The sequence below is a fragment of the Accipiter gentilis genome, chromosome 6, assembly GCF_929443795.1.
Source record: "Accipiter gentilis chromosome 6, bAccGen1.1, whole genome shotgun sequence".
In the NCBI taxonomy this organism is placed as follows: Eukaryota; Metazoa; Chordata; class Aves; order Accipitriformes; family Accipitridae; genus Astur; species Astur gentilis.
In genome coordinates this window covers 28,610,358-28,682,446 of record NC_064885.1, presented here as the reverse complement: position 1 = coordinate 28,682,446, position 72,089 = coordinate 28,610,358, and the positions used below count along the sequence as shown (strand labels likewise).

General features: G+C 39.8%; 1 protein-coding gene across 1 annotated transcript; it reads left to right on the top strand.

Annotated features, from left to right (window-relative positions):
- The first annotated feature begins 58,094 nt into the window (after positions 1-58,094).
- LOC126039577 (phospholipid scramblase family member 5-like) lies at positions 58,095-71,202 on the top strand. Its single transcript, XM_049802912.1, has 8 exons — positions 58,095-58,190; positions 60,775-60,926; positions 66,571-66,613; positions 67,458-67,678; positions 68,668-68,829; positions 69,841-70,002; positions 70,927-71,005; positions 71,092-71,202. The coding sequence occupies exons 1-7, from the start codon at positions 58,178-58,180 to the stop codon at positions 70,963-70,965; spliced, it is 792 nt and encodes a 263-aa protein (XP_049658869.1). The 5' UTR covers positions 58,095-58,177; the 3' UTR covers positions 70,966-71,005; positions 71,092-71,202.
- Positions 71,203-72,089: the final 887 nt, after the last annotated feature.

Sequence of the window (72,089 nt, the reverse complement as noted above, 5' to 3'; positions counted from 1 at the left end):
CTACCTTTTTAGTGCAGAAGTTAAGTTGGCTTTTAACAATCAGAGATAGAAGGTAAAAAATCAAAGTTCACAACCATGCAGATATAACTATTTTATGCACAGCATGTGGTTCTTTTGTATAGAAATCTTATAAGTTGTACTGATGATGGTCTTCCCTGTGAAATTGTCAATAGAATAGTTTATGTAAAGAACCCAACCAAACAACACAAACCAACCACAAAACATTAAAAAGCCAAAAGACTTAATTTTTGTGACTTTTTGTGTTCTGGCAAATGAAGACCAGTGAGGTTAATTGACTATTTCATTTTAAGAACCTACTTGTTTCCAAAAGAAACCCAATATGCTTCAATTAAAAAAACAAAACAAAACAAAAACCCCAACCACTTCTTCATTCTGTAATGTGGTCTCTCAGAGGAGACCCATGTGGTACAGTGCAGCTCAGTGATGATGTACATGAACCAGATTTGAGCAGACATGCAGGATAACCTGATAAGTGCATCTCCTGCACAGCAATACTGCTTCTAGATCCTGAAGCAGATCATCCAATGCTGCACCACATGCAACTGCCCTCCTGAAGCAGATCATCCAATGCTGCACCACATGCAACTGCCCTCCTATTTCCTCAGGAAAAAAAATCCACTTTAATCATGCCCCATTATAATATTTGAAACAGTTTAGTTTAGAAAGGTACGAAATTATGTGTGGAACTGCAAGAATGCCAACATTGTGTATGTATTTCAAGATTTTGATTGCCAAGCTGGCAGAAGATTGGTCAGAGTAGTATAACTGAATTTCAGTACAATATTTTTAAGTCCATGCACAATAGGGGTATGGACTTAATGCTGGAGATGAGTCTCATTGCTTAGCATTAGCATCACAACTCTTCTTTTCCTTCCACTGTTTGCTAGCTCTGATTTCAGTGAAGCAGCTGCTGACTAACCATGATGTTATTCAAATGGAAGTTTTTAGGCAAAACTCAGCCGGTATCCAACTCGGCTGTAGCCGTTCAAGGGAGGCAGAGAGTAAGATGTGAAAGGAAATCCCCTTGTATTTAGGAAGAAGTTAGTCTAACCCCTGGGCTATTGCATAAAAAAGTGCAGGACACGTCTATTGGAAAGATAATTGCTATGGTACGTGCTGGGCTGAGCAGTCTGTGCTGACATGGTCTGGGACACGGGATGAGAGGCAGGAGCACCCTTTGCGTTGGCTCCAGCTGTGAGCAGAGGCGTGTAAGGGCAAGCTCTGGGTGCTGTAACACACAAGCATGGGCAAGCCCAGGCAGAGAAGTTGTGCAGGTGTCTAAAAAACCAGCTGTGGCAGGTGGTGTGTTAAGGGGCTCCTGTGTCGAGCACTGCTGTAGAGCAGGCTATCGGCTGAACTGTCCTCTTGAGCTGAACCAGTGTGGGGACCTGGCAGCTGGTTTGTGTTTCCATCTCGGAGGAGGAGGAGGAGGAGGACTGGGGTGGACGGCACAGCAGTGCTGTGCTGCCTTTGGGTGCCTCTTCCCAGTGACTTTCAGACCTGTGGGAGGATTTCTTCTTCCTCACTTATGGAGCAGCTGCAGAAAACTGGTACTGGACGAACTGCCTGCCTTCAGCTGAAGTTAGAGCAGTATTTTTATAATGGTATGCTGCTTTATTGGCAAGAACATTTTTTATTGTATCAGGATTTACAATTTCCCAACTTTTTAATTGGAAGTTAATGATGTATGGCTCTTCTACTAACTAAATGAATATTTGAACTGCTGCAAGTTGCTTTAATAATTGTTCAGCTGATCATTTAAATTATCAAAGATCTTTACTTGTGCAAAGTCATATAAATGGTAAAAATTAAAATTTAATCAACTTGATTTACGTAACTAAAAGCTGCCATCTAATGGATATTTTTCAATAAGAAGACAGCAGTAATTATGCCGAAAAAATATTCGTTCCTGTAGTTTGAACGATTATAGCAATTTCCACCAGGGGATTTCGCAGTCAGGTTCCAGTTCTGGGCAACAGTGATTAATATAATGGTTATTAATGAGAATTCATTTTTGTACATCGAGGGGTGTTTGGGTGTCAGTGTTCCAAAAGCAATGTGGTAGGATATTAATTATAAAAGATAGCACTGGACTGGTGACTAAGTAACTATATTGATTTTTTTCTCATTTTCTGTGATGTGAAAGGTCAATTAGACTTATAGAAACAATGGAGCCTTTCACAGCAGGAACTAGCGTTTCTCTGTGCTGACATCTTTTTAACCATGTACAAAGTTCATTAAATGTGCAAAGGTAGTAATGTTAAAAGGAAGAAAGTGATTGGGTCAGAGGTTACAAACCGTGGCAGGCTGACAGCCTCTTGTGGATTACGCCACGGGAGCTAAGTAATAGTGAGAATTGCCTTTCAGGTTGCCCACTGGGACTGAGGGCAATGAAGTCATAAGCAGCTAATACTATTGGGTTAATTAAAAGGAATATTGACAGCAGCTTTGTTTGTCTTGTGCTGAATGGGATGCTGTTAACCAAGTATTTTATTGGGTTACATAACATTAGCGAATTTTTGTCTTAAATAACGGATTGCCCAATTTTAACATCCACAGTGTTCCAGTAAACAGGTATTCAACCAAACATGTCTGACGCTTGTACAGGCTTCTATTTCACTGTCTCCCTTCATATGACATGTTGTCAGATATAACCTATTCAAGTCATTTTCCTTTCCTCTGAAGTCTGCTCTCCCAGGTGTTAATGTCCAGACGTTTTCACAGGAGGGTTACAAGTAGCTAAAGCTCTCCGCTTCCTGAGGTATCATGGCTTACTAAATATAACTGGTGTGTCTGCTGTCATTCTGTTCGTTTGCTCAAGCATTTATAGAGCTTTTAACTCTTTTAGCTACTGTCTTATTTAAAACCATAAGATTCAAAGTGTGCAAGGTAAAACAAAAATCCCAGCGCTAAGGACAAGAGGTATTGTAATTTAGGACTTGGTTTGTTTCCTATTATTCTAATGTTTGTAGAACAGCTGAGTAAAGCATTTGTGATCATCCTGGTGAAATTAATAACTTTAAGAGCACACGTGTGAAGATTTCAGAATTGATTGCCATTGCTGCATAAAAATGACAGGTTTTCATACTGTACATTCAAGAAAATAACCCTATATTTTTATAAGTTTTCAAAGTGTTTTTCTTCACTGGAATGCTGAAAACATTAATTATATGCTAGATGCGACTAATTTGCTTGTAGTCTTCATCTCAAAACATCAGGGTTTTTACTTTTCCATGCTAAAAAGGAAGAACTTGATGTGAAGTCTCCATGTAGCAATATGTGTCTGATTGCTTCGAATTTTGTGTGATCGTTCTTTGATTTCAAAATGAGCTCAGAGCTGGCAGTGCAGTGAAGACGTACAGGTAGACTTCAAAGCTGACTTTCTTCTTCCATTTTCCATTCTGACACTACTGTCCCTTTCGTTTGTTTTGTAGAAGCCTACAGTAATATATACTTCATTATCTGACAATGTTAGCAAAAAATGGAAGCAGAAATATAATTACTCTCTTCTCCTTTCATATCTTGGTTGATAAACAGTGAAGATGAAGCCACGCCTTTCATGTACAAAAGAGGAACATTATCAACTGTATTTATATAAGAAAAATGTAAAAGCATGTGCCATTGTGATGTAGCCAGATTGTTATGAAATAATAATTCCTACCTTTTAAAAACTGTTCCTACTGCAAATCAGGAGGAGTGCTGGGAATGGTAGGATACTCAAAAGGAGTTGTACATACGAAGATTATTATAGCATCCCATTTATGTTTTAAGGATTGGATGACTTAAATTGAGAAAAGGACAAATTTGACACCTGACAGAAGCTAGCTTTCTGATGAACAAAATGATATTGCCTTTCTGCGCTACTTCGATTAAATAGGTATACAGCTGTAGACAGCTCTGTTTTGGTAGTTACACAGTTGAGGGTGAATGTAGAGCTCAATTTATTAATGACAGTCACCTCTATTTCTTCCAGTGACTCTTCTCCAATACCTTTTTGTGGCAATGTATGGATTAAATTAAACCTTTCACATTGGGCTATAATCATTGTCTTGTAAAACTCCATCCATTCAGAACATCCAGGGAATGCCCTGTAATAACAGTTTTGTGTTGTATGTTATGTTAGAAGTTAAACCTCTCATCTTGAAGGAAGTGTTCACGCTCTTCAGGGTTGTTAAGGCTGATTGCACAACAGCCCTGTGAGATAACAGAAATTTTGCTATCCAGTCTTGCAGGGACTTGGGGCAGAGTCTTGCCCACCATTTCACAGCTGAACAGCACAACAGATGCCTCAGGGCAGGGCTCTATGTCCCAGCTTAGCATCCCAGTTACAAATTCGTGTGCTCTTTTCTAAGGACTAGGTGCTATGTTGGTTGAGGCAGGGTCCAACAAGCCATAAAACTTCCTGCTTGTGTAAAAGCTGAATACTAAATGCCATGTGGAAAGCTCAGCAGAAATAAAGAAGGTGAGATGGAAAAGCAGCTTCTGTTCACATATACTGAGTCTCTGAGGTAAAGCAATATATGCATGTTCAGTGGATAAGCACTGTGCTCTGGAGAGAGATAACTTGACACTTGTATTCACATCTTTCACAGTTCTCATCTGCAAGTGATAACTTTTGACACCACTGCCTGTGCGTGAAGGGTACTGATGGCCGCAGTAATATACAGTTACTGTCCTCATACTGTAAGGCTGGCACCTGAAACATGTATAACCCTTCTAATGAAATAGCTCCATGGGTTTGCACTCCAAGCTTACGTGATCTAATTTGAAGGCAAGTAAGTGGGTCATATCTAGTACCTAAGCATGAGCCCTCATCATTAGTGTGCCTGTTATCCAGTGTTGTGTAGCATATCTGCAGGGGTGCAATCTTGCCTCCGGGTGTCCCTGATATTTGTGGTTACTGATTAGTCACTGTCACTGGCTCTTCCTGATAAATTCCACCTGTGGAGGCTAAGGCCAGGAGTAGCCTGATGTTGTGGTGCACTGAAAGCGTGTAACTAGTAACTTCATCACGAGCACCAATTTGTACGTTTTCCATAGGTACTTTTTAAAGTTATATGTCTGACTTGTTGAGTGAGATTTATGTATGAAAGCAGCATTGCCCAAACTCCACCTGCAGTATGGGTTATACTTCAAAGCTACCGCTGCTTACAAAGCATTCTTTTGTCTCTACAGTGGATTTACACCTGACTATCAAGTTGGCTGAAAAAGCAATGGGGTGCAAAGGATTATAAAACTAATCAGATTAATTCATCTCCCTTTGTACTGATCACAAATGAAGTATATTCTCATAGTGGCAAGTTTTTATTCTGAAGCAATCAAAAGAGTTTGTCCTAATGCGTGTTAATTCACTTTAAAAAAAGTGTGGATCTGTGAGCTCAGTTGAGCACAGACCACTGCACGCTAGCACCATGCGTGTTCCCAACAGATGGGTGTAAGCCAGCTCCAAACCATGAGCTCTAACTGCCTGACAGATGTCCCAGTGTGCCAGCGCATCACCATTGCTTCCAGACAAACACTGTCTCACATGTTGCTGTCCTGAGCCGTGGATGTCTCCATGGTGGCTCTTCAGCCAAGTGCTGAAATAGTTCATGTTCATTTAAGTCTGATAAATGCCTGATGTCTGTCAGGGAGACCACTTTGACATTCTATGGCAGCCTGCCTTTCAAACAGTCCATAGGTTTATAGCCTTCAGCAGATATGTCAATTCTGTGGGGGAGCATGGAGCTCTTCTGCATTGTCCACTCTTCCCCATCATGTTTCTGAAGCTTCTTGCGAACAGAATCTTTTAGTCCTTTTTCTTCCCCACAAAGACTTTTTGATCACGTACGCTGAAGTCGTTACTTAATTTTCTGGAGATTCTCTGCTCTAGATATCAAAGATTTTTTTTTTTTTTTCCTATTTTGAAGAGTATTTTTGGAGAAAGTGCCTCTTCTTAAGTAGAAAGCTCTGTTACTAAGATTACAGCTCAGCTGTAAGGTGCAAAGTTTAGACAAAAAAAATTAATCTTCTGCTATTTCAGATATGATTACTTCTCCATGCACCTTTCTGTTGTCCTTGAGGCTGATGTCACAGTTTCTCCACCTAGAAGTAACTGCCTTATTTCAATGTTATATGAGAAATGAAGAAGTTATGCAAACTACCCCCCCCATTATGATGTCATGAGCTTGAGGAGAAATGAACTCATTTATTTAGGAAGTATATGACATCCCAACAGAAGTGCATGGTTGGCTGTTACTTTTTTCATTAAAAGATAATGGTGTAAGAAGAAAAGGGAAAAAATTTAGTAAATATTCTTTCTTTAAACTTCTGTTTTAGGGATGCTGCCTTAGTGTAGAAATGGCATTTCATCATGTCCACAGACTCTCTTACTGAAACTGTGGAAACTGATAGGATTAAAGCATGTGACTGAAGCCATTTATGTGCCTGATGATCCCAGGCCTTTCCACCTTCTTCATAAAGTTGTTTGTTGCCAACTCTTCATTTGCTATTCAGTTATACCTAGTGGATTGTACTACTCTTGAACCAGATCCTCAGATTTGTCTTGGTTTTCAGATTGTTCAACAGAATATGAACCAAAGTGTGTTGGTTTTTCGAAAAGCAAACTCAGTCTGGTTATCCTCACACTCCAGGAAAAAAAAAAAAGGTTGTGTTATTCATGTATGTTATGACTGTACTCTTCTCTATTCAATTTAAAAAATACTTGTGAGCCATTTGCAATGGTGCAACAGAGTCCTATTCTCTGTAAGCTAAGAGAAAATGACCTGCTGAGTATCTATTTTCAGGTTCACTCTACTAGTCTGTACCACTGCTTGTGAAATTAGTGCTAAAAGTTGCGAACTCCAAAAGCAAAAATGTGTACACAGTGGTAACCGAAAATTGACAGAAGCGTATGTCTCCCCTTCCTCACCTTTATGAAAAATAATACCAGAAAATAGAGATTTTGAGATTCTGGCATCCTAAAATGCCACATTTAGAACCTAAAGAAGCTAAAATTAACATTTCTCTTTTTCTTTAAATCTCAAAATTAAAACACTTTTAATTACTTCCAGATACTTAGACCTACATACAAATGCAAACTACCAGGCCATTCCCCTTGACTCTATCTTGATTCTGATCAAGGCTGGTATTTAAAAGAAATGGCTGAGTTATAGGGTAAACTGTCCACAGGGACAGTTTTTCTCTAACCCTCATTATTTAGAGTTGGCTTATATTCCACAGCATGATGTTAAACAACTAAGATACATCATCAATGGTGGGAACATCTCAGTTCTGAAAAGCAAATTATTTAGGTATGTTTTTCAAAACTTATTATAAATCAATGTACATTTCTTAAATGGAAAAACCATGAAATTCTGGAACAAGTTTTTCAAATTTATATAGTACTGCAGCATAACAATTCTTTAGGAAACAAACTTACTCTTATTAAAGTCAGGCTTCATCTAATAGCTTCCACATACTTCAGGGTGGAAAAAAGTTATATACAAATGTCCTCAGTCTTTTGGAAAGGCTGTGACCTGCGTGATATTTAAAAGTCCACAGGAGTATATAGGAATGAACACAGCAGTTGTTCCCTCATAGTATGTTATTACAAAGAGAACTGGGGGTCAAATTGTATGAATGATAAATGGAAGGTGCTTGAAATGAGTTGGTTCTTTTTTGAACATTATACATTGACCTTGGCAGTTTTGACAATTACATCCATCATTTCTAAGAATCCATTCCAGAACACCCGTCTGTTCTCTAATGTGGCCAAGTAAACAGGATTTGTGAATATACGAATCAAAGATTGATCTCCTGTGCCTATACACTGATTAACAGTTGGTTTCTTGGTGCAACTTTTTCATTCTAGGAGTTATGTGAAGATCATAATTCACCATGGCACACCTGTAGACAAGCATGTTGGAATGCTTTAATCTTCACTCACAAGGTCTTTGTAGGATCAATAGTTGGCTTCTGAGTTTGATAAGCAAAATGGAATAAAACCATTAAAAAGCACATTGTACCTAGTAAAAATGATGTTTCACTGCCTTAGTGTTCCCTCTAGCAACAGAACTTGCTGAAGACAAAGGCAGGACAAACCAGGTTGGAAAAACTTAGCTGCCCTTGAACATCAACATTTCCAGGCACTCAAAAGGTAAAAATAAGCATTTCTGCTTGGAATTTACAGCTCATCCATCTCAGACCAACCATGTAAACAGGCCTTGTAATCCTAAAACAGATGACAAAGCATGCTTATAACAGCAATGTTTAATGGGAAGGTATTCTTGAATAATACCTTTTTCTTCATCAGAAAATTCTATTCATTTGAAAGGTGTTAAGCAGAATTAAATTTGGCATGCAACTTAGCAGTACAGTAACACACATAGAATGATCCATGCATGCTTGCTGTATGCATTCCAGTGTACTTCTACATATTCTTTAACAAAAAAACATGGAAAGCAATGCAAGCCTTCACTGAAGACATGAAAGTTGAGATGACTGAAAACTTGCTCAGGGTATAAATGGATGAAAATTGAGTCTGAAATCCCAGAGTGATGGCATCCAAAGCTCTGTCGCCTTGGAAGGGATCCAAGTAGGGACCATCCAAGCATAATACTGTAATAATAGCAAAATCTGAGTTCATGGAATTAATGTAGGGACATCAGCTATGGAGGCAACCTTAAAGTAGAGTTTTATCTCATAGCAGAATTGAGACTAAGGAGAGATGTAAGAGATAGGAGATGGGCTTAGCGCAAGAGGTGGACACAAAGAAATATGATATTCCGACTTTTTATCTATGATAAGGTTTAATAAGTTCTGTATTCTTCGTCAGGTAATTGTGTAATACTTGATTTTTTTTTTTTGTACAAAATTACTCAGAATTGGAATATATTAGTAAAATGAAAGAGAATCTTGACTGCAAAAACCCGTTCTTTATTTTACCTACTATTCTTTCACGCCAATTTAGGTAGGACTGCATACACTTACGTAAAGCATACTAGTGAGTCTGTGAAGGAACCAGGCTTAAAATACCTACTAAAAATGGTTTGACTGGGGATCCAAACTGCAGAAAGTAAGCATGTGAAGCACTGTAATGTCAATAAAGCACCTTTTGTGGACTGACATCTTGTGTTGATCTAGGTTACCTGTAGATGCATTTGAAAATGGAAAAATTTGCGCTTTTTAAAGCAATTTTTTCAGCTAACAATTTTTATTTTTGAGGTGGAAGGTGCATTTAAAAATAGGTATTTAACACAAATGAGAAGTTCATATACATTTAAAGGACTCACTTTGACATAAAACTTGGAGACTCAAGTTAAATAAATTAAAGTACACACAGACTTGCCCTAAATAAAATCCATTCTGAGCTTTCTCTTCCACATTCACAGAACTCCATGAGATCTTGAAGCTGAGCATCTGCTGGGAGCACGTACTTAAAAACTACTCCTATCTCAGTTTCAGGGAGAGGACTTGCCAACCTCTATTTTCTGGGTTTTTTCCCCCTATTTTCATGTGGCTGTGAGAATGTCATACCTCACAAAAGAATGTGATATTTCAAAACAAGTAACTTTTTAGCCCGTGCAATCACCTTTATAGAAACACACCATTCCATTGCCTACAATTTAGGCTGGCTAATACAGATACTACTTTTGATACAGGTTCTTCTCCTGGTTTTTGACTCCCAATCTACCCTTGCGTATTCTGATGCTCTTCTATTTTCACAGTTGTATGATGTGCCTTTAAAAAAACCTGCACAAAATCCATCCACCATAACTAGGTCTGTTATTAATTTCACATATTACATTCTAGGAAATGACAGTCTACTACACTTATGGTAAATGTCAGTGTGGTAAGTGTATCTTTGTAACCTGGTAATCCTAACTGCCCATCAGTTTGGTATTATAATATACCATTACAAGGGAAGGATGGAATTAAGTTACACTTCAGTGAAGGCTGCACTATATTGATGCTTTTTCACAGTTTGTTTTAAAGCACTGCTGTTCATTTAACTCCTTATTAAGACTTCAGATATTGTTGTATCTGGCTCAGGTTTGCTGAGAGAAACATTATATTCTAGAACAACAGTTATTTCAAATATTACTATAAAATGAACTTCTTGTAGAGCATGGATTTTCCATAGTTTTCCAGAGTTATGTTTCCTTATAGTGGATAGCCTTTTCTTTTGCCCTAAAATGTCTCAAAACCCCCCACCTTTATTATGTGAGGTGATGTGAATCCTTGTTTAAATCAACAGGATCTGACAGAGTCCATACTTACCAAGATTTTTTTCCTATGTCTTGTGATATAGAAACTGTTTCTCTCCAGTGGTACGTCTGACATTTGGTCTCTGTAACCTCATGAGCAACCAGTGGATGCATGGAAATATATTCTTTTATTGCACACGTTCTACAATGAGATGTTGGGCCATCATGCCCTTTTCTTATTCCTCTCTTGGGAAGTAACTAGTGATGGCTTAGATCATGAACATTTCAACATTGCTGCCTATAGGTAAACCAGCTCACGTGGTGTGCCCCTGCAATTCACGGGATGCATTTGGCGAGTCACAACATTCCATACAACTTTGTATTGTGAAAAAATACAAATTTTAGTTTTATATTGCTTTGGGGCAACTTGAAGGAGGAAGGCATGCAAGAAGAGTGGCTTTCTACATAAAATTCTGTCTTGTCTCTAGCTCTTGAGTAATAGCACTAGAAAAGCATAAAAATGTTTTTAAGGGCTTTTTTTTTAGGGGGGGTGGGGGTGTAGGGGGAAGGGTCTTGGAATAAAGACTACGATTAGTGAACTGCTCTTCTGTTAGAGCAGAAGGCTACCTCTCATAACAGCTAATCAGGTAGAGCTCTTTCGTTCCGTGCCCTGACCCAGGAATTTTCATTTTCATGTGTGGCTCCCAATTTGTTTGCTTCCTGCAGAGTTTCAAAGCAAAACCATTGATGCATATATTCACGGGACTGAAGCATATTGCTTTGGTTGTTGAGTCTATCAGGAACTGATACAGCATTTGTAGTTTACTATCAGCTTAACACAAAAGTGAGTAGGAAGTACACAGACCAAATAGAAATATCTCACTGGTAATCCCCTGTGCTGTAAGGGCACCTTCATAACTCACGGGGGTGGAAAGTTATCATTAGCAGCGTTCCTCCCCTCCTCCTCCTCCTCTTGTACTGAATGAACTATAAAAAGACCAAAATGGTTACGTGACAAAGAATTAAATAGATAGCAGCAGGTGGTATCACAGGTGCCTGCTTAATTCCTGTTGACACAGTCTGTAGCTCAGTGATGGGGAAGGATGGAGATACCCTGACTGCTGGTCAGAATTAGGGTAGGGTGAGGGGAGTCAGATTAATGGCTCTAGCTCAAGCCATGAGCCTATTACAGGGGATTATTATTATTAGTGGAATTAGACGTACTGGAACAGACCACGGGTCCATCCAGTCGAGTATCCTGTTACTGGAAAAGGCATATGCTGACGCGTTAAAGGAAGGTCAGCAGCATTCCCTTGCACCCCTCTTGATAAAGGCAAAATGGTCAAATCTGTGTTGTCTCTTTCTTGCTGGGACAGATAGAGGGATTGCTTCAGCAATCTGCTTACAGTTGGCTAATGCAAGCACAAAAAAGTTCAAGTTGAGACAAGATTAGTGTAGCTGCTGCTATTGGTCAGGGGGCGAGCTCCTCTCCAACCCACCGGCAGCGCTGCTGAATTTGGACCATAAGGCTCTCGGTTGGGAGCACCAGATGTAGGTGCATGAAGGACATGCATGGAGCCCTCCTACCAGATGGGGTGCCTTGCTAATCAGTTAAATCTGCTTTAGCTGATCTTTTCATAGCATGGATGGAAACCAGATTTTTGAGTTCATTTGAGCAGGATGGGAATATCTAGCAGCCAAATACAAAGACTTCCCTTTAGACTGCACTGCTGAAGCAGGAAGTATACATAAATAAATTTCCCAAATCAAGGCAAATGTATGCATTTAATGTAAGTGTCTGTATCTTTTTTTGTGAGGATTGCTTTCATTCATATCTGCCTAGGTTAGTGATAAAATTTATTGTGGCCAGGTGTAAACACCTTTCACTTTTGTATGTTAATTTCTAATAGCGATGGCTTCCAGGAAAATTGATGAGTCTTTGCTGACAGGCTGCGATAACTATCCTTGCAGAGGATACCAAAATCACGTGATAGGCGGGATAGCTCCTTGTGTTCTGCGCAAGTCAACCTTCAGCGGCCTAATGAAAGCAAGAGGAGAATAGCTCCCATCAGAATGGTGGAAGAGTCACAGTTACATCCAAAAGCAATAAGGAGGTTCATAACCATGGCTGAGGAAGAATTCAGGGGAGCGAAAGAAAGGCCTGTGAAGAGCAGTCCCCCAAAGCTCAATTGCAATGAATTTCCAGTACAAAGGGATGGAGAAAAATGAGCTACTTGTCCCTAGCTAAAGGAAAATCCAATGAGCCAGCTGCTGCTGTGAAAAAGCTTAAATCTGCAAGCCATTCTGGTTGAAGAATGGTGAAGGCCTGTTTGTTCTCTGCAGTCACCTACAGCCACTGCACTGTCCCTGCCCTGCACTCTGTGCACCTGCCTGTAGGCAAGCCTGTGGGCGGCTGAATTTGGCTGTGTGGGTCTGGATGAAGTGTGGTATGGCTGACTTGCTCCAGAAGGCGCAGCTGGGATCTGGGAAACTCCTACGGTTTGGTAACTGCCAGAGGTACTGCGCAGGCAAACTGCTGCTCCTCTACAGCTGGGGGAAGTCATCCTTGCCTCCTCTGTGTGCCTGCCCTGCACTGGGGATGTGAAAAGCATGGAGAAAATACCCCAAAACACATGTTAAAGGATGTTTTGAGACAGAAATTTAAGTATAATCTGTCCATCTTAATCCCTAGATCTGAGTGCTTGTGCCTTGTCACAAAGACTAAGCTTTACCTAGTTCCCAATTTACGTATACAATGGAAACATGCTTATGATATACAAGTAGTCTGTTTTAAAGGGATTGCACTTTATTGCGTGATGTAGCCTTGATCCACGTAGAAAAGAAACTTCGTAATAGGTATACACAGCATGCACATTAATCCATTCTGCATAAATTATGCCATGCAGGGCTATGCAAGGACACTATTCACATCAAGAGCTGAGAGAAGATGTTTTGTTATAATTCACCTGGTTATAAATGATCCACTTCTCCTGTTGTATTTTATAACGAGTAAAGGGACCTGCTTTCTTGTTGCAACCAGCAGTCTCCCTCTTTAAACTGTTTTGAAGTTTTTCCACATGCTTAGTTATTAAGGTCCAATTACTCTGTTTTTCCTGGTTTGTATATTACAAGTTGTGAGGAAATGGACTAAGCAGGAAATGTGAATACTTGTATAATATTATTTTTATCGTTTTTCTACTTTGTGGTAGCATTTTTTATCTCCTTCAAGAGAGGCTTTAAATACTTATTAATGTGTAGCCATCTTTCTTACAAATGAAAAATTTTTAGTTTCCTCCCTAGTAATTGGGACCTGGGTTTGCACACAAAAGCTGGAGAAGTTTTAAATATAGGAAATAATCTTAAAAAAAAAAAAAAAAGGGGGGGGGGGTGGTGGTGTCTGTAGAGCTATCTTGGCCTTCTTGCCTTTATCTAACACCAGTAATTTAGTTAAAATCATGTCCTTACTGAAGTAATTGTATACACAGGACTGAAGTACTATTACATTAATTGCTTGGTACTACATCTGAATTAAGCTAAAATGTATATAACTTTGCTTAAGAAAGACCCAGTGATTTTGTGTAAAAATCAGGCACAGGCCTGATTTCCCGTTCAATTTATGCATTTACAGTCTGCTTTTTAATATCTGATACATTTGTGTGCCTATATGATAATGGCTCAATACAACATATGGATGCTACTTTTTTCTTTCAAAATATATTTTGTTGCATACGCATGGATTATGCTAAAGCCTATGCATAAAAGATCACTTCATAACTTTCACATTTCTTGGTGTTGAAGCATCAAGAGGAATGGGGAGTGTGGTGGTTTTGTTTGTTTGTTTTAACAGAAATGTCTAGAGGCTTAATGTGTGGAGGCAATTTACTGTCATATGTACAGCTATTGCAACATAAAGAAAATTCTTTGCCTAGTAAATGACACACCTTAGATTGAAAGAATAATTTTCATACTTTTATGATGATACCTAACAACACAATGTGAAAGAAAGCATAAACCATTACTTTTTTTTCCTACTAGCTGATTATAAGTGTTAGAGTAGCTGAACCATTAGAATACAGAAGGGGCATCTCCCTGCACAAGGATTTTCTAAAATTTGCAGTATGAGCTAGATTTTTTATATGTGCTAGTCTGGATTCGGTGAATGTTGGACATAGTTTTCCATGTTACCTGAGACACTGTGATAGTGACGGGGACAGAAACAGTTCTTGACTGAGTTGAATTTTAGATGTGGCACCTGGTGAAAGATGAGTTTAAAGCATCATCCAAGTCCCTGCAGTGCCATGGGGCAGAGATTAGTATTTTGATGATGATTGTTAAGAGGTCTCATGCCAATGTAGTCCTGATAATCTGATTTTTTTTATCATCTTTCCCTTTTGAAAAGAACAGCTCTTGGTCACTTTAGACTTTCTGTATTCACTATGAAGTGCTGTATGTTATGTTTTTACTTAGCATCTGATATAACTATTTCCAACTACATAGCCTATCTGGAGTCTAAGAATATATTTGAAGCAAAGAATGCAATAATTGCTATGCCATAAAAATATTTTTCAACAAGCTGTAGATTTAAACTTTAAATGCCACCTTTCTGAAATGGTCTAGCTATTGTTGGTGGACAACAGCACAAGATACAAAAATCCATAGAAAGTTACTTTAGATTAATAGCATATTGTTTTATTGTGATATTTAATCCTTTCAGTTTAAAACAGTGGTTTGCTTTCAACCTGCACATACTGCAAAAATTCTTGTCAGGGGTTTGCTCCTCAGCTGCTACAAGTTTGCATAGCTTACCTAAGCTCGATGATGATGTGAAATTAATAATTTAGTCAGAAACCACTGTTGTAACAGTACATGCATGACTCTCAAAAACAAATTCCAGGCAGGTTTCCTCTTTCACTGAAGCAGGCAGTTACCATGGTGATGGGAAGTGTGCAAGAGCTAGAAGAGACAGAACAATGCATGACTTCAAAGTGCTCCCCTTCCCACCAAAAATGTCACTGCTCCCCATTCCCAGCAATCCCTATGCATCAAATAGTATATGCCAGGACACCAGAGGAGTCCTACAAAAGCTTTTGCACCAGCAGGAATAGCCCTGTCTTCTATTAAGCCAAGTCTTGCTGTCCTCCATGTGCCTTCTAAATCTTCCAGTGCCTTGGAAAGTCTTCTGCCAAAACCAACTATCTTTGTTCAAAAATCAGAATTACTGTAACCCAATGCTCACTGCATTTCAATTTTAAATTGCTTAGAACAATAGAATAATTACTATAAAGCCAATAATGCACATACCAAAAGGAAGCAATCTAGTTTTTGTTTTGGAACTTTATCTTTCCAACTCTGATTTAAACGTTAGTCAAGACATACAGGTAATGATAAAACTATGAAGAAATAACACTTGATCTCAAAAGAATATATTTTAGCATAAGATTTAAGACTGACTTCTGTCCTGACTCTCCCCTACAATGACGTCAAAGAGCAAGCAATATGAAGTGAGTCAGGGTAGAGATTGCCCTGAGAGAGCAGCTTTGAACAAAAAGAGGAGGCCTGGAGCCTTGCAACAAAGAAAGAAATGCCTGTGGACAAATGTGGATCCCTGTAGGCAGTGGTTGGCATGGAATTTCATTCAAATGTAGAAAATAAGCAGTGAGCTCTTAGAAAGGTGGTGTGAGTGTACAGTTGTTATGCTCTCTTCCACTTTGTTTCCTACCAGCAGTGGGAACAGATGGCGCATTACACCTCCTCCCCAAAATGAACCACCAGCTACGCTCCCACCCTCCAATCCCAGCACTGCGAAAGAGGCAGGGACCTTGGAACAGAGCTCCTTCATGCTGATTTTGTGTTGGTTTATTTCCACTGAAATGATTTGCATAACACTAATGGAAAAGGCCTAGAAAATAATCATGTTGTCTTTAGGAGAGGGAAGAAAGACTCTCGAGGGAAGTATGGGAGGGCATATTGAAGATGAATCCAGTCCTAGAAGCTCAGCTAGTCGGGAAGGTTAAGTTCAAAACTGTCATAAAGTCTTGCGGTAGTAGATATCACCATATAAGCTACGTAGGGGAAAATACATCTTTAAAAATCAAGCAATTTCTCTTGAGGATGCTATGTTTTAAGACATTGCATACTAGAAAACCAGGGAAGTCAAAACCACTCACCAGTCTCTCCGTATAAAAGAATCTCTCAGACTTCAACAGAAATATTGCATTAAATAGATGTACACTCATTTCAGCCTCATGAAATTATCCTGACCACCACCACATTGGCTAGGCTAGAAGTCAACTGAGTCAAAGCCCATTGAAGTCAATGTGAATATACTGAAACTTTGATTTGACTGGAAGTGAACATCTAGACTTGAATTTAAACATACATATATTGCAGCATTTGGACAAAGCAAAAATGCTTTTGGAAGAATATCTTTCCTATTTGGTGATGCTTAAGAGAATTTTTTACTTCAAAAGCCTTTATTGCCTAGAACCCTTTTTAAAGGAGATTATCGTAGTTACTGCTCTTGCCTTTTGCATATTTATGTTGGTGTTTTCTGGTCAACGTGTTCTCCGTATCTCTGTTCTGATATGTGTTTGTGTGATACCAGGCCACAAGAAATGCAGTAGTGGATGGTTAGTAGAGGAATATTATACAAAATGCCTAAGAAACGGTAAGCAAGTTGATTTTTTGGTTTTTCTTTTTTTTTTCACTTTACACAGCTGCAAAGTGGAAATAAACATTAGAGGAGCACTTGCCCTGTGTATGACAATGAGGCGTAGATTAGCAACTAGCTACTTATCAAGAAGAAAGCAAAGTAATCATCCTCTTTGTTATTGCTTTCATATTGTTTTGTTTAGTGAAACTGGCTTAGCTGGATGTAATGGATACCTGTGTTGTATTGCAGGATTTTGGGTTGTACAATGGGTGTAGAGCACCCTCTACTTTCTTTTGATCAAATAACACTCCTGGGCTTGAAGAGAAGGGTGTGTAGGGGGAACATTGATGCTGTTTTCCTGCAGATTTTTGTACTGAAATCAGAAGAAAGAATTTGTCTATAGGGTTCATTAACTGTTGGCCTCTGCTGGCAGTAACCCATGTTATATAGGCCACCATTGTGACATCCTCAAAAGAACTCCCCGAAGGAGGCAAAGTCTAGAAGGAGAATATCTACTCTGAAGTTTCCCACCTTCCCTGAACTATATCTGCAGAGCCACCCCAGGAGGGGAGAATGTGGCTTTGAAAAATAACACCTTTGTTATTCCAAGTGTTAGAGATGAAGCAGAGTTTTCAGATGGCCCCAAGGTTTTTGCACCCTTCACCAAACACAGATGGAAACTGGACTCTTTGAACTGCTTTGAAAATCTGTTACCATGCACTGCTGTGGGGCCTGTGAAGCAGCCATTGCTAACTTCTGTCTGCCTGCAATTTTTATGACCATGTGATGACAAGGGATTAAATAGCTTCATTTTAGAAGCAGACAGCTTTTAAATGTAAAAATGAAAAAAAACCAAAATAAAACAAGAAGCCCAATAATTCCTTGCTCAAGGCAAAACCTTAATAGATGCTGAGGTAACATTTCAATGAATGAGGTGAATTCTGAAGTAAAAATGAGAGCAGTTTAGAATTTAAAATTGTATCTTAGGCAATAGTTGCAAAACCTTTATAATATTATGTTCTTAGTACATTGGAATCCAGAAAATATAGATTATCCCTTGTTCCTCAATTTAGGATCTATTGGAATTACAGTATATGATACCATGACTGTTCCTTGTAGTGTTTTATATTTAGTGCCTGTAATTTACATGGAATTATTAGAGGTGCTGAAAAACTGTCATTTTATTCATATAATGAAAATTTCTTTGACTTATCTGAATTAACTGTGTTGTTGATGGCAAATAGCATAGAGCTTTCTATAAGAAAACATGTTCTTGTATACTTTGCATTGCATCTTATTCATTCTTCCAGACAATCAGAAATGCACATGCTTATTACAACTGCTCTTGGTTTATCAAAAAAGTGATAGCCTTTATTCCACCATTATTTTAAATATTTAACTAGCAATAGATTGTATTTTGATATTTTTCCTTATTCTAGAAGTACTTAGTTTATCTGTTAAGAAATAAAAAAATATGTTTTTATAGACACAGAGTAATCATTCAGATTTTGTTTTTCTAGTTCGTACAGTAGAACTGATCTCAGATGCATGAATCAAGAGATGTACCATGCTACAACTTTCCTCCGGTTTTCATGAGCATGACTGCTTTGGCCAAACTCAATAGTATGCTAAGCAGCTGAATTATACAGGCCAGCACAGACATCTAATAACCTGTGCTGCACTCTGCTGTAGTCTCGTCCATTGAAGATATCAAACTCATGTGCCACAGCTTTTCTAGTGGAACAACTTCAGAGGTGACAAAGCGGGACCTTTTCTGCAGGCTCTGTCCCTGCGGCCAGGGTGGACGGTCTGAGCGGGGCTGGGGGCTCAGGACCCCCCAGGCTGTGCTGCCCCCTCCTTCGGGCCAGAGCTTCCCTGAAGTCTCTTGACTCCAGATCCTTGCCTTTTCCTCTCAATAAGGTATGAGGACTGGCTTTCCCTCTGCTGAGATCCTCTTCAGAAGTTGATTCGATGACCTGGTCTTCTCTGCAGCTGGTGAAAATTGGGACACTGAGTTGGTGGAGTGTTTTGTTATAAGAGCTTCAAACACCGCAAGATGTCTTTGTTAGCTGAGTGCTTGGAGGTGGAGCAGCTGATTGTACTCTGTTATCAGAAAAATTAATCTTTTTTTTTTATACCATGTAAATGTCTCTTACAATGATTAATTTTTTTGAAGCACTCTGCAATTTTGTGCGCTGGCATATATTAGCAGTTTGAGAAAGCCTTGTCTAAAATTTCTGCAGGTTTGAATCAAATTTGCTGTGGAAACTCTGCTGCTCCTCACGTCACTTCAGCAGCTCTGTCCCTGTCAAATGTTAATTTTTAGTCCAAAGTGCCTTACTGCATAAAATATAACATGACATATGCAACCGCAGACTATAAATTAGTTAAAAACTATAAATAAATATTTTAGTCAGCTGTTAGGAGCTGTTGTGGTGACTTCGGAGGAGGTAGAGGACTCTGCCTGGAATGTGATCTACCCAGGAGGAGGGAGGGAGGACTGGTCTGCAGCGTCTCTGCACGTTCTTCATCCCAAAGATGACAAAGGGCTTTCACTTCTCTCCACTGAAGGCTTCCTTTCCTCAGGAACTGTTACTAAGAATTACCAGTGTGAGAAGCCAATTTGGGTCTACTGCCTTTCTGGATGGTAGTGTTTATTTTGAAATAAGGTGGTAGTAAGGGCAAGAGCTGGAAAGCACATGGGAATGTAATGCAGAACGTAATGGTGCGGCAGTCCTGTGGGTAATTTCCAGCTCAGTGCTGACGTGGCAGAATTAATCTATTACCGCAGCGAGGCTGTAAAGTTCACCACAACTTTCCTCTGTGTTCAGCGCAACTTAAATGCGTACATGTTTAGGATAAAAGGAGTGTGTTCTGCATATACTTGCATTGCGTGAAATGTCACTCATGAAAGGAAATTTTATTCCAACTCAAGGAACCTCACTGTCATAGTTGCAGCTTACATGGAAAACCTAGCTTACAACAGACGTCGTGTCATGTGTATTAGGATTTTCCCTTTGGAAGTAATTTTTCCTGCTTTATTTTAAGTGATGCTATGCAAAAGACCATTCAGGCACATACAGGGTCTTTCACCTTATCCTTTTCACGTTAACATGAGTGCCAAAAAGTGTGTGTGTGTGTGTGGATAACTTCAGTAATTACTGAATTAAATAGCGACAGAAATTTTTTTACCGTGTAAGAGTACTCTTTTTCACTCACTGCTAAAAGCAGGGACAGTTCAGCATGCAAGCGGGACAGTCAGTAACATGAGGTGTGGAGGCCCAGGGTCAGTGTGAGCAATGATAAGCTGCTAACAAATCTGTAGTACTTGTTTGCCATTAATCTCACTGACATTTCTTTATCTGCTAATTGAAATATTTCTTCTAATTCAGTGAGTTTTGAACTTTAGCACAAGTCATTTTAACTTGGAAGAGAGCTCAAGAATATTTTAATATTTGATCATGAATTTAAGTTAATACTGGAAACGTAAGGGATTATGTTTTCTTTAATAGAGGTCCTCCTGTAATAGAAAGGGATACACTTTGTCTACATTTTACAGCAGAAATATAACCCTCAGCAGAATTCTGATCACTAATTTTAAAAGGTCTATTCCCCAAGATATAGATCTCCAAAGACAGTTTTCTAGATCACTATTAATTTGGTTTTTATCTCCATAAAGAGTAAGGGTCACTCTAAGTCATATGTCACCAAAATCAATAAAATTGCGTAACAGTGCTTAGAACAAGAATAAATATGCAAGCAGTGACATCAACCCATTTTTCTGTAGGTTAAGTAGTTTTTGTACATGTTTTAAATCTTATGGGAAATATTTTTAAGAGCTTATTTTGCAAGTGTGAAAAGTTCCGTGTGGAGCTTTTACTCCTTTTGCTTTGCAAAAATGACAAAACTATTCTTTCAGATACAATCTTTTCTGTCCTGGCTTCCCAGTTTTTCTAGGTCTCTATTATCCTTGTTTCCATTTCCTAAGGATCAGTTGCTCAGTTGCATGTGTACACATTTTGGCAGGGAGTGGTGATGAGATAAACCACCACACTCTCTGGTTTCATGTTCCTTTTTTTTTTTTTTTTTTTGGTCACATAAGATAGAGGAAGGTGGGAACTTGAACTTGCCATGAAGTTGTCTAATTTATCAGTTAACCAGAACTCATTACTGTCCTGAGGACCTGGATTTTTTGATTTTTGAAAAATTATTCTAGAGATGAACATAAAGGCAGTCAACTATGTTGAGTAGTCAGAGATCATTGTTTCTGTCTTTTTTCAGGATTCCCTTTAGATTCAGCTTTTTAGTCTGACTAGAAAAAGAAAGAAGAAAAAGTTACTATGCAATGAAAATGAAAGAAACAAGGGAGAAAAACCTCAAAGTATTTTATGTTGCACATTACTGTTTTACCCACTGTGGAAGCTTCCCCAAAGAAGTATTTTGATTCTGTTGTTCTTTAAGATCATTTCACTTTTAATAGAAACACATCACTACCAGGACTGCAAGAATTTGACATTTTCAAACAGGGCCCTGGTCTTTGACAGATCCTAAAGATGTTTCACACCTCAGACTTACCGTTGGCCTGGTGGGTCAAACACTCAGGTGCAGGAGGGATGAGCCTCGTTTTGTTGCTGCTACAAGGGAGTGCCCTGACGGGGATGTGAATAATAATGAACAAAAAAGATCTTTCAGTTAATGATTACTTTTATAGTATTATGTCAAGTTACTTAGATGCCTTTAGTTTGGTTAGACTCAAAGGTTCAAGATCAGTGGAAAGCTGGGTCTTGGCAGTAAGAAGGAAATGAAGAACAGGGAGGAAATGTAAGCACAGTTATTGCTCTTACTAACAAGCTGAGTGAAGTTCTCATATGCTTCAGATAAAATCCTTGTGGGTGTGGTGGGGAGGTGTGAAAGAGGCTTACAGGATAGCATTCTGCACAAGGATGTCCTGGCTGTATGTACCAGTAGTCTGTTTCTTCATCATCCCAAAGCACAGCCTGGCTGTGGTCTTGGGGAAGTAAGGTTAGTACACTGGCGGTTACAGCACTGGCTGTGTTCTGGGAGATCTGGGCCAGTGTTCAGTTACCCCTCTATTTCATACAGCTGATCAGGCTAGCTGTAAATCCTGCTACAGGTATGGATCTCTCTTACATTGCTAATACAGTCAAATTCTCTGCTGAGATGTGAAGGAATACTATACTGGAGATATTCAGTCTGCTTCACGTGGCCAAAGCCTTTTGTAACAATAAAAGATCAGTTCATAAGCTTTTCCCTCTATGAACCTCATGCACATGTAGCCCTGTCTGCCTTTGCAGTATAAGTACATTGATCACATCTAAGTACTAGATCAATTGGTCTTTTTTAGCAGATTATGCTCCTATCCCTCAAGCAGGAAAAGAGACCTGGCATTTTGCAGCTTGGGTGTGTAAACATTGTATTTACTAAGTATGCCACATACTTTGGGGCAGTGGCAGATCGATCTTTCTCCTTGCTCAGCTCAGCCTGGCAGCCTATGTCTTTCTCTCATAGCAGACAGTTATCTATGATACTTTGAAAGAGACTTTGGACTAATAAAACGTCCTATTAAGGTAACTCGGTTGGTATTAAGTGCAGGAGCCGGATGGCTTGACTACAAAGGGACAATTGGGGGAGGCTTAGTTTAATAAGGTACTTGTAGCTTGTTAATGCACGTTACTACAATCCCTTCCCCCTTGTGAACATCCCATTCAGAGTAAATTGATCTTGGTTACTGTAGCTTTGTTCTCCTCTTAGGCCCCAACACAGAAATTGGATCATACAAAGTGTAATATATTTCAGCCTAGATGCGTTGACCCTTCGTTGACTCATGAACTTTGAGTGTCTTCCCGGAGCTAGGACCCATGCTGCCTGCCCCAAGCCAGTCTGCCACGCAGAAGCCCACTGCCTTCTACCTCTTCCCTTGCCCTGGGGGCAGAGACTGATTCTTCCCTTCGTGTTCTTAGGAAAGCGATCCCCGTTCTTGGTTGTGGCAAGAAGCCCGTATAGGGAGTGTTGCGGGATGGCCTTATCGCTTGGCTGGTGTGGCGCTCGTGCACCAGGCTTGTACTGTCAGCTGCTGGGTAAGAGAAGGCTCTTAATCACCTCTCTAGAATGGCTGAAGCATTTGGTATCGTGCACTGATTGCTGCTGCTGTTAAAAGCTTGTGGATAAATGCTATCAGTGTAACATATTACCGGTCTGTAGGCAGGTAATATGCTTACGTAGGTGCGTAATATGACACACACCTTGGATACATCCTAAATATATGCCGGAGGGGAGATGGAAAATAACTGGAGAGGACCAGATATGTTTGAGAGAGCTTTAAATGTAGGAACGGAACAGAAATGAGAATCTTTGCAGCATGCACAGACACATTATTAATCCTTTGAGCAATAATGGTATTTTTGCCACTATGCTGTGAACAAGAGTTGTCTAATCTACAGATAAAAGAGCATCCAGTGAGACAGTGTTGTTCCAGCCCTGCCTCTTCAAAACCAGAGACACTTTTGTAAGTCTTGGAAGAGATTTTGTATCTACGCCAGAATGAAATGCTTAATTTTTGGAGACTGTGTGTAATCAGAATCACTCTTCCCAGTGTTACACTATTCTTACCGGTTCCAACATTCTTTCAAAGAGAATGAGACTGAACTAGGCAAGCCTTTCTTACTGTTCACCTTTCCCAACTGACTACTCCTAAAACTATGAATGCCATTTTCTCTAAGGAAGTGATGAAATGTTGTGTTCTATATTGTAGTTATCCTGAAGAAACATTCATTTTTCATCAGTAGCTAATGAATGCTGACACTTGTATCTTGGAGGTTACCAGACATGCAAGAAACAGCAAAATTGGTCATTGTGATCCAGCTAGTGGGAAGCAATTCTTTTCAGATTTTTTTTCTAGCACTCTTTCTAATGAATTTGCAAAATTCACTTTTGTAAATGACAAGCAATGCAACATCTCAGATAAAACTCCTTGGTATGTGTCTCTGCAAGATCCAGACATAGTTAAGCAATACTTTTCAGTACATGGATGACAACTCCTCTACACTTTATGGGTTTTTATGTTGTGCTGAACAAGTCACAGCAATTTGCATGTAAAATACTTTCTGTACTGGCACGTGTCTTTGCTTTGGCCTCTCACCAGTGAGTTAATCCAGGCTTTTAAATTGTTAGTAACTGAATAAGTTTTAGACCTGATGCTTTTTTATAATCGGTCACAGAAATACAAATATTGTGGGAATTTGTACTCTCCAGGGATGGGAAAGACATGAGAGCCTTGGCAACCATGAAGTGAGTCACTGTCTCCTTTCTAATCTCTTGTGCAGTTTACGTAAAATGCAGAAGCAAGTGAAAATAGTATTTATTGGATATTATTTAAGAGAACACAACCTATTTTTAATTTCTAAAGATGATGGTTATAGTATTCTGAAAGGAGGTATTTATGAAACAAGTTCAAAAAATGAACTTTTTGGTACTCAGAAAACATCTGCTAAACTATTAAGCAACTTAATTTTAGTAAACAGAAAGAAAAAAACAGCCTAATTAAATTTAGTCAGCAGATTTATCAACACAAGTCATCAGGGAAGACCAGTAAGACAGTTCTTGGGAGCAGCTTTAATCACTTTGTGTACTCTAGTCTGAATGTGTGTGTGTAAAACTATACAGAAATTACTTATGTGAAAGAAGTTAGGTTTTAATTCATGTTCCTTAAAATGAAGGAAATCTGCATGCTCACAAGGGTTTCTGATGAGGAATGTTGGGTGTATAGAAGTTGAATCTTCATGTGAAAGAAGTTAGGTTTTAATTCATGTTCCTTAAAATGAAGGAAATCTGCATGCTCACAAGGGTTTCTGATGAGGAATGTTGGGTGTATAGAAGTTGAATCTTCTGTGTGTCCTTTCATGGCCTTACAATCTTTACTTCCTATTTTGTCCGTATTTTTGCATAGTGCAATTGTAGTTCAACATCTCCTTTTTCACTTTTTTTTTAAATTAAATACTTAGTTATTCCTTTGATGCACTTTTCTCTTGGAGCATGCTGGATTGCTACATTCTCAGCTGGTTGAAGCTTCTGAGCTCCCTGTTGTTCTAATATATTCAGGTTTATTTATTCACATCAGTTTAGGATCAGAGCCTGAAGTAATCTTTTTTTTTTTTTTTATTATTATTTTATTTTAATATGAACTCACTATGTAAATGTTGTGGCATCTATCAATGCTAAATGTCACCTGGCTGATTTTGTTCTTTCTTTGGATTGCAGCAACCCTTTGAAGAGCGTTAATTGATTGTAATTGTTTTAGGTAATCAATTTTAGGGGATCAGGAACCTGTTTTACATGCAAGAGTTGTTTGCTTCCATGCAGTTCACAGAAGTAGTGAAAACTACCTTAGGTCAATTGTTTCTTTATCTTAGGAGATTAAGTGGTTTATATGTACTGAGTAACACTGGATTTGGAATATGTATGAGTGGAGCTATGAGGAGAGTATGGCTCCTCATAGACAAGTTGGAGAAAAATCTCTCTGATAACAATTGCTGAAATGGTTTAATATGTCAGGAGGGTTGAAGTTTCCTCTGATAATGAGAAATCAAAGTTATGGAGCATGTGGATAGGATCCTTCTGGACTCAGCTTTTCTAAAAGCTATTTATCACCCCCCTTTTTTTTTTTAATTGACAAAAAATAAAAGGGCAAAACAGAGGAACGCTCTCTGGGCTTGATATTTCTAGCAGCATTTAAGGCTGCTTCACCGATATGGCCATCGGTGTCTTGCCAGTTTTGAATGATCAATCCTGTTCCTTGTATGAAAGCTTGAGGCTCTCAAAATGCTGGGGAATATGTACCAGAGTACCAAGAGTACCTCAAAGGCTGGATGAAATCTGAAGGATTTCTGTACGAGAACTCTCATTTCTCTATGAAGGGCTGTTTATTTGCTTAGGCCAGGACCTCAAAGTGTTTGCAGTAAGAGTTTGTGAAGTATGGCCACGTAATAAATTCTAAGGGCAACTTTTGGAGTTCTTGATAAGCAGACTTCATCTACTCAAAAATTTTGGGATAGAGGAAAAGTCTGTCCTCTCCAGCTTCTTTTCCATTGCAATTTCATTTTCCCTGTCTACCAGTTAAATAAGGTACGTTATCTGAGAATGAGCTAGTTAATGCATTGAATGTATGTTGTTGATATGAAATGAAAGCGAAACTTCATTATAATTGGAATGTAATATGGCTTTTAGAAATCTTTGGCAGGTAAACATTTAAATCCATCAAAGTGACCCGTCCCATGAAAAAATTAGGAACTTCCTGGTTTCATTGCTTATTTCTGAATGCAGGCCACAGTATAATTTCATGGTCTGCACGTCTTAAGCAGGGACTATGTGCATTAGTGAATAAAGTGGGTTATTGTTTCATAAACTTCAAATAAGCTGCAAGTCTGTCTTTTTCCTCTCCTGAATGTATTTTTCTGGATTTCGGGAGCTTGCTGTTCTTTTTTCCCCATGACTCTTGCTATCTACACAGTAACATTCAAAATTGGCAGATGTTCAGACAAATTAAATACCAAAATTCTGAGGGGAAATGGAAAAGGTTTCTGGCCCAGAAATATGGGTGGCTCACTGAGGAGAATGCTATTAGCAGAAAATGGCAAAGAAGGTAGTTAATGTGAATCCCAGATTTCTGCTAGGAAGAGAAAGACAGAAGTATCAATGAAATGAAATTACCCAAATAAAGAAAGCTGTACTTGCAGGCTAGATAGTACAAATATCATGCAAGGGGGACCGTGAATTAAAGGCAGTTGAGCATTGGAGGAAGGGTGAGAAAGGAATAACATTCACTTTAAAATGATGAGTGAAAATTAAAAGTTTACAATGTCACGCAATGAAGGAGTGACTGCAGCAGGGGTGCATTTTTCTTGGGCTCTTTTATTTCTTCACTCTGCCCTTGCACTCCCTCTCAAAGCCCGGTCTATGACTCGACCTGTGTCTGCTCACATGAACCATGCACAACCATGTCCTGCTCCTGGGACCACTGGGAATGAATGATGTTGCTGTTGAACCCACAAAATTGGGCAGAAACTGAGCATGTATGTCTGTACTGCCTACGTGCTTATGCTTTAAGGCATGGATGATTGTTTGACATCTAATTGAAAACCACCTAAATTTAAGAGTCCTACTGGTTAAGCCTCTAACCAGAGAATCTCAACACTGAAGATCTTTCTACTCAAATAAAGAAAATCTGATGGGGGTGGAAAAAATGGCTAGAGAGGAGCAAAAGTAGAAGCAATTAGGCTGGTGGGTGAAGACTGTTGCGTCAAGCCCTAATGCTGTCCTTTACTGCGTGCATTTTGAAGGGGAGTAGGACTGCACCTGGGACACATCCTGATCTCTTTCCTCTTGGGTGAAGTAACACTGCAATCCCTAGGTCTGTTAGGGGAAAATACATGCAGCAGAATTTCAGGAGAGAAAAAAACCCCACCACCCCCACAACTTTACTTTGTTTTTTATTTTGTGGAAAAAAATTACACTGGTTCTAGCGTGCTAACTTCCAGAAACAAACAGGAGTTACAGTAAACTACAGCACATTCCTTCTGATTTCATCTGCCGCAAAAAATCACAGGTGCCTGACTCATCTTATATACCTTTCTGTTGTTAAGACAGGCAGGAAATTCGAGAACAATATAATTGTCAGTATGATAAATGAGACGGTAAAATACTGTTGAACAGTAGAGGACACCGGGTGTTATTATGGCCTATTGTTGCTATGAATAGAACCACCCAGACACCAATTAACATCTCATTGCTATGATTACTTGCTACAGTATCTGTTCCACTAATCAAACTTGCACCTTTTTAGTCCATATTTTGATTTCAAAAAGTTATACCAAGAAGAGATTACATTTGTCTCAAATGCAAATAAATGTGAAGCTTAAGAAGCTAATTAAGTTTATAACCACTGAGAATAACATTAAAAAGAAAATTAAATTGCTTGGTTTGGGGGAAAACCTTTTAGGAAACATTTGTTGAATAAACATAAAAGAAATTCTCCTAATGTACTCTTATGCAAATAGTGTTGTCTTTATATTTTTCCATATGCCAATCATATATAACTCTTATAATTTTTCCTTTACTAAGCACTCTTCTTCAGAGCAATATTTACTATCAACCACACAATATGTAGTAACTATGAGAGCTACGTGACAGCAGCAAGCTATAGCTTCCCAAACTTTTTGAGGCAGAGTTTCAGTTTTATAAAAATGGTAACGCCATTACAAATATTTAGTAAATAATTGCTCCAGGCAAGGAGATGGAAATGAAGGATCAAGCACACCAGATACTCCTTCTCTCATTTTTCTTTTTTTTTTTTTTAGTGGTCATAAAAGGTACCAGATTGAAAGCCCTGGAGAAAGGGAATTTCTGCTTATGCAACAATGCTGCAGAATTTCTTGGGCTGGGCTTCATCTTCCACAGGACTGTGGTGTTGTCCTTGGTCTGATAGACTGCTAAGGCATGTTCACCGTCTAGCTAAAGTCCAGGAGAAAACAAGGATAGTTAAGCAGACCCTTAAGTGTTTTGCTGGAGCACGTTGCTCAGTTCCTTGACAGGCTGAGCCTGTGTCCCAGCAGCACCTCGGCTGAAAGGGTACCCGAACTGCCTTCTGCTGGGAGCACTCCTAGCTGGCTCAGGTTTTGCAGCAGCTTGCTGCCCAGGAGAGTTGGCTGGCCCAGAGATTCTCTCTCATCCCAAATGGATTAGCTGCACTAGGAGAAGATAAGATTTCTGCCTACAAATCATTCCTCTGCTTGGTTTAAGGAAAAACAACTTTTGAAGGAGAAATGGGAATTCATAGCCCAGAAGACAAAAGCTGGGGTGACATGATTTCTCCTCGAAGAGTAGTCCCATGAAGAGTACTGACTCGGCTTCTGCTCTTTCTGTCCCGCTCTCCCCTCCGTGGAGCAAGGACAATCCGTGCAGCACGCATCCCTCCCTTGCAGCTGGCTCTGGCTCTGCCAGGCTGCAGAGGAGCAAAGCACAGTCTCTGCGTCCTCCTTGTGCAAGTAAATCTGGGGAGGAGGTTGGGGCATACTTTTGCTGTGGATTCCCCCGTACTGTGTCTGAGATTTGACAGCAGCAGAGTCGCTCACAGGGAGTCGTGGCAATGAATCTTTTGGCTTGGCTTGCCCTATAGGGTGGGGATGTCCTGGGTGTGCTGAGTGGTGGTTCTAGCCTCTGCTGGTAACAGCTTCAATCCTGTGAGCTGGACACGGTGAATATGGGCAGGAAATTGTTGTGATGGAAATGGAGGATACGATGCCATTTCTGAGGCCCTGAAACTGTTATTTTGTTAATCTTTAACACATGCCTTTATCTTGCCGGCGTTGGGAGAGCATCACTTTCACTGCAAGTGTTTCAATTACAACTAGAATATTTTGAATTTTGAAATGTGCCCCTAATGATCCATCACAATTTTTTTAAAAGCTTTGGACATGGAAGAGCAGTGTTGAACTTGGAGCTTGGATTTAGATATTTATTTTTTTTATAAAGCAGCTGACAGGTTTGCTGTATTAGTGTTTATAATACTTATTGACATCCCATGATACCTTTCCATAGCTGAGCAGAGTTTAGATTGACTCTGGAGCATTAGTACTTGATGAAGGTAATCTGTTTTCTTGGCTGAAGCTCACAAACAAAGCAGTTAAATCCCCATTACAAATGGCTAAACGGGGACCCATTAAACTTCTTATAGGCCTGTCTCATTTCTATAGCCCCTGAAACATTTATAAAGGGCACTGTTAAAAATTTACAGAACCTTGAGATAGTGTTTTAAGCAAAGCTACTCTCTGTACACTACCTGAAATATGCAGTCTTCCTTTAAAGAGTAAAATAAAGGTAGTTAAGAAAAACTTTTTTCCGTACGCTTTGACCTGCAATAACTGTTTTGGCTTTTCAAGATTTATTTTCAAAGTTTCATAGAAAAATAAATGTTACAGGTAGAAAAGACCAATTCATGCTTAATCTACCATAGGAAGGCACCAGGGCTGGTTATTAATAATCAAACTCTCTTTGTTAATGTCTGTTTCAATTATTAGTTCTCCGATCACCCTTTTTATATGGGAAGTCACTCTGGAAATTGTTGGCACCAAATTTGAGATGAATATGGTAATAGTGGATGTATCATGTTAATGAGAATTCTCATATTAAGAAATATAAGACACATTATTTTAATGATTCTACTGGCATCAAACCACGGAAGCCACAAAGTTCTTTTTTTAATGAATCAATCCCCACAGGCCTAAAGTAATTGTGTGAAAACTGTTGGGCTTTTTTTATTCCAGTAAAAAACAGCCCCAAACTGAAATTGTACTTTTCACTGTTTTAGCTGATGTTTTGCAATAATACCAGGTATTCTGTAAACCTCAAAAGAAAGAAAACGTTTAGCACAGCACTGGAGTGGGGAGGTTGAATCAGGCCTCCCAATGCATGTCAATAAAGAGGTGATAATTAGAGAGAGAAAAAGCAAAGCCTTCATTAGGCCACAGATTATTTGAGTTGCATGGGCAAACTGTCAAACTGAGCTCACCAGGGATGACAGTATCTTCTGAGACAGCCTGTACCTTAGTGCGTGGGGATGGTGGCATTTGTTTGTATAATAGGGACATGGTACCGGGAAGGGGGAGGGGATGGCCAAGAATAAAAAAGCACTATTGTCTGGTTTGGTTTGTTATATTCTTATTCTAGCCATCCTCTCCAAGAGCTTAATCTTCCACTTAAGTATTTTAAAAATAAACAAATGAGCAGTTCTGTCTTTCTAAATATGGGAGATGATACGGGAGTGTGGGGAATAATGAAACTACACTGTGTATATATTTTCTAGTTCCTGTGAATTTTGATAATTTCCAGATGGCCGCTCATAAGTATATTCATCAACTGTGAAGAACGGTTTTATAGACTGCAATATATATTCTAGGATACCCCTAAAATGTCTAGAAAATTTGAATCTTTAGGTATTGCTTTTCACCCTAACCAACCACTGATGCTGCCAGGAGTAATAATAAAGAAGTTCATATGATAGCGTACACTTTATTTTCATGGATCCTGAAAATATATGCTAAGCCTTCTACACCATCTGTTCCACTGGAGTCAAAGCCCCAGCTGTACAAGCTTAGGAATAAGTGCTGAAGAGCTGATATTTTATATGGGCTGAAGTTGGTGTTTTAAGTAGTTTCAAGCAAGCCTTTCATAAAATTCAAGGATGCAACCACCACTTGTTAGCATACTCCTTCTTGTGAGTTTTTAGCTGAAAAATAACAGATCTCTTTACCAGGTATCTTAAGCAAGGTACAGAAAAGTTTCATCTCTCAGCTGGGCTCACAGAAGCAGAAAGTGGCTTGTTCCCTTTGCAGTAGATAAGAAGGGAAGTACTGGTCAAATAACCGAGTAAATGGCCAGCATAATTTAGTTGGGCAGTCTTCCAGTTTAACAGTTTCTACATGCCCAGCTCTAAAATATGGCCCAACTGTAAAATTGCCACCCCATGCTGGTTTCCTTACTCTTCCTTTTTGTGCTGCTCTTTGTCAGTTATTTGTTATCCAAGCACAGGAGTTATACAAATCCTTATGGTGCTTGTACATGGTCCAGGTACTTTTTTTAGACCTGTGTCCTTTTCAAGTGGGGAAGTGGATCATTAGACACAGGATAAGAACTGCAAGAAATTAGCAGCAGCATAGAAAAAACATGATGCATTTTGGCTATCCTTGCCCTAGGATGGTCAAATATCCTAGGATATCCTAGTAGGATAGTCCTTGTTGCTAAGCAGCTTGTGTTGTCTTGACTCTTTTGAACCTTTTTAGATAAATATGGCAGAAGGAAAGGATTGCAGAACTTCACACCAGAGTTTGGTCTTCACTTCTATTGTGTTAGCTGGCTGTCTTCCTATAAGATCCCATTCGCATGTTGTACTTGCTTTTGCAACCTTATCAATCTAAAATAATTTTTTTTTACTAGATGGGTGAAATACTTTTAACTATAAAAGTATATCCAGCCCTGTGCATCCTAGCCATACAGCCAATCTATAATTAAAAAACCCCCACATCTTCAGAATATGACTGAGTTGAGCCTAAAATTACCAGGGATAATCTACTGCTTTCACACAGACTTCACAGCCTGTTATTGTATTCTTCTGAAACGTTAGTTCTCCATTCCAGAATTTGGAAGAAAGACAGAAAACCTCACCCATTCTGACCATCTCCTTAAGCAGGCACTCCTAGATATTACCAAGTATTTCAGTGGTTACATCTGGCAGCCTATGCTTGAAGGCAGTGATGAAAACAGGACTGAAAATACAAACATAATATTTAGAAATACAGCTGAGGGAGAGGAGGAAAAAAGAGCCCTCCCATACCACATTTCTACTGTTCTTTCTGTTTTGCAGTTATGTCGGTATGACATACCAGAATGTTTCAATCATGAAATTATTGTTATATGTTATTACCAAATAAAGAATTTTAAAGCCATGGCTTGCACCACTTCTTTAAATGCCATCTTATGCACATCTGATGAAGTGCTATTTGTTTGGTACTTGCAGGATCACACTTAAACAAACTCTTCTGCGAGCTGAGGTTGCCCATTGGAGTGTAATTTTAATACTGCTAGTAGTTTGAAATAAGCCACTTTAGGAGTCCTCTGTGCGTTCTTCTGCAAATCAAATTATCTGCTTGCTAACTGGGAGAGCAATAAGAGGCAAAAGACAATTTGTCTGAAGAAAGGCAGGCAAAGAGAAGGGAAGTAGTAACAACTCCAGTTACGGTGTTTGATATATCCCTGGAATAGAGGAATGTAAATCTTGAGTCTGTCCACAAACATCGGCCCAAGTGCAGTGGAGATCATCTGGTACAGGTCTGTCTTGCTCTGTTGCTGTTCACTGAAAGTCTGTCTCTGCAGTAGTGCTCCAGAGCAGCCTTGCTATGAGAAGTTATTCAAGGGCCACAGGTAAGCCCTGCTATAAAGCCCCTCAATTCCTGGGAGCTGATTTTTTTTTTTTTTTTTTTTTTTTTTTTTCCTCTGAACACAGATATGTCTCTTCCGAGTCCAGTATCAGCACTAGGTACTGAAGTCAGAGGTGTGAACTCAGGCAGTAAAGGCTCTATGGAGACTCTACGGAGTCTGCACTGCTGTTTCTGGATAGACTTTTAGTGACTGTGTGATCCCAATTTATTTAAGTTTTTAGATTAGGAGACTAGTTTTGTACCCCTTGGTGATTTTGTGCCAATAGAAATTCTTAATTTGTGATATTTTGGCCAAATTTAGCTACAGAAACTGGACTACATTTCATTTGAGCTTTAACTACGTATGTGACACCAGGAGGAGGCTGCCACTTTGTTCTCCTACTCAGATCAATCTTTATACAGACAGAATAAATCACATTGGTAGGAAGGAACTCATATTGAGCAATATCCTCCCTGCTAGAATTAAGGACAATCATGACAAACCTTTCCAGTGTCTGCTTCGTGCGTAAGGCAGTTCTATTTCAGATTTTTTAATCCATTTTTTTGAATTTCATGCCAGGAATAAGTTTCAAACATTAAGTATTTATAGGAACATGGTACAGTTACACCAATGCTTTTTGGAAAACCTTTGTACCTCTAGAATGGAATTTAATGACACTTGACGATGCTTTCCCAGGAGGTCACTACCCAGCTGGTTTTGTCATCCTGCTCAGGAGAAGGACGCAGCAGCTCGAATTCTTCTCTTCCTATTCAGGCTGGGGATTAGATTGAGGGTTCTTAATGTCTCTCCTATTGCACCCTCTGAGCTGTCAGAAAAGGCTGTAACCACTTTCTCTCCCTTGGGATACTGAACTCCCTGGCCTGATTCAGATTAGGAGTAGCTCTGGGCTGTCACAGTCTTGGATACGCCCATGGAATGGTACAGGTTCCTCCTTTGCCCAGTTTGGAAAAGGGTTTGATCTTGACCCTCCTTACAAGGCAAGAAAATTACTGCCTACCTCTTTCTCACTTCTTTGACGGAGTTCTTTTTCAATAGGAGATAATGTCTTCACAACTGAGCTTCTACAAAGTAGTTCTGCTTGGTGTGCTCCTCTGTACGAGGAAAGAAGGGAACAGTTACGTAGCCGACACCTTGCTTAACTTGTTACTAGAAGGTGGTTAAAGGTAGCATTGTGGGAACCCTGAGGTAAAGTGTTGTGTGAGTTACCCTACGTTTCCTGGTCACACCTGCAGCCCACCAGAATACATCCCAAGCCTCCCAGGCTGTGGATTTGCACCTCTCTACCTCAACGTATACTGTTAGTTATCAGGGGAGTTTTGTCTGGATTGTGCATTAATCTTGCTGTGAATTTGCACCTCTCTACCTCAACGTATACTGTTAGTTATCAGGGGAGTTTTGTCTGGATTGTGCATTAATCTTGCTGTGAATCCAGAGAAGCCACCCTGAGCCAGGGCTGGGTGCTGAGTGTGTCAGGCCGGCTGTCCCCTTCTGCCCTGGCCACCGGAGAGCAGGGAGGGCAGGTGCCGGGTGCCCCGGGGGCTCAGGAGCCGGTGCTGAGGACCACCACAGCTGAGCAAGGGCTAAGGCACCCACTCACCTGGCCTCAACTGTCCTGCTGCTATGCTCGTCAGCATGTTACCCAAGTTTTTCGGTTATTCAGAGTATCCCCACTTACCATCACCCCAGGTGTGGGCAAGTGGTTCATTTTTGTGGATGCAGTTAATGTTACCTGCTATTCTGTTGAGCTCTCTAGATGTTTTAGAAGCTCTCACAAGTAGGAGTAGTCTTTCCTTTACAAAATCACGACTGCAGGTGCTGTGAAGAAGTAGTGGCTCTTTCAGGTCATAAGATAGCTGTTTGTATGAGAAATGTGTATCTTTGGCAGACTGCTAAATATTACTGCTTAAATCTATTACAAGGAAGCACAATTTTCTGTAACTTAATTTCCTAAGCCTAATGAACCCAGTAAATTTCCTCTGATGTCTTCCCAAGTTAATATGTTAAATCTAATTTATTTGGCAAAATTTGGACAAATTCCCTCTTAATTGAATTAACCTAGAAGAAAAAAGTGTATTGTTATGGAAATCTGTGACTAATAATTCACAGATGTGAAAGTCCTGGTTTTGGTTCCACTCATTTACTATCTTACAATTGCTACTTCTGTTTGCTATAATTTAACTAGAAAGAGTTAATTGAACCATGTATGTATTTGAAAAGTTTGATAAATGATACTGAATTACTTTCTTGTTGTTTAATGTTGCAGAAGATTTTTCTGTCCTACGTGACTATTTGCATACTTATTGAATCTTATATTTGCCAATTGATTTTCTTGATATGTTACTGATATTGTGTGGATACTGCTAATGAGTGGATGATGCATTTTCATGAGCATTAATGCATTCCTAACAATTTTGCTAGAACTCAGAGTGGTACAAAAAGGATTCTCATTGTTTATGTCTTAATGGTGGGAAAACCGAAGCACTAAGTCCCAACAAAAGCCAAAGCAAAACTGTGACTTGGAGCAGGTCCTGAATGTAGTTCAGTAGCAACACAAAAGCATGAGTTTGCCTACGCATGCTACTTTGATTTTATGCAAACAGGATATAGATAAGAGGGATATAGTCACGTATCCTCCTGGAATGTAATTCATATTCTTCATGCCAACAGCTATAGTCCTGCTTTCCTGCCACTTCCTTAATATATGTGGAGCGGTCTGATGTAAACAATGGAGCCAAACCTCTGACAAATAAATTACAAGGGCCACTAATGAGTGCAAATCCATGTATGACCTTTAGAACATTCATGCAGCTGTCTCCACACTCTGATGTGGCTTGTGCTGGAACAATCCTACCGATACCGAGCATTTCAAAATGACTATGTATATCAAAATAATGGAGTTGGTTTATTTTTGTTCATACATCTCTACTCATTTCAGAATTGCTTAGGACAGAATTGGCCTACAGTTTTAAAGCCAAAAGACCTTTAATGTTCCTGCATTTTAAAGTGACTATTAGTGATATCCAAGATTATTTACAAATGGTCCAGGAGTTTTCCTGCTATAAATTCTTATCCAGACATTTATATCTTTTCCAGCACAACAGCAATTGTATGAAAAATAGTCAATAAGCTGCAATACTAAGGTCAACAGTTTTAGTATTAAAATCAGTTTACAGTATGTTTGCTTGAAGTGCACATAAATTCAAAGAGGCAAGAAATATAAACAGAATAGCTGATTTCTTGGATGCACTCCAATATAATTATAGCTTTTCACCCTTGTGACTATTTGTGTGTGTAGCTTAAAGCCATTTGCCTGCCCTAAGGTACAGTAGCAGTATTTTTATACATCTTTGTATCTGATTGAAATGCAAAACTCAGTAAACCTGGAAAGGATGCTAACAAGCTTAAAGAAATGTATGAGTAAAATTAACCAGCAGATTGTATATGCATTTTGATATTTGTTAGCAGCACCACCCAGTTCCTGGTATAGGTACCTCTCATTCTTTGCAGTTTTGAAACTGAGATATCCCTTAAGGATTTGTCACCAAAATAGTGTATTTCTAATAGGCAATTATGAAAAAAAAATCATCATCAATCACATTTATTGCAAACATCTCATAAAACAGTAAAACATTTATGTGGCTATGGAAGGCAAGTATGTTGCCATGTAATATACTGAGATTTGCATATAAAGAACAGCAGGCAGCAAACAAGTATCTTTCCCTTTCTTATTCCATTTATACAAATGCCCTTGATGCAATGTATCTATTTAATTTACATCAAAATGTTGTAGCTGCAACACCTGAGTGATATTAGCTGTCATTAGGTCTCAGAAGCACACCATGTGAAGGTAACGGGCAATGCTGCTTCCTTCAGGTAGGGTCCGTCAGGCGTGTTACACCTTGTCACAACCTATCTGTCACCCAGGAGGCAGGGTTTGTCTCAAGCTGATGTGCACCTGTCACGGATATATTCATTTTTTTTTTTTAATTTCCCTCCTCCCGGTACCATTTTTTCACTAGGATCACTCACGTCAGGATTTTGCTTTCAGACTAATTCCAGGGATATCGGGCTCTATATTGTTTACGTGTGGATAAGAATAAAATGCAGTTACTTGGAAAGAAGCACAGGTCTTCTTGGTGGGGTGGAGGAAGCGGGGAAGGCGGGGGGGGGGATGGCAACTGACTGTTGATACCAACATCTGCTAATCTTCTCCGTAATCATCTGTACCTTGTGCTTGGCAAACACTCAGAAATCATTTTCTCGAAACTTTATTATTTAATAGATCAGAGTGTATCTACTGTGGGGCTATATGATATAAAATGACTAATAAAATATAAGGTTATTTGCATGTCAGAGTTGGTAACAATGGTCTTTATCTGGGTTTTTCCACAAGCCTCAAGGTAAAATGAAGCAGGCAGCATTGCAGAGAAGAGAGAAATGAATGACAACACGTTGTACAAATCTGTGGGATTTTTTGACATTTGACTTTCAACTATAATTTTAAAAAATTCTGCCTTCTATTTACTTGTCAGAACTGGATTTAATTCTTATATGCTGCAAGGAATTTGCCATGTTAAGATATTGATATAACAAAATGCTGAATGTTTTAGAGATTGATTCTTGCTGACCAAAATGGGCTTTCAGATTGGAAGTCTTTTTTTCCAGAAAACGCCTGCTGAGATAGAAGTCTGACTGCTACACAAAAGAAATATAAGGTTTGTTTAGCCTGCTCCTATCTAGCAATCTGCAGATGCTATCAAAAATTTCATTTTTAAAATGAAAATTACCTAAGGATTTGGCAAAGGAGCTTGGTTAAAATGGACTGAGTGGCCACTGTCGAGTGAGTATTCACAGACCGATTGGTTGTTACTTCTGTCAGTCTTTCTGCAAAATTATGACAGGCCACACAGCAGGGAGCAAATGATCATTAATACTTCATCCCCTGGGACACAATAAACTGCTATTCACTTGCATACAAATAAAATATATAAAGCTTGTCAGACAAGGTGACAGAAAAAGGTGCTTTTTCAAAACAATTTTATACTACAGTGGGATGTGATCAGTTAAGACACGTTTTTCTATTGTGCGGTATACGATCTTGGCAGCAATGTCTTTGAATTCATTCCGGTTTAAAAATATCTTTTAGTGCTTTTTCCTGATGTTTATTTTATTTAAGTGGAAGAACGTAAGATTTTGAACACTATTCTCAGCGATAGAGTGGAAAGTTACCAATAGCTTTTGCAGGAAACCCCTCCCCTCAGGCCAGCATTGTTTATGCCATCTAACCTCACACCAAAATAATCCAGGCTCCATGCGTGTGCTGGTGCACACTCTGCACAGATGAACACAGAGTCCGATGCCAAAAGATGCCCATTGGAACAGATTCCCAAACTAGAAAAGGCTGCTCTAAACTTGAATAAACTGTTTCCACAACATTTTTATAAGCAAAAAGTCTTAAAAAAAAAAAAAAAAAAAGTATTATGTTGTATTATACTTTTGGTAAGGTCAGAAAGAGTTTAGAATTTGAGCTATTTGCTTAGCCACTGCTTCCAGTAATGCTTTTCTGTTCTGGGAAGTGCACTGAAAAGATAATTACTGATTTATGAGGAGATTTTGCATGTTCTGCCTATAGGGTGTTTTGGTTTGGTTTTGGGTTTTTTTTGACACATCTACAATGAATTATTAGGTGATTAGTGCACTGCAAGTTTTGTGTAGGCAAGGCACATAGGGTTGCTTAACCAGTCAGTGTGGAGCCTGATAATCTCACTATATTGACAACTAATTCCTTTGACATTTACTAGGAAAACAACTTTTCTGACGTGCTCTTCATGTTTCAACCCTCTTTCCTCCTTTAATATTTCCTATGGAGATTTATGGGATGCATTGTATATCACTTTGTGCAAGCATTTGTTTGAAATATGTAAATTTCATTAAAACTACATTTTCCGAGGAAGCAAAAGATATTTTATCAGATATTTGACTGTTTTGTGCAACTGCAAGTTTCTGTCATACCAATGGATCTCATCTACAGAACTTTAAAGTCATTCTTTGTTGCTTATTTTGGTCTCAAGGCAGGTGAAGAAATTTGGACTTCTCCTTTGCCAAAATTGATTTGAATTAATGCTCTCATAGTTTGGATTTGTTTGTTTTTCTCCTTCTCCAAGAATTACTAATGAATGCTGTCTCTCGACTGAGATAGAGGAAAGAAGTACTAGAAGTTTCACACGAAAGCTTGGTAGATCTGCCGGTGTTCTCTTCTTGGGTTTCTGCCCCCTCTATGTCCCAGCGTCGCCATTGGTATTATAATGTTACCTACTTTAAAGACCAAGTATATGGCAAACCACCTATGAATGACAATGCCATTAAGTAACTGAGAATCCAAGCATATATGCCAATTGTAAAAGTTTTGATGAGGAATCTGCCAATATTGTGTAGAAAGAAAAAGTTAAATGTTAGTGAATCCACAGCACCGGTATTCATGTGCATGACTGGACAGAGAAGGAAAATAAAAAGACTAACAGAAAACACTTCTTATACCACTCCTGCAACTTCTCTGATTTCTGTTGTTCTTTTGTGCACTGAATTACCCTTATTCTAGACAACTGCTACCCAACGTGAGAACAGAGCTGCAAAATTAAACAGCACTCTGGAAAAATAGGAGGAAGAAACTGTGATGCAATGTGATTTTCCTCTTTTATGCACATGCATTAAGAGCTGTGGGCTGGTTTTCTGTCATTAAAGAAATGGAAAAACACCTGCTGATTTCAGACCTAAATGGAAAAGTAAATACTATCTGTAATAAATAATTTTTCTTTTGGCAGAAGTTTGTCTTTAATATAAAGATGGACTTTTAAATAGATTTTCAAGATAGAGCTTGTATATTAAAGTCTATATTAAAGGGAAGACTCCAAGGGCAAACCTGGAGGCTGACAGCAGACTGAATAAAGGAATGACTGCCTTGAATTCTGTGTGAAATGTTGTTAAGTATTGTGGTTCACATTGCTGGGGGATTGTGAAGTTCAGTGATGAAATCAGGTTGGGTTTTTTTCCATAGTAATTTCACTTCACCTTCCTTAAGTCCTATCCCTTCTGCTTTGTGCATGTAGAAGCATGAAAGTTAGGACTGATTAGATGGCATTGGCATTGCAAAATCCCAAGAAAAATACTACTGTTAATGAGAATTGTGTGTATAACCCCCTGCTTGCTGCAATGACAATTCACTCCTATGATTCTGTCAAACATTGCAAAAAATAAATAAACCTTATAGTTCAATAACAAATAACTGTTCAAGATGCCTTTTTTATTATTATTTTAAACTTTAAAATGCGATAGCCGAAATCCTCAGCTAGATTGAATCCACCTCTCTCCACTGAGTTCAGTGCAGCTAAGCTGATTTACAGTCGTCAGGGAATTAGCTTCTTATGACACAAACTGCAAAGTGTTCAGAAGTTTTGACAAACCTGGTTGGAACATGGACGGAAAAGAATATGAGGGTTCCAAATGTTAAAACACAGCATTGGTTAAAAAAACCCCAACAACTTAAACCGCTGCTTGAAAATCCAAAACTACCACTGCATATGTTCCAGTAATTTGCTCAGCCATGCAGTATGTTGTATTCACTGAATGAAGAAAACTTCTCGTGAGAATGTTTAAAATGTCACTGAGGTTCAGTCTGGATCAGGGTGCAGGTGGCTCTACAAAGGCTTTGCTAGGGGGATGTGTTTATACAGTTGCTGCTGACGGATGGTATTGATTGGCTAGGCAACTCATAAAACAAGCGACCTCACTTTCATCTTTGTGGTTTCTGTTCCTTCAGTAGATAGAAAAGTGGTTTTAATTATTCACATCATCCATTTTAATATTTTGTTACTCTTATCCACCCACTCTCTTATAACCAAGTAATATTCTCATCTTCTGATTATTGTACAAAACTTGCGAAGGGGGCAAGAGTAGGCAAATAGATAAGAAATTTTTGAGAATACAAAAGTTGATGCTGCCTCACTGGTAAGATTAGCAGAAGTCAAGATAGGCTGAAATTTCCACCCTACAAGACTGCCCGATTCACCTTCAGGGTGACAGAGCACTTGACGGCAGCTGAGATTTAGGTAGTGCCACGGTATCTCCGGTGTTTTGCTTGTATGTATTTGTGACCAGTATTTTTAGAGTATCATGGCTTCTGTGTGTAAAACCAAATACTTGCTGCCATTGTAATCCCTGTTCCCACCCTCTGTGCTAGATTATTACAAAAACCACAGCTGTGGTGTGTAAGCATTTGTTTGGAAAGGGAACAGTAAAGAGACTTAACCTGGCACTTGGGTTTTCCAGCAAGAAGTGTACCAGAAATAGTTAGTTGGAAAATAAGATTTAAAGTCCAAGGTGCTTAAAAGGAACCTCTAATTCTACTACTAATAAGCAATCCTAACTATGCTTCTGGCTGTAGTACTGGTGTAAGGCACACTGCGCAGCACTCGCTTCCTGCATCAGTCCTTAGACCCCCTGAAATACCTCCTGCATAGGCACAGGTACGTGCTCTCTTCAAAACTACGGTGTTACACACTGCACTCCTTTCCCCGCAAGAGGGTATTTTTCTCCTGTTACATGACAAATTTTTCAGCTTTCATATAACTTGGGAGTTGTGATAAGAGCTCGAGGTCATTTAATGCTTCTGGGTTTTGCAGTTTGTTCATCCTTGGAACAGGAGGGTGTGATACATACCATAATGGGAATTTAGATGCTTTTAATTATAATTATCCATTCTTTCATGTATTAATGGCTACTGAGGAGAAAGAGCATGTGCAAATCAGAAGACAATACCCTTTACTTTCCTTGTTTGAGTTTTTAGAAAAAAAAAAAAAAAAAAAAGGTGAATATGTTCTTTAAAGTTTGTGGAAGAGCTGACAAAACTAGAAAAAATATCCTTGATTTTGGGAACAACATAATTCATTGGCTGATTTACAGTTGTCAGCTTTAGTTAACATGTGAGCTAGTTAGTAGATGCATGTTGTCATCATGACCTGTACATTCTACTCATCATCTTCACAGACAAATTTACCAAGGAGTAGTGCGTGGGCATCATGGCTACAGCTGCTTGCTAATTCTGTGACACAATGGACTTGAGTCAGGCTTTCTGATGAAAAAGCCCTTGGAATTATTTGAGGCTTTCATGCTTTGTACATGTATACTTCCCTGGAATTGCTCTGCTAAAAAAATTTTCCCCTTGGAGCTTTGAGCTACAACACAGTTGTATTTTCTAAATGCCTACATTTAATAAGCATTTATAGAAATTATGAAAGCTGCAAAATCTTTGCTACTTCCTGGCTTCATAAAAAAAGACAAATGTGTGAAGTAAAGGAACACAAGATATGCTAGAGCAGAAGAGTTTCTAGCTGGCTTGGTTGACAACTCCAAGGAGAAGCAGCAGACAGAGAAAGAGCATTGTTTCTGTCTCTGAAATGGCCTTACAGAGCTCTAAAGAGGTCTCTTGCAATGGTGGTCTCAGATAAAAATAAATAATAAATAAAATGAGTAGCACGTATAGATGGGAGCGTTCCTAAGTCAACCATTGGAAAGGATTTTTCGGACAAAGCCATAGGGAAGAGTGATTTTCTCTAGGTTTTTTTCTTTTTGAGATGCTCCCTTTTCCTTCAAGCTAATTTTAACCGAACCAGCTGTGATTATTTTCTTTTTAAATCAAGTTGAGCTTTAAGGGGAAGGGGGGGCAGGGAAACAAGAACCAAAAGCTGCAAGGTGGGATCCCCTTGGATCTGCTGGAAAGCACACTTCCAGAGGAGACTGCTAGTGGATGGCAGGAAAAGCTGCTTCACTCTCCCCATGACAAATATGTAAGTAAAAGGATAAAAAAAAAAAAAAAAAAGGTATGACTTTCAAAACCCTATTTTATGCTTCCTTCATATTTAGCAGTCCAATCTTGAATACAGCACCAGTTTGGAGCACCTATATATTCTTTTTATGCTTGTTTCGTTTCCTTTACCACTTCAGCCTGTCTCTCAGAAGTAATAATTTGCCTGTGGAAGAAAAAAAGTTCAGTTGATTGCAGAGGATGCATATTCCCTATCCCCCATAAAATAAACTAGGAACCCATGTAAATGAGGCATATAGTTTGTAATGAATTGGGCTGATCGCCATGATGTGTTCAAGTGTATCTCCCAAAGTTCATTAACTTAATGTAATATGCAGTGGCAAGAACGATACCTATGATTACCCCAATTAAAATTATAGTTTTGTGCTTTTCTGTGATGCAAGTTAGTGCTGTAAGAAAGTGAAACACACCTCATCAGTGCAACCCAACTGCAAAAGTGACAAAGTGAGTCTGCCAGCTTTTCCTGACGGCATGGAGAATAATAGGCATGGCTGCAACTGGTTTTTGTTATTGCAGGAAACTTTGGCAGCTCACCAAGCATGGCAAGACCAAGGCAATAAGTCTGTGATAGCATTGCTCAACAAGTGATTAAAATACACTGCAGAACATGTGAAAACATACGCTTTTAAATGGAAATAAAAATAAATACCAGTATAAGTATATGGTATGTGGATACCGCTAAGAGAAGGCTTGTAAGCAAGTGAGTATAGCGCACCATCCTGCTCAAAAGAGGTATAGGATTAAAGCTTTGCTCTGTTTTGAGCTCACTGCTTATTAATAAAGAGTGGATGGTAACCGAAGAGATGAAGAGACTGTATTGTGAGACACCGCAGAGCACCGCATGTGTGATGTTCCTTCTAAGCCATAATAACCATTTGATTTCTGACCCTGAGGTGAATTTTGTATACTCATATGCATGAAGGAGGTGAAAGGATATGCACTGAGATATGCCCTTCTTTCTAAACTGTGTTTTGGAAGTGACATAATTGAGGTATAAATAAAAGAACAAAGAAGGCTTTTACAGATATATATTATTATTTCAAACGACCAACAGTTGTCTTCACACTTGCTGGTATTTGAGAGTCCTGAATTTTAAATGGCACAGATCTCCTTTACCATCTCCTGTAAAATGCAGTCCATAGAAAATACATCTTAAGGGAAATTTCCAGAAGTCAGGTCTGGAATAAACAGTCCTAGGAACTTTACTTGAGTTCCCTGCTCATCTCCTATTTGTCCTGTGACATCTCTGACCATAAAGAATAGAGCCCTAAAATTGACACTTAGCAATAGGCGGGTCCATATCCTTTCCCCAAAACTAAAAAGGGGACCTAGGGCATGGTAGTTGCTTAAAGTGTCTGCCATTATGTGGGATGCCAAGAGGCCACCCCCTGCTGTTTTCCATTCAGATGAATGGGAAACCTATGGATAAATTACCACCTGCAGCGCGTGATAGCGGACATTGTAAGCAGCTGTCACTGTAGCTCTGTAATTATGCAAGTATTCTTCTAATATTATACAATTAGATGGCCCCATCTCCCTTTCTTTCTCTTGATAATGTTTTTGTAGGTGTCAAGAGCACTGAACTCTCTCCTTGCTCAATCACTTACGTCTCCGTGCAATACAGCCAACACTTTCCTGATGCTATTGGGGCTGGCACTCTTCCTATACCAGAGGTTGTCTTCTGCTGCTTTTTCAGTACTGTATTAGTTTTCTTGTATTGTGAGATAGCAAAGACCATGGGGATTACTGTCAGTAAGTAGTCACACCTTACCTTTATTAGAAGTATCAGGCAGTGTTGGCTGCTAGAAAAGATGCAGCTGGCTGGCTTTAATTTCTTCAGCAAAAGCTTCTTGCGAGCATTTGGTGGCTGAAGTGTGATGTAAAGTAGACCAAAAAGTATCACTCTGTCCTTTCTGCATTTGAGGGATCTTTGTACTAAAACGAGTGGGAGAGAAACTGGATGGTGTGAATCAAAGCCAACTTTTTCAAAATTAAAAATAGAGTACACTTGCCAGCTGGAGAAACCATCTTAGTAGCAAATGGTTAGTTTGTTCCTTGAAGTTGTTCAAAAAAAGCATATTTTACTACAAAACGTTTCTACCTTTCTCATTATATTCTCCTTTTCCTCTCCTCAGGATGCCTGTCTATAATTAGCAGTGAGTTTATGAATACTAAAAGCTTGAATTATCCTAAAGGTTCTTAATAAAAATGGCTGATATTTCATTTTTTCCCTCACAGAACCCAAGCCTTAGGTGTCATTTTACAGTCTAGTACTTTTGATTTTGTCCATTTCTCCTGTATTTTGTTTCTGCAAGTCTTTATTTGAACAAGAAACTGTGGAGATCTCTTAATGCCATACAGGATATCAAATCTCATCCTCAAAAGGTGGCATTCATTCTGAAGTGGTCTAAATATTTATTGTTAAAGCAATCTACAAAATCTGCCCATTTTATTTTTTTCTTTATTTCTTAACCTAAGGAAAGTCAGTCACATAAGATGAGGATCTGTTCTTCAAATAACCTTTTCCTGTTAGACTACAATTTAAAATAAGCTTAGATTCAACACCAAGGTTCCTAATTAGTACCTGCTTTTTTTCCTAAATTTGGGCTAAGTCACAGTGAATTTTACATTTGAAAGGCTTCCTTCTCGCTGCCTTAAAGATAATTCCTGTAAACAAAAACTGTGAGCCGATTTTGAAATTGCCTTTAATTCTGCTGTTTACAAGATCCTCAAACCTTCTTTCTGCAGAAAGCATGCAAAGATTATTAAATTGCACTTTGTAAGCAGCTGTAACGATTAACACGTTAACCCTCCCTCCGCAGCCACCCGGCACCCGGCTGTGTGAGCTGTACTAGTAAAGTGGAGTGCAGACTCGGAAAGGTTTATGGAAACCATCATTTTACAGACCTGTGCTCGTGTTGGCAGTTATGCAGCCACATGAGAGGTGAGCAGGGATAGCGATGTTTTAAATCACTGCAGTTGTAGAAGCAAATGTTTGACTTTGCCCAAAGTCAGGGTCCCGAGTGGTGGCACCCGGGGCACAACCCCGCTGTCAGTCCCTGGGGTTTTTGCTGGCGCTCTGGGGGGTATTTACATGCAGCGTCGCAGGGGACCAGGAGACTGGCTGAGACTCGGTGACAAAGCCAAAGTAATTTGGCTTGATGTTGCAGATTACAGGTTTTCCTGTGTGTGCCTGATGTGCCGTGCGAAGGCACAGGTGGACCAGAGCCATCCTGCCCTCTCCCATCACCCTTATGGGCGCATTTCTTTTCAAGTCAGCTGTGAGGGAATACTCTCATGCTGTGCAGAGCCCAGGACTCTGAAGTTATATAGCCTTTCTCATCTATTCCCAAAGGTTAGTCCCTTGCTTTTTTTGTACATTCACTCAACAACAGATTGTTGGCACTTTACAGCTTAATCTGCACATTTCGGAGTATATAAATGGATCTAAATTAAGTTGCAGATAATAAGAAAGGGTGCATATTCCACACTTTGGATGTCCTGAACAGGACTTTTGCAGCAGCAGAATATGTAGAACGTAGTTATCTGCATTTATTTCTTAAGTTGTTGTAAATACAGGGCCTTTGAGAGCTTGATGAATATGACAATAGCAGAGCATCATTCTAAATTGATAAATTAGAAGAACAAACCGTGGTAACATAATGCCCCCTACGGTTTGTAAGGGAGTATGTACAATAGCATTAAGAGGAATGCTTCCTTACATCCCCTTAGTAGAATTAGAATTACACGTTATGCTCCTCAGCTACAGAGGAAAAATATCTGGCTGGATTTTCTTAATAAAGAGCTCAGATGCTGCTAATTTAGATGTTCTAAATCTCTTCCTCCTTTTTGAAGGTTCAAAGCAATTGGGATCAAAAGTGTTTTTGAGTAATGTAATTGCATAAATAGTAGCAGCTGAGTTAATACATTTACGTACTAGACAGTTTAATGTAGGAAGTTATCACCTAAGGAAAGGCGAGCAGCCTGCCCTAGAGGGAAGAGGGTGCTCTGTAGTTGAATGAATGGCCACTTGGTGGCAACGTTTTACCACACATAAGTAAACCCCGCAGAATTTGACAGTAGAAACTATAAACCTGGAAATGGGCACGTTTCTTCACGACCCAGTTAAAAAAGCTCCAGACATTCATACAACATTTTTTTCCAATAACCTCTGCAAAGAAGACTTATATCCACCGTATCTTGTGTATATCACGATTGTACGTCCGTTTAGGAATTCCCTTGTTAAAGGATTTCATTTGGCAAGTTAGCGCCTTCCTTCGGTAAACTAACCCTTTTGAGCAGAAGTGGGCATAACGTTTGCAGAGTGTTAAGTCACCTCAGTGGTAAGTTGTACAGAAGATAATGCAGAAATAACGATAGGACATTTTGCTGGTAAATTAGCGCTCTTTTTCTATTTAGAGTTTTGTATCCTGCTTCCCCCCCATCCAGTTTAAAGGCAAGTCTTCCCCCTCGTACTCTCAGTTCCTTTATGGTCTCATGGTGCCGATGAGGGCAGAAGCACTACTGTACCCAGGAGAGCAGCAAACCTGCCCGTTCACCGAGTGCTGTGATCCGAAAGCACTGACAAGCTGGGCTGCCCTTCTCTGAACCTGCGCAGCAACCACAAAGGCGACACAGGGTTGCTCGGTGCGGTGCTGTGCCCTGAAGCAATCCAAGACCTAAGATGGGTGAAATGAATTATGCCCACCTTTGAGCTGTGGGTGGGGGAACACCCCGGGGTCAGTTCTCTTTCCGTTCCCATGGAGCCCACAAATTCACTTTTAAACCTTCTTGGTGAAAAAAGAAGTCGCTGCTCCTTGTATGGTGGTGAACTGGCAGCAACCAGGGCAGACTCACAGGTGCCTCTGAGTGCACACACAAAGTGAGAAAAAATGTATTTTGGCTGTTGCAGGTCACCAAGGAGCCAAAGAACAAATGTGTGCAAGTTGGCTTACTCAAGCATGTTGGCTAGGTGTAATGTGATAGAGGAGACCAGATGTCTCCCAGGCCCAATGTTTTAGGATTGTGTCTTGGATCGTTTTGTGTTTCAAGATTTAATAAGCTTGATTACGCATTTCTTCTATTTCAGGAACTACTGAAAAAGTCATGGTTTTCATATATTTATGTCTTTGCAACCTGGGGACTGCGTGGGAGGGGAAAATACGGGGACAAAGCAGGAGTGACTCACTGGGAATAACTATTGCATGTTGTCAGAATGTAATGAAAATTATTTTAGTCTTCTGCTTTTAAGCTGGAATCCTGCTAGTAAACTGTAGGCAGATTGATTTAGCAGTAAGCACACTTAGAACTCTGAAAAAACAGACATTTCTTTTCATTGACAGTTTATGATAGTAATCCTCTTGCTACCTCTCAGGTAGAGCCAGCGCGTGTCTGGAGTGGGGAGTGCTGCTTCTTCCTCGCTCCTTCTGCACCAGTCACTTATTTGTTGGACTGGGACTGAAAACACAACTCACTCCTAAATATGCCACAGTTAAGGTTTAACAAATGGTTATTTGTTATTCCAGCTACTGGTCCATGGGCATATATACAGTTAATATTTAAAATCCATGAAAAGACATATTCACAAGGTTTGTGAAAAATGAGGCAGTTTTCCTTCCCATAATGGCAGGAATGTCAAATGAGTTGTGTTGTCAATGGGAGCACAAGAGGTTATATAGTTTTCCGTAATCTATAAAGCTTCTTCAGAATCATGTCATTAGCTTTCCTGTGGTAGTGCACAGCAGAGCTAATAATGCAATTATGGTTCATGTAGTTAAACTATGCTATTGATATTTTTTTTTTCCCAGGAGGCCTTCATTTCTAGCAATTCTAATCATCTTCATTGTACAGCTGTATGGATTCCACGTTTCACTATGAGGGAAATAAAACTGCAAATAAATACCATCTTTCCTAATGTCTCTGTAAATGCCAGATTTAGTAACCATTAACCAAATGTTGGAGTCTATAAAATGTATAATTCTTTGCATAAAAAAAAATATAGAAGAGGCCACATTCACGTGCCAGTCACCAGAATAAGCTATTATGCTGGAGTAAATGAGAGCAGAATTTCGTCCAATATTTGATTATTCCCATTTCTTGCTGCTATAATTCATTACATTTTCTGGTTTTGGTATACTAACTCTTCCTCTGTCTGTCTACTGTATTTAAACTGTAAGTTTTAGAGTAAATTAGTATAATTACCACATGAAAATGGTGTGTATGTTTAGCAGGCGAGAATCTTCTTTTAACTTCCCATTCTTTTGAACAAATCTGGAACCTGGAGTTCTGTAGTTTTACCTGATATGCAGTAAGTATGAGAGCTGGCAAGCAAAGGATAATTAAGATGCTATTTAGTCTATTATTAAGCATTAATTTATGACTCCCATTAAGGAAATATTATATTTTTTTAGAAAATGAATGCTTCTATCTGTTCCAATCCCCACTACAGCAAAAATCTCAATCCTGAGATGTTGGAACCCTCATTCAAAAACATAAAGCAAGAAACAGGGATGTTCACTGCCTCCGTGGTCTCAGTCTTCCATGACTAAGGCTGTTCTGAGAACATAAATTATTAGAGCAATGAATCTATGAAAGGACTGCCCCGTTTTCTTGTGAAAAATTTTGTTTCTGTTGACTATTGTGTTTCTTCTGAGTAAACTACCAAACACATTACAAAGCCTTTAGAAAAGACAAATGATAAGGTGATAGTGTGTTAATCATTTTGCTGAGAAACATCCCTCTCCTTCAATGTACCTGGGACACAGAGAGTTGCAAATAAACACAAAGCATGATTGCTATTAGGTGTCTGAGCTAAAAACACAGATATGAGAGGGACCCACTAATTAGGTTTCTTCAGTGGAACACATGGACAATGAAAGGATTTAAAAATAAAGCAAACGTAGCTAAGGTCTTTAGATATTCTTGCAAAAGTTGTCTGTGGTAATGGACTCTCCATGCTCTTAGTATCTTTAGAGAGAAAATCCATCATTTTCCTGCATATATCAGAGGCAATATAGCACCAGGTTGTCATTTAGGGGTCTCGTGGGATACACAACAATCCAGGTCAAACCCAAGGGACCTGAGATGGGGAGACAGCAGGACCAACTTTAACAATCAGAGCATCTTGTTATGGGCATGGAGCATATCCTGCCATTCCCCTCTCTGCAACTGCTGGAAGAGAGAGGGACTGTGAAGCGACTGAGCTGGCAGAAGTGTTAGTGAATTTCACATGCATTTTCCATTATAACCTGTATTTTTAAATTGCTCAACTCTTTCTACATATTCTTTTAACACTATTTTTTCTGTTACAAAATAACTGGTTTGACTTTTGTTCTTCAGTAAAGCATTGAAAATATTCAACCTGGTATTTTGAAATATATAAGCAAAATGCTGTCAAGACATACTAATTAGAAAAGTGCACGTGTAACCTCCTAGTGTCCTCTTTTGCTCTCGTTTATTTTACAGATGGTGCTAGGTCAAAGAAGCAGGCTGTCTTTACAGGACAAGTAGTTCTGAAATTACAAGCATCAATACATTTTCATTTAAGCAAAAGTTTTCTCCTTAACTTTTTTTGCTAACCTAAGCCTTTGGCAGTTTGCTAATATATTTTTCTCTCCTTTTTACTTCATGTAACAGGGAATCTGCAAAGTGCTTTGCAGGAATCTAAAGTACGAATTTGTTGCTTTTGGGTATCAAAAATTAATGGAAAAACTTGGTGTGATCTTTCACCAGTAAGTGAACGGTGATACAAGGAGAGAGGAACGTAAAACAAACTTGGGGGAAAAAAGAATCAGTTCTTTAGATCTGCTCTGAGCAGACTAATAAATTAGCATGTCTATAAAAATCTGTGATTTGACCAGATGTTTAGCAGCCACTTGGTGACCACTGAATGGTCTAGGTAAACTGAGGCACAAAACTCCTGCTGTGCAGCTTGGTGTCCCAGATACATTCATTGAATTTTATTTGACCCAGTCGGATGCAAATGCATAATGGCTGTTGTGTGGGTTTGTAGGAAAATCAGCAGTGGGGAAGGATTTAAAAAATTGCATGTGTTATCCCTATTGGTTATCAGTTTTAATAGTAGGAAATAATATGAAAAAAAATAATTACCTGGTATCCTCCAAGAATTACTTTTCTTAGTGGCCCACTGACATCCCTTTGATAGGTAGAATGTCTGAAATGCAATAAGTGCAATCCCAAAATATTTTCAAATTAAAAGAAATGACTAATAGTTGTGCTATACTATTGGGTAGAATTTCCAAATATTCCTACTAAATGTAGAAAACAAATTGGATTGAGATCCTTAATTCCTTTTATTATTTTTTTAGGGGATGAAAAGCTTTATTAGAATTAAGCTCATCTGAAACTTATTATTCTTTCAGTATGCTAATTAATAGTGCAGGATCATGGATTTGTTAATTAAAAAAAGATACCTCAGGGAAACTGAAATTAATTTTGATGTCCTAATAGAGTTACCATTGTGTCATTAAATCTTGTGGATGTCTTACCCATTTCTCTTCTTTTTCTTCCATCAAAAAGTGAAAAATGTTTTATTTAGTTTGAATTTAGAATTAGAATACTGAATGGTCACTTTCTGAAGATGTGGAGGAGATCAGCTGATAATCTTGGAATAGCTGTAGCCCTTGTGGGAGTGTCAGGACTGTTCACCTCAGGTGCTCTAAATGAGCACAAACCTGTTCACCGCTAGGTCACTGGATCTGTGTTACTAGGGATTAACTTGTAAACAGTCACTCCAGTAGCCTACTAGAGTGACTTGGCAATGTTGGCTTATATTTTCCAGAGATGGAACTAGCAAAACTCCACCATTAGGCAGACGTCGTAATGACTGCCAGAAATTTACTGTACCTTAATGAAATGTCTTTCATGGATGGAAGTTGTCATCCAGTAGCAAATACTGTAGTCAGCTGGGTATGTCCATGTTAGTGATTTAGTTCATTCAGAGTTTTTTAAGGGAATCTCCCAGTCACCCCCACTTGCTGAGCTTGAGTGTAGTTTTGGAGCAGTCCTGGAGTGTGCAGACTGATTCCTGGTGGGTAGGACCAAACTGGAAGATGTGCTTCAGGAGCACACTGAGAGCCACCAACGGCGCTCGACCGAAGAGCCCCACGAGAGCCAAAGGAAAACCCAGAGCCACCAAGCATGGGTGAGTCCTCAGTGCCCGTCTTTTCTTTCTACAGGTCTGCTGCTGCTGCACTGGGCTGTTGGCTAATGTGGACGTGGCTAGGGCTGTCCAGATCTTACCTCGTGCCTTGCCAAGAGATCAGACTGTTGATGTGACGGTTGATGCAAATGTTGATTTCAATTTATGTCATTTTTCAGAAGGAAAAGCACCTAAAATATACTCAGTGTTTTCTGATACTCTGACTTTCCAGTACACTTTCTTCCAATTTAGATGTTTCACAGTGTAGAGAAAGGGAGAAGGAGAGATAAGTACGAGAGAAGTACTAGTTTTTCTTCTACAGCAAAGCACAATCATTCTAATTTTACTTAATGAATTTTCAAGGCCAGCAAAGTTCTGCATTATCACCAAGAGTGTTAATTGCATTTGTACCCCAAACTTCTGTCATTCAGTGTACTAGAAGACAGAAATAATCTTATTAATATACCAGTGTCTGTTGTTTGAGTACTTATCTTGTTTTATCACTGGGTTAAATAGGTAAAATTTAATTAGAGGCAAGCACTAGATCTAACTGTTAGAGGCTGCTGAGCAGTTGCAGTTTGGTTAGTCTTGTGAAAGCTTACGGCTTCCCAGGAAGAATGCCTGCTGTTTGCTTTCAGCCTGAAAAGTGTTCAGAGGGATTTGGCTACATGTATGGAAGGGCAAGATGCAGTTCTCTCACCCTTGAGTCTGTGTTTAATAAGCAAAAAGAAGTTGAGATGGTTTGTGAATTTCAGTTGAACTTGCCAAATGATTTCAAGCCAAAATAAAAATTAAAAAAATCAGGTAAAATTCACTTCAGCTTCTGAAAACAGATTAATCACAGTACTGTTTACTAAAGTAAGCAGAAAAGAGGCATAAAATGTCTTTTTTTCCAATACACAGTTAAGGCAGTGAACTTTCTACGTACCTCCAGGGTGCTCTTGCCACAGAGCTATAAAGTTATTCTCTCTGACCCTCCAACCTGATGAATATTAAAGGATATTTACCTGGAGCAGAATAGCTTCAGGATAGATTTTAAAAAATTCCCTCAGAGTGCTCATTAATTAGGGCAAATTCACTCAGAGGTGAGAGACCAGTTTCAAAATTTCTTCATGACCAAAGAGAAGGTTTGGTACATGGTTTGGTGCAAGGCACGTTCAGGTCTTGCATGCTGCTTCTTTCTGGCCTTATTTTTGCTTAAATCACATTGGTCTGCTTACATAGATCAACCTCTCTCTTCATGGTCACACTTCCTCTGCTTTTATCCTAAAACCTGTTTAATGTGATTCAAATTGAAATATTTGGGTCTGGGGTAGAATTCACTATTTTAGACTAATAATTTCATGCAGCTGTTTCAGAACTGCTAGGAAAGCAGAATGTGTGTGAGGCAGTGCTCACCAGCAGTGCCTACAGCCCCTCTGTGCGTTGTATTTACATGAGAACAAGGCTTTACAGGTGATTTTAAAATAAATAAATAAATAAAACCCCACCACAACCACCCTCCCCCCCAAAAACCCCCCTGACAAAACTAAAACCAAAACACCCCCTCCCCCCAAATCAACCAACCAAACAACCCCCCTGCAAAGCCTTCTCCATCTACTGTGTCAAAACTGGGTATAGAAACTGGTTTATGAATTTCCAGTTGATTGGTCTATTTTGCTGACAACTATATTTAGGCTCTGACCCGTATCAATACTTGCTAGGGGTAGCACTAAAATTGCTGATACATATTGAGTACCCATGGGCCATTTCTAAATACAAGTGCTTGAAAGTTTTCTTTCTTGATCTTTCCTTACATGATCATTTTAAAACTGCTCTTTTGATCCCATTTCTCCCAGTTCAGTTAAATGCAAAATAAAGTCAGGTTGCCGAACAGTTGTTATTTTAAAGGTTGTATATTTTCTATTAATTCATGCACAACAGTCACCTTGTGGAATAGCAATGGTAAACCTACCATGGACAGACAAATGAGCGAAGCCCGTTCCGTAGCCCCGCGTGCGCTATGTGTGCTGTCAGCAGGGGAATTGACTGGTGAGCCAGCCGGTCAGCGCTGCCGATGCTGGGATGCTGGCTGCAGTATTTCAACACGACTGCAGATGTCTTGGGGGGGGAGGAGTTACTGTAGACACGAGCTGAAGCAAGACGCCTCACAAACCAAAGTTCAAGGTGAGATCCATACTAGATGGTAGCTGATTTAAGAAATTGATTTTTTTTTTTTTTTCCTTCCAGTGCAGAAAGGAGTACTGGGTAAAAATATGTAACCTGGAGCTTCTTATTGCACAGGGTCATAGTCTGATACTTACGCTCACAGTCAGCATTTCTCCCTGTACTAAAGGCAAGTCTAGGAAAGGGAAGAAGGCTATATAATTTCTATTAAAAAATTGACAATAGCAATGCATTTTAATGCTGGTTACAATTGATATTTTGAGGAAAGGAAATTTAAAATGGAAAAGGGTGTTTGTGACCACCCCTCTTAGCAGCAGGGAAGCTCAGGCATCGCTGGGTGAGGTTTTGGGTGCCTTTCGTGATGCCTGTGTGCTCTCCTTAACCTGCCTGCTGGACAGAACAACGCAGCCCTGGCTGCTTGGACCTCAGTAAGGGCAGCTGAGGAGGAGCTGAGCAATCCTGCCTGAATTTGTCTAGACTGTGGGAACAAGGGAAGAGGCAGTTCCTGCTTACCTGGGGAAACTGGCAGTGATAGAGTGGGGAAAGGGCAGTGTCATCTTTTCCCTGCCGAGTGCAAGGGCAAATATCTTGCGCCAGGTTTATAGGGAGGTTTTCTGAGCAGCAGGGAGCAGGGCAAGAAATCAAGCAGCTTTTCCTTATACTTTGAATTTTGTTGCTGTCTCCTCTTTTTCTCTTGGCACTTCTGATCACTAGTGAAGGTGGTTTTTGTGAAACCGCTGGCAAACTCCGGCTGTGGTGCTTGGAGAAAATAGAAGAGTGATTAGGCTCCAGAAAAGCAGCACCTATGCTGAGCCATATGGTATCTTTGCTCTATTGATCCACCTGGTTGACTATTACTATATGCTTTGTGGAGGAAAATCTGTGTTTTGGCTCTGTGCTGTCTGGGACAATGATGTCTTAGTCCACGGATAGGTTTCCTACAGACTGCAGTATTTTGTGTAATAACCATTAACTGTAGTGGTGTTTGTACATCAGCTTAGTGGGGATAGATCCCCATGCTTTTGGGGAAATGCTAGTTATAGAAAAGATGCAATGTAACTTTTCTTTAAGGAAAAAGGGAAGGTTCTGGTTGTGTAACCTCCTCCAGCCAAGAACTGCTTGCCCTGATCTGAATAGTCTCATTGATTTTAATGAATCCATGCTAGCTTGCGCCTTCTGAGGATTTGCCCATCAATTTTTATAAGCTTTACAGCACAGGATGGAAAAATTGTATTTTACAGGTGGAGGGAATACGTGTACCCACACTCAGTTTCTTTTTTTTTTTTTTTAAACACCAGTAAATGTGTTGCAGACGCCCAGCACTTTCATACAGAGGAAGGAAGTATACCCTATTTTAGTGCTCAGACTCCTAACAATAGAGTAAATGTAGACAGTAGTCCCCTGGAGCCTTCTGCAAGGGGCAAAGGCAGTGAGCTTGGTGTCTTGGCAGATTTGTCCTTTGGGTGCTGCTGCTCTGCTTCCTGAAGTCCTTAGGACTTCGCTAGAAATAGCTATACACAATGCTTTAAATGTTTGTCCTGATTTCTTGAGTAGTTTTTCCTCTGCTTTTCTAAATAGCACCAAAGTATGGCTGCATTTGTGCCTGGATAAATATGATTAAGCCTTGTGTTCCTGAAGTCCTTAGTAAGGCTGCTTTTAATCACAGCTGGAGCAGATTTGACCGGTATGTGAGTATTTATTAAAAAAAAAAAAAAAAAAAAAGTCAAAAATTCAGATTAAAGAAATTATTAAATACATAGCTTTACTTGTCAGGACCTATGCCAATGCAAGGCTAACATTTACAACTCCTGCAGAAATCTATTGATATGGTCTACTAAAATTATTGCTTCAGAATAAAACAGTAAGAATAGGGTAAGAAGGGCCATTGTAAAAGATAGGGAAATTTGTGAAAGAAATGGAAAAACATAAAATGTACTTTAAGCCAAGTGTTATATCTTTCTATTACCTATTTACTGCAATTTTGTAAATAATGCCAGAAAGTTAGTTCTTTGGGGTAGGACTGCTTGAGGGAAATGTTTCTTCCCTGAGCGGTCTGATAATGAAACCTGGCTCCTGCAGATGGGTGGACCTGCCTGTGCCACTGCGGCAGCTCTTGCCTGGGAGCCCGTGCCACGGAGCCAGCAGCTCCCAGCACAGCCAGGCTGTCCTGTCCCAGGGCCTGCAAACGCTGCGGGAATGACTGGGACTCGTCCCTTGTTACAGGTCCTGAGTACAGCACAGACGAGTTGCATTGGTGTCCATGTGCTCTTCCAGGTCGGCAAGTGAGCTGCTTGGACTTTTCATAAACGCTTTTTAAAAGTCTGAAATGTTTGAAATGTCTGCTTTCAGCATATTTTTTTAAATGTGTTTTGGCTATTTTAGGCACTTTTCTTAATGTACTGCACTTGCAGTTTTGACAGGATTACTGGGAATTTTTTTGGTTTGGTTTTCTGGGAGGTAAAGTAAGTCTTTATTCATTTTTAAAAGTAGATGACTACCACCTCATCTGAGTTTTTGTCTGTCATTTTCAAAGTTATGTTTACTGCATTTATCCAGAGCTTTCCCTATCCTTTTTTCTTCTTTGTTTGGGTTTTGTGACTACTCTCCAGGTTAGATCCTCTGCTCCAAAGAAACACATCTTTGACAGGGAGAAAGGAAGAAAAAACTTCTAGTCATTCTTAATCTTTATTTCCGGTGATGTCAAACTCCTTCCCAGTCCCAAAGGGTTTGTTTAGTGCCCATTTTTCAGCAACCAAAGTTTCTGTCTGTGGGCTGCCCTCTCCCTTCACCTGGTGTTTCCGGAGGGGTGCAGCAGGGACCGGCTGCTGGGTCGTGCTGTGCTGCCACTGCACCCAGGGGCTTCTTAAGCAGGCAACGATATGCTCCTGGGAAGTTTAGCACAGCCAAATTTTCACATGTTCCACAGGGAGACCTGAGGCCCTTGCATTTACTAATATAGTCAATAAAAATAAGGTTCCATATAATTTGTTGTTTTGGGGTTTTTTTTTTTTAGGAGAGGTTTTCTGTATTCTTCCTTCAGAAAATCCTCATCAGCATCTTCCTGAACGGTAAACTCTGGAATTAAATCTGCTCAAACGTGCTCCTACAGACCATTTCAAACCAGTAGGACTTGCAGTAGCAGAGCAGAAAGGGGTCCCCAACACCTCACTCGGCTCCGCTGGGCTCTGTGCATAGGCTCTGCCATTTTTGCAGCCATGCATCATATCTGTCTGCAGATAGCATGTGCGTGATGATCTCCATGGCGACTTGGGCACTTGAGGCAGAAATATGAGCTGGTAAGTCAAGGTTACTCTCCCTCCTCCTCCTCCTTTCCTCCCAGTGAAATGCGGGTGATTACATGTGTTATGTTTTGGTATGGACAGTGCTTGTCTGGAGCAAAGCACAGCCAGTGTGTTTTAATTCTCCAAATCCAGTTTAAACACCTCACACAGATCAGCAGAGCCCTGCATGGGAGGGGGAGTGGGGGTGATACAGGGTCATTTTCTGGGTCGGGGTGCAGGCATGACACCCGTTGTAGGGGAGGCTGATACTACGCAGGTGGAATACAGTGAGAAATCCAAGATAGCTTTTCCTGCTCTCTGCACAGAGAATGTTGACTGGGGGCCAGCAGTAGGGAAATGCAGGTAATTAGCTCCTCTGTCTTTACTGGATACCCTAAAGAAACAGTAACATAAATATTGAATTATAAAGATAGAATTTGTGTAGTCTCAGAATATATACATACATTATAAGGGTGAATTTTAGGTCTAATGTGTTCAGTTAGCCAGTGAGTACATTGAAGTTTTCCCTCTTTGTATTCACAAAACACTTTTTCCTCCTTCCATTGGTGCAAACGACTTGAAATGAATAATATTTTTCTTGTTTGTTAGCAGCATCTCCCCCTGTTGTCCATCGACATAAAATGCAGTGTTCTGGAACATGAGAAAGGCAATACATTTCCTCCAGTTCTTTGTAAGCTGATATGAAGTAGACAGGCACCTTCTGAAGTTTTGTGCATGCTGTGCTCTTTTTTTCTTTGCTGCAACAAGAAAAGCCTTTTCTTTTAACCTGGCTTCCTTTGAAGAAGTAACTCAGGAAGCTTCATGGCCTCTCAAGGTAAGTGCATCTATAGTCTGTATTTTTGGATCATGTTTACAGAAAACTACAGTCTTGTATGTTTCCAGCAATCAGCATCTGATGAAATGAGAGTTTCAGGCTAAAACCACATCAGCCAAAGCACAGTTGTTTTGGCTTCCTTTAATTTTTCAGCATTCAAGAGGTTCCTAAGGAGACTAAAATCTATACTAGAATGTTATTTGAATAAAATATGTTATAAAACGTTAGCATCTGCATTCAATCAGTAAATTTACTGTTTGTATCTTTGTGTTTAAACCTGTAGGTACAGAATACGTGGGAAGGGTAGGTACTGAGCCAAGGGTACCACTATTTTTGCACACTTGTTTCCTATTTCACTTCAAAAATACCAAATCAGCAAATGCTTTTCACTTTCAAAACTGGCCAGAGTCCTAATAACCATGTAGGAAAAACAAATATCTGAAGAATAACTGAATTTAATCAGATTACTCCTACTTGGGTTCATCTTTGTCATGTATTGTCTTTTAGCAGCAGCCGGTTGGGTACTCAGGGCTATAGGCAAACATTGCAGCAAGCTGATCTAACCAGCCTTCTAAAATAATTTTTTCCATGCTTTCAAATACTTAAACTAAGCAGAAGGACACAAAGCTGTTTTTTTCTTAACATGAATGCAACTCTGTGGAGGTCACCCTGTTGTGTAGTACAGAGGCAGATGTTGGCCCAGGGAGTTTCAGCAATGTCTATTTATGTTTGCTAAATGTTTACCCCTCTTTGTTGCCCCCCAAATACTCAAGACATTCTTCATTTACAGCACTGAAAGGTATACAGCAGCAAGGAGGTATTACAGCATTGTTGTACTCCTGCAATTTACTTTTTTTTTTTATTATTTTGCTTATCTTTAGCCATACAAAAGAGATCTGGTTTTGTATATTTTTAATGCATGCTTAACAGAAGGAGCAAAATAGTAATGTTGTGTAATATGGTTTTCATAACGAAGGAACTTGATAATATAGTTCTTTTAGGGACAAGTAACTCTACAAATTATGTTGGTGCAGAATGCTCACTGTATCATACAATAACTTTTAAGTTTTCCCATACCATAAATGAAATGGGAAACATCCACAAAAATAGACAGTGTCAGAGTAGCTTGGATTGTCATCAATATTTAATGTATTTACTGTCTGTTTTTTGTATAGCTTAAAATTTGACAGGTAGAACTGCAATTTGTTGTCTTTTTTTCTCTTTATTATTCAAGAATAACACTAACACTCGGCCACTTCCTGACATTTCATGTAACAACAAGAGTTACGGCAGTAACAGAACCCTGTGAGGTAAAATGATGCAGAAGAGCATATAAAATATTTATTACCCAGTTATACATTTTTAAAACCCAGCTACAAATTCAAAGGGCTTACTTCTTCTTCCTGTGGTCTCAGACTTTGAAAGAAAGCAGCGGCTGCAAAGAAAAATTAAGATCAAAATAAGATTAAACGATGAATCAGGCACAGTGAGTTCAAGTAATGCTAAAGGATCTCATTTAAACCCACAACAGCAGAAGAGAGCTTCAGACTCAGAGCCAAAATTCCTTCTGGACCTCAAACCCCATCGTGCCTAAGTATTGTCACGCATTAGATAAAAATGATCAGTTTGGGGACTGCTTTACTGCTGAAGCGCAGGGGCTCAACTGAACACAAGGATTTGCCATTTATATGCGGAGAGCTTCAGCTTGCTCTTTCTCATTCCGGCAGAGCCAGTGTTACTGAAGGCTGTGGAAAGATGCTCGTAGTAAAAACAGTGGGAGTTTGTTGAGAATCAAATGGCTAAGGTGATCGCTGCACTGTGGGAGACGGTGCCTGTGTGTATGAAGGGGGGTGGGCATACAGGTGCCTGTAAGAGTAAATACTCTTGTTACCTTTACAGCACTAGCCAAGGTAACCATCGCTGTGTCCTAAAGGATGTGTTTGCAATAGCAAACCAGGAAACACAGCTTAACGATATCTGATCTTTTCATTAAGATAATAATGAATAATAGACTGTAAGAGGCTGTGTAGACTTTGATGCCAGGGTTGTAACATCCAGCCTGGAGAACCTGAGATCCCTGAAAAGGTTATCTCTAATTAAGAGAAAATATGCATGCCCTCAAGATGCTAGAAAGCATCTTGCTAGAAGCAAGCCCTCAGCAGTTTGGTGTACATCAGCATGCAGGGCAGCTCACGGGGAGCAGGGCTGAGCAGCTCGTGCTGAGGAGCTTGTGGGCCACCCTGTGTGTGAGCCCAGACCAGCTCCAGCCTTGTCATCCAGACTGAGTGCTCGCAAGCTGTCAGAGCGGATTAGGTGCCCTCCAAGACCACGTCTCATGGTTTAGTTTCATCTACAGGGGTTCCACTTTGTGTCCCCTAAGACTGCTTTATAAAGTGAACCAGAGTGCTCAAAGTGTGGGACCATCAGGAGATATGTTTCAGATCCTTACTCATGATCTGAACTAAAATGCTGATATAGTGACAGGCAGAATGTGACATTTTTGTTCCAGCTTTGATCCAAGCAGTTAGCTGCTGTTTGGCCCTGTTAATTTCTGATATCTTTTTTTCCCTCTCTTTTCCTGCAGAATCTCAGGGACAAACCAACCCAATCTTTAAGGATTACCTCCCTGGTTCTTCTGACCTTCCTGAACAGAATAAGCCTGTTGAACCAACAAGTCTCTGGAAGCAAACATCACATGCTCATAACTTGCCACCTGGTCTGGAGTACCTGAGCCAGGTCCTGAATCCTTCCAAATGTTAGAATTGTTGGGTTTTTTCCTCATAGACTTCTTTGATACCTTGGGGGATGGGGTGGTTTGTGTGGGGTTTTTTCTAGGGGGAGGGGCAGGTGGAGATGGAGAGGCTTTTCTGTTGTTTGATATTACTATGAAATAAGGAGCGTAGGAATGACAAGCCCTTTCTTCACTGCTGCCATTGATTTTTATAGAAATCCATTTGTTGGGCATGCAGCTCTCCTTGCACCAAAGCCATGGTTTTCTTCCCTTTAGGACTTTTTCTAGGTCATAGTATTACCCCTGTCATTGTCCCCTCAGTTTCCTTCCAGCTCCTTAAGAGCTCACCCTCAGGGAAATGGTTATCAAACTCCGGCTGGCCTCAAAAAGACTAAAACAGGCAGTGTGTGAAGGAATTGTCACCTCCTTATAACCCATTCTTTGAGGAACACGAAGGTCTTCTGAGCAAACTCCTGCCAAGGACAGTGCTCTCTAGGTTAGAGGTAAGGTCCTGGGGAGGCAAGCTCCCAAGGAGACAACTTGGTGAGCGTAGGTTGGGTGGCCACACACCCCCTCCCACTCTGTGTTGAGTGGTGGGGCAGGAAAGCGGTAGTGCCTGAGAGAGGGAAATGCCTGCAAATAGAAGTGGGCAAGTAGGTCACAGGCAGGGGAGGGAAAGGGAATGCTGAAGTTTTCTCTGTCTTACTGCTTAACGTGTGGCTGTCCATCTTGCTCTGTGAAACCTCTCAGCTCCTGGAGCTCAGACCAGTGATGGTCTGCAGCTCTGCTCCAGAAGTTTCATCTTTTTCTGCATTTTTTTACTGGGAGGGTCACTCCCTGCTACCGCTTTGACACTGACTCCAGTTTGCATTTCACATGGGGCTGGATTATGCCACTCTCATATATGCTGAGTAACACATCATACACCCTGCCTGGTGTGGGCAGGGACAGAATCAGGCCCCCAGTGTTGTCAGGTTGTGATTCTGGTACACACGCTTCTGCTGTGTTTGTATTTTGGTGGTGCTGGGAAATGTTTAGTTCGCTCGAGGTCTGTATTTTAGATATAAGTTTCTGGTAGTTTTGTACAGAAGCAGGAACTAAATGCATTTTATATTTGGAGCTAAGTTACCTAGATAGCTAATGAAACTGAGATGCACTTCAGAAACAATCTTTCACATGGAGTTATGATTTTCATTTCATGGTGCCGATGCACAAAATGATATGTGTTGTCAATTACATGAGCATTTGCTCACAGACTGTGGGAGCTAGGTTTTTCAGTCTAAAAGTGATTGTGATAGTAAATACTTGGCAGGTTACATATTCAGTCTCGTGTACAAACATGAATTATGCCTCAGATTTACCTGTACGATGTGGGCAAGCAGATTCTATTACTCCATTTTATAGAAGCTTTATATCTGACATAAAGACAAAAGAGCAAGTTGCTGTCAGAACTATAACTAGAACTCAAGACCTCACTCGTGCTTGTTCTCAGCCCAATAACCATGTGTCTGTGCTGCAACCCCGCTAATTATTCTCAATTTTCTCTGCAGTCTGAAAAGTGGAAAGCATGTGTGCAATGCTGATTATTGGCATATACCCACAGCTAGAGTTTCCGTGTGTTGCAGAACATTTTGGTGAGCGATGCTGAAGTCATACTGTTTGTGTGACTAATGAAACAAGCTCATACAGGATAGATTGGAGCAGAAAGGAGATCCGACCAGCAGGGAGAGGGCTGCCTGCAGAATGAGTGTGGGATTCACAGCTGCCAAGGTGTTCCCTTGGGATTTATCCTCATGGACTAAGAGATTTTCACGTAATGAAATTCTCAAACGAATGAAGATGTTTCTAGCAGAACTGGGTATTGTTGATGCCATTGGGAAGACTGGAATACTGTCTATTCTTCTGGTTGTGTGTGTATTGGGGAAAGGTGGGTCCAAATTGAAACAGGCACAGACAAGTGCTACTGGAAGGACGTGGGGAATAGAGAACCTGCTTTAAAACAAGACTGCAAGTATTTCATCTTTAGACTGAAGAAATGCTACCAGAGAGGGAACCGTGACAGAGTACCTAGAAGAGTAAGCAACCTGTGGGACAGACAGACATTTAATTTATAGGATTATATTACCGGAAGAAAGATTATATAGAAAATGGTTGTGAATAAATACAGGAAAACAAATAGAAATGAAGTTCTGGGATTATCTCCAGCAGGAGTGAGGAAGATAGCTAGATAGATTTGAGAAAGCTGAATATATTTCTTAATAAGACCATGATATGTTTGACTCTGAAACAAGGATCCAAATATAGCGAATCTCAGAGAGATCCCTACAGATGAGATCCCTACAGTCTCATTCTAAACAGCAACTTAGGGACTCAGCATATAGTATTGGATGACAGGAAAAAAAAATATCTGTCCTGTACGTTAAGGCCAGACAGCAATATTTCACTCTGCAAATACAAACCCAGAATCAGTCAGGCTGAGGAGCAATTCACTCAGCTGTTCAAGGTGCACCAGAGAAGGGCAATAAACTGCTTCTGCTTTGGCAAATGAATACCATACTTTCTATAACTATCACAGAATTGACACTCTTTAAACAACTTTCTATGAAAAAAGTTACCCAAACCTCATTTTTATCTTCCAGATCACAGCCATAGTTTGAGGAATTGTCTAGCGTCCATCACAAAAATCGAAGGAAACTTTTACCATAGCAGGAACAGAAAGACAAGACCTCAGAGAAGAATTTTCAAAGCAGCTCAACAACATGTTGTGCCACCATTCAGGCTTAACCAATTTTGTAAAAAGCTTCTTAGTTTAGACTTGGTTAGACTGATCACATGTAAATTTAATGCCCACAAAACTGAATACTGAGAATTAGATGTGTATAAGGAATTTTAACATTTCTGAGCTCAGAAGGACTCAGACCCTTGCGTAAACCTGTGATGGGTTGACCCTGGCTGAATGCCAGGTGCCCACCAAAGCCGTTCTATCACTCCCCATCCTCAGCTGGACAGGGGAGAGAGAAAAATATAACAAAAAAAAGCTTGCAGGTCGAGATAAGGACAGGAGAGATCATTCACTAATTACCATCGTGGGCAAAACAGACTCAGTTTGGGAAAATTAACTCAATTTATTACAAATCAACCAGAGCAAGGTAATGAGAAATAAAACGAAATCTCAGAACACCTTCCCACCACCTCTCCCTTCTTCCCGGGCACAACTTCACTCCCGCATTTCACCACCAAGCCCCCCAGCGGCACAGGGGGACAGGGACGGGGTTTATGGTCATCACACGTTATTTTCTGCCGCTTCACCTCCTCAGGGGGAGGGCTCATCACACTCTTCCCCTGCTCCAGCGTGGGGTCCCTCCCACGGGAGACAGTCCTCCACGAACTCCTCCAATGTGGGTCCTTCCCACGGGCTGCAGTTCTTCACGAACTGCTCCAGCATGGGTCCATTCCACGGTGTGCAGTCCTTCAGGAGCACACTGCTCCAGTGTGGGTCCCCCATGGGGTCACAAGTCCTGCCAGAAAACCTGCTCCAGCGTGGGCTCCTCTCTCCACAGATCCGCAGGTCCTGCCAGGAACCTGCTCCAGCGCGGGCTTCCCACGGGGTCACAGCCTCCTTCGGGAACCCACCTGCTCCGGCGTGGGGTCCTCCCCGGGCTGCAGGTGGAGATCTGCTCCACCGTGGACCTCCCTGGACTGCAGGGGGACAGCCTGCCTCACCAGGGTCTTCACCACGGGCTGCAGGGGAATTTCTGCTCCGGTGCCTGGAGCATCTCCTCCCCCTCCTTCTTCACTGACCTTGGTGTCCGCAGGGTTGTTTCTCTTACATGTTCTCACTCCTCGCTCTGGCGGCTGTTTCTCCCCATCCCAACTTTTTTTCCTTCTTAAAAATGTTATCACAGAGGCGTTACCACCATCGCTGATGGGCTCGGCCTTGGCCAGCGGCGGGTCCGTCTTAGAGCTGGCTGGTCTGGGCTCTCTCTTGAACACAGGGGAATCTTCCAGAAGCTTCTTACAGAAGCCACCCCTGTAACCTCCCCCCTGCTACCAAAACCTTGCCACACAAAACCAGTACAAAACCAAAGGGCTTTAGATGCTTTCAAATGCAAGTGCAGAATTCCCTTAATCCACAAGTGCCCCAATAAAATAGCTGCCTTGCAGAAATCAGTGAAAGGCAAAACAAGCCTAACAAGTGGTACAGCCACGTTGTCTCAACACTGTTCATACACTGTTCACAATAAACCAACACACAGACCAAAATCACTCAAAGCTTTTAACAGTTCAGGCACATTAACTTTCTTTCCCCCGTGAAAGTCTATGTGGGGCAAAGAAATCCATATTAAAATCAATATTAAAATAGCCCTACTATTTTTAACTTGTTTATTCTTTTTTCATCAGCAGAGCACTTCCCATGAGCTCCAAGAGTTCACTTCTCTCATGAAACCTAACCAACAAACAGCAAAGATTCTTGGGAGAAAATTTTTAAGTCCAAATATTTTTTATTATTTCAATTACTGGCATGCACATTTCAGAGATTAATGAAAGGGATAAAGAAGTTTCTCTTTTACTAGCTTTTCTTTGCAGCCTGAACTAGCTGCAGGAGATGAGTAGAATTGACAAATGGCTGCAACAGTTTGAATACGTACCAGGCAAGATTTATCAATTGTAAAATATAGAGATGCTGAAGAGCTGTGACATGCTGGTCTCAGAAGGTTGCTGTGTGCTTTCTGTCTGCAGCTGTGAGTAATGTCAAAATCCTGTGCCAAGCGTTTGCCCATCAGGAATTTAAGGAAAAGAGATTAGCAAAGCCTAAACTATCACATAAAACAGGCATAAAAAGTCACATAAAACTGAAAGGTAGACTGAAATTAAGTCTTGCTGGTTTTATAATACTAGTGACTGTATTCTAAAAAAGAATAATGTTAGAGGGATGATAAGCACAGCAAAGCTGGGTATCATGGCAAACGTTTTTTCTCCTGCATTTGTAACCAGCTCACAGGGGAAAGCAGTTTCAGCCAGCCGAGGGTTTCTCTGGGGAGCTGTTGTTTTGCTCATTCTGGCACTCTGGCATGACCATTTGCCAGATTTAGGGTGCAGAACTCCCGGTGCCTGAGGTCAGAGTGTTAAAGCTCATGTGTGCCGTTGCTGGAATTGCCCAATTGCCTTGCTGGGCTGCTCCAGTGGGCCCCTTTGGGATGTGGCTACAGCACGTTTTGAGCTTCAGCCCAAACTCATTTCCTCCTGCACCGCCACGGTGCCCAGCACTAACCTTGGCTTTGGGGAAAGGGTCTTCCCCTCTGCCAAGACCAGGAGGGAGGAACAGGAGGGAGAAGTGGCTCCTGCTTCTCACATACATCTTTCCATTGCTGTTGTCTTCCTCATTCCCCCAGTGAAGGTTATTCTTCTTCAAACGTGCAGGTGAATTACATGACCACAGCACCCAACATCACACTCTTCAGTCATCATTTCAGAGAGATGTCTAAAGTGTGCCTTCAGATACCCCTTAGCCACCCAGCTTGTGCACCTCTGGAAGTAAAGAAATTCTAATAAGAGGAACATAAACACTAAAAATAGGCAGGTGATTACTGGCAGCCCCAGACCTTTCCAACACTCACCATCTTGTCTTTTGTTTTTTTTTTTAAACAGCTGGACAGGATAATTATTCATCAGCAAGTGGATCTTCTTGAAGGTATGTGTGATCCTTGTTGCTCTTTGACAGTGCTGGTACACAGATGTCTCCAAGAGGCTTCCAAGTCTTGCCCCCACCTTGCTGAAGCCTCCTGCTGACCTTGTGTCAAGGCCTGTAATGTGATGTTAGTACGGTGAAAGCTCACTTTCTTTATGCCTGTCCTGCAGCAACCCAATGAGGAGAGAAAGATTACAGTGAGCAATCTCTCCACCAGTCCTAAATTCTCTCCTTCAGACACCTCCCTTTCAAAGTTATTAAAGTTTAACCATCTTTCCAATCCATGGAAAACTTTATTGTCTTTAACAATAATTAACATGCTGTGAGAAGCAAAGCAAATAAAGAAAGGAAGGTCAGAAGGCACAAAATGAAGCATAAGAGTTTCTATTTACATAGTTCCTCAGAATTTCAAAGTACTGAACGAGTATTAATTTCTGCAAGTAAAATGTTTTTTAATGCATTTCTCTCATTCAAAATGTTTTTGGCTTGATTCTTGGATACCTCGCTGGGTGAAAGTTTTGTCACTGAAGTGGGACAGGATCATATTGTTACTTTTCACAGATGATCAAGTAAGAAAAAGCCCAAACCAAAACTAAGGATCTGAATTCTGTTTTGTAATATGTACTTTAGTGTACAGCAAATCAAAGTCTTTGAACTAAAAGTTCCTTCAAAATAAAGATCTGACATTATTATTTCCTTATAATTGTGTATTTTCTTTGTGTCATTGTTTCAAAACAATTTTTTAAACAGTCTTTGTTCCATAGGTTTTTAGAATATATGCTGATACATATATATATATACACTAACATTACGCTAAGGCAATGCTCTACTTGTTTTGCTTTATTAGCCATACTTGGCACAGAGACCTCCAGCAAATACGAGATAAAAAACCATTTGGGACAAAGAGTTTACTTTGCAGTAGAAGAAAATGATTGCTTTGATCGTAACTTGTGTTCGCCTATAAGGTCTTTCACCATAAGGATTGCTGATAACATGGGCCGAGAAGTGATTACAGTGAACAGACCCTTGAGATGCAACAGCTGCTGGTTCCCCTGCTTCCTGCAAGAGGTGAGTGAATCCCAGCCGCCTTTTGTCCGAGCAGCTCGCTGTATGTGCACAGCATTAATGAAGCCTCATGCAACCTCTGTGGGGATGGCAGGAAGGAATTCGCACCCACCTCTCAGCCTGGAGGACCGCATGGAGACCTTCGTTTAGAAGTAACTGCTGCTAAACGAGGCCCTTTCGTGAGTTACGTTGCCAGCATGGCTCCTCCCTTTCATGGGACCTTACTTTCCTTACATCTCAAATAAAGCTTTTGTGTCTGATGATACAGATGTCTCTCCGGTCAGGTAACACCCCAAAGCACTGCTTGCCCTGCCACAGACCAAGGTCTGTTAATGCTACAGATGGAAATCACCCACTGTCCTCCCAGAGTGTGGAGGAGCCCTGGAGGCCATTAGTGCGTGTGGGGACCACTGGGAAGCAGCTCTCCGAGGAGGCCGATGCTTCGCTTCGTGGCTTTGCCTCTCGGAGGCCATATATCTCTGGAAAATTGCAGAACTTGGAAATAAGCTGCTTTGAGTGAAAAATGCAGATCCTATGGACTATCAGATCTTTTCTCCTTATTTGTGACTCTCCTTTATTCAGACATCTTTCTTGTTTTATGAAAATGTTTTATAGGTTAACTCATCTACCTACTTTCTCAGTACTGCATCAGGGTTTTAAAAAAAACAGGTCCTTTGGTAGCATAGCTACTGTATTAAAAAGGTTATAGGATACTCACTGATTACAATAACAAAAACTTTTCACAGCATACGGCTTTTATCAAATCTTAAGATCTTAGCCTCTGGTAAAGCTTTTGAGCTTCATATTGTCCACTATATTTACAAACACCATTAGACAGCCTTGTAATATCCTGTTCACAGTTTGGTAAAATTATATATAATTATATTCAATAAATAAATATTTTGTCATTATATAAACAATACACTATCATGGAAAAATATACTAATATAAAATTAGTTTATAAGATTTTTTTGTTTTCTTTTGTTTGCTAGTTGGAAGTTCAGTCCCCACCAGGTACAATAGCTGGGTATGTTGTACAGAACTGGGACCCCTTTCTGCCAAAGTTTACTATACAGAATGAAAGTAAAGAAGATGTACTAAAAATAATTGGCCCATATGCAACCTGTGGCTGTTTTGAAGATGTTGACTTTGAGGTACGTTTCTTACTGCTTTGAATAAATTTTTCACTCAAAAATCCTCTTATTGTACCCTTAAAAATATTAGGTACGTTGCTATAATTATGCAACGGAAGAACAACAATGTGCATTGGAGTTCCTGACTTGTACTCTCAGATACCTACAGATGTTTTCTGGACAGGAGTGACAATTCCTTGAAGGAAATAAACATGTTGCTAAGTGAAGTCCTGGTCCTCTGCAGTCCATGAGCAGTAAACCATTGATTTTGATAGGGTTTCATCCCACATGCATTCACCGTTACCTGACACATGGTCCCTTGAAGCCTGTGGCATTCAATTTGCTGCCTTCATTACTCTCAGACTGAGAACCATGGGCAGGATTACTGCCCAATATGTCTACATCCATTTGACAACATTGATCAGGAGAAAAATAATTCTGAGGAGCCATTGAGATATTTCAGGGATGAGAGGAAGAATGGGAGATGCTTAACAAAACCCTGGGCAGAGTTTTGTGATGTGAACAAAGCGCTTTGCCTTAGTTAAGGAATCGTAAAAGAGCTTCTGTGTTGCTCAACTTGTTAGCCAAATCAGAAGACTTCAGGGGGTACTGTCCAAAATTTCAGTATACTCGGAGAAACGTGCAGATGGCTACATAATTGATAACATATCTGTCAGTTGTAGGGGACAGCAGTCCTTAGCAATGGTACTGCTGTGACTTGGAGCATATCAGAAACACGAGACAGGAAAAAAAAAATCATTGTGAAAGAAGAGCAAAAGTGGTAAAAATGTTCACAATTGCTTTCCTCCACTTTTCTGCCAGCTCTAAAGATGCTGATGTTTCCAAACTTGAGACCCTTTCTTGTGTGCCACTCCTAAAGGCATATCTGACACTAATAGAGCATCTCAATGATAAGAATAAAAGAAGAACCTGACAACTATAACATACTCTGTGTGGCAGGGCACAGTCATTAATTCTGTGGAGATATAATTTACTTACATTTAGGTGTATTCCTGTTTTTTATTCGGGCAGGTGAAAGCTCTCAATGAGATGTCAACGATTGGCAAAATTTCCAAGTACTGGTCTGGATTTGTAAACAATGTCTTTACCAACACTGCCAACTTTGGGATCCAGGTCCCTGTAGATCTTGATGTGAGAATCAAGGCAGTAATGATTGGTGCTTGTTTCCTCATTGTAAGTACGCAAAGCCAAGAGGCAGACCTATAGAGGCGGGCAGACTGGGACCAAAGGGGCCTTTACTATCAGCTGTGATCCTACAAAGGCATAAGTGGAGTAGAAAGCCAAACCTACTACCTAAAAGAGAAATTAACTGAAAACCTTTTAATTTTTATGGCTGCTTTTGGTTTTTATTTGCTGAGCATCTTTAGGTTCCTAAATTTCTGTTTATTAAACTCTTTAAATAGTATCCCACCTGTAGTTCAATGTCTTGCATGGCAGGATCAAATACCAGCATACATATCAAACTTACCCAAGTGCCCCAGATCCCTTATCCATTGTGTTTGAATGGGTGTATGAACCAGAACAAAAGTTCTGTTATTTCTAACAGTAATTTCAAACCGTAAGTGTCACTTCAATAGTTCTGTCGAGTGTTACATGTAAGACTTCAAGTCATATAAAATTTCCTAAAAAATTCCCCTGTGAAGATAATCGTAAGGTAAGAATTATATGAAAAGGAGAATACTCACTGCTAGGGGTAAGGATGAAGTTAAGAAGCATGTTTCCTAGAATTACAAATTGATATTTGCTGTGTACCTCTTTTGCCAACACTAATGGGTTAATATTAATGTGCAATGGTTTCAAAATAATCTGTGCTACATCAGAGAATATAGAACAAAAGGACAAAACTATTTCAATTATTTACTGCTTTTCTTTAAAATAGCAACGATTCAGAAATTTTGCTTTTATTAGGAGAGAAATGTAGCTCTCAAAGATTTTTGGATTCTGTCCTCCAAAACTCCTGTTGCTCAGTGGCAGAGTAATAGAAAACGATTGACTAATCTAATTACTTTTTGTAACAAAAGCCTACAAGTAAGACTTTTGATAGTAATTGTTGCATTTTTGTACCTTCAATATTACTCACAGTTTGTTTATTTGTAGGACTTAATGTTCTTTGAAAACTCTTTAGATGGATTATAACAAGATGACAGAAGCAATAAAATATGCAGAATGTGTTTCAGTAAGTAAAAATGAACATAAATTGATCTTCTTGCTTTGAAGCCTTATACGTTAGATACTTCCTAATTCTTTTTCATTTTCTTCCAGAAATCGCTTGAGCTTTGGACATGATTTTGAACTGCACAAATCCTTGTTCCTTATAGGAAAAGATAGGGAGATAATGATGATGTTTATTAAAATATGTCTCATGTAAATAATAATTTCCCACTTACATTTTATGTGCGTTGTAGCTAAACACATACTTTTCACACAGAGCACCGTTGCTTTGGAACAGTACTATTTTCTTCCCTCTCTTTTGATGTTCCTGCATGGGAAATCATGAAAGATTAGATGAAGGCTTGCAGCGTCACTGATGAAAGGCTATGTTTAGAGAAGCCTTTGATGTTTTGCAAGTCCTGGTACCAGTTACTAACCACATGAGGGTGTGTTTTGGGGGTTTTTCTTTTTCATAATTTTAGAAGTAATTTTCTGATTTGTTATTTAATTAATAGTAACAAACTGAGATTGAAAGTAACAAATATAAAGACGTCGCCCGATGGGAAGTTTGAGATGTTATCTGTTTCAGTGAGTTGAAAGAAAGGAAGTTATGTTTGCTAGTAAATTAATTTTACGGCAAAGATTCGTTTAATGAGTGGCAGCCAGAAATTAAGCTTCCAGCGCTAGACTTCGGAATATGAGCTCTATTCAGAAAATCTGGTCTTCCAGTATTTTTATTGAAGGCAGGCTATAAGGTTTGCGAGGTGGTCCTCTATGTGCTAGAGGTGCACAAATCACTTCACTTTGAACTACCCAGTGTTAAGGATTCTTGCTCCCATCCACTCAAGATGTTCCTTAAAAGGTTTGTTCCTCTTTATAATATCTGGTGATTGGTAACTTTTCAGTCAGACTTGCCTGAGAGCAGTCTTTAACAGAATTATTCTTTTTCTCTGGCAAGCTCAGGTATTTTCTATGATAGGATTGTGCAATAGGAGCTTTTTCAATTTCAAATAGCAGTTTTACATAGCTGTTCACTCCTGTAGTCACACCTCATCATACTGTTCCCAAACATTCCCACCGACAGGCCTTTACTAATATAAGCTTCCTTT

What these genes read in the sequence shown, in the direction of transcription:
- LOC126039577 (XM_049802912.1), top strand. An exon ending in GCAAGTGGATCTTCTTGAAG is followed by an intron (nt 66,614 to 67,457) that starts GTATGTGTGATC and finishes TTGCTTTATTAG; the next exon opens with CCATACTTGGCACAGAGACC. An exon ending in TCCCCTGCTTCCTGCAAGAG is followed by an intron (nt 67,679 to 68,667) that starts GTGAGTGAATCC and finishes TTTGTTTGCTAG; the next exon opens with TTGGAAGTTCAGTCCCCACC.